Below are 72089 nucleotides of genomic sequence, written 5' to 3'. Positions count from 1 at the left end.
CTTTACTAGTATTTTTAATGGTAACTAAGTGTTTTAATATAAAAATTTTAAAATCCGAAAGAATTTAACCCCTTCCCACACTTAAGATCTTGCAATGCCCTCATTTGCAAGAAATCAGTAACAATTTAAATTATTGAGGGTGATTTGTGTGAAAATGATTAAATTTTTACCAAAGTTTCCAAATATATTGGCGTTTGTTTGCTGAATGATAAATGGTGCACATCATTTGTTCATTCCGTCTTGTTGTTATTTCACATATATTTTGCATCTTGTCGTCAAAATTAGTTGCTTTTGCTGAACTTAATGCCAGTCTTTGAAAATGCTTTGTTTTACCCTGTTGTGTACATAAGATAAACTGCAAACATATATACATATTTTTGAAGTTTGGTATATTACCCCACATTCAAAAATTATTAAAATCTAAGAATAAAAGTTAGATAATTATAAAAATGATTACAATATTAACAAAAATATTAAATGTATCAATAATTACAAATTACAGAATAAAAAAAAAATAATAAGTAAACTAAGGATGATATTGGTACCAATAGGGGTTCCAGGCATAACCATAAGTGCTATAGAATGCTTCGGCAGGGTCATACGTAGGATATGGTGGCTGCATCTCTATAGACCAAGGAGGAAAGACGGGTTTCGGTGTAGGAATATAGTTTCTACCTATATGTTGGCAATGAGCTATGATCTGGTTCTGATGAACTTGCCAATCTTCAAATGCTCTCTGTCTAGCATTTTCGTATTCCTGAGAAGCTATAAACCTATGCATTTCTTGCATCTCATTCCCCCCTCCTACATTACCTTGCTGCTGGTTTCTCTCCACCTGTGGATGTCTACCATGGTATCGTACTGCGGCGTTATTTCGCCTCTTCAAAACTTTCGCACCATGGTATACATTTAAACCTATAGTATCGCGGGGTTCCGGCTCTTCTAGTAATAATCCCCCCCGACTTATATCCACACCGAGATATTCACCAATCAAAGTAATAAAAATACCACCTCCTATTATGCTATGTGGTCGCATCCCCCGAACCATAGCTGATAAATAATAACCCACACAATATGGTATACTTACAGCGCTTTGTGGGTCTCGAATACACATATGGTAAAACAAATCTTGTTCATTTACTTTTTCTTTGTTCTTACCCCTTTGTGTAATCGAATTAGCTAAAAACTTATGTATCACTCTTAATTCGGCTCTATCTATATCCAAATAAGAGTAGTTTCCCCCTTTGAAACGGTGATGGCTTGTCATTTGACTCCACACACCGTGTGTATCAAAATTCTCATCTATCTTTCTACCGTTTAGTATCAAAATTTTATATTTAAGTTTGGTGATTAACGGTTAAAAATTGGGATTTTTGGGGGTGTTTTTCGGGTTTTTTCGCAGCTCTTTTCGCAGTGTTTTTGGGTGTTTTTGTGTGGGGGAAGTGAACTGATCGTGCAGCTCTTTTTATTTTTTTTTTTGATTTTTGGTCCCTCCGCGAGTCGCGGAGGTTTTTCACTTCAAACTCCACGAGTCGCGGAGTTTGCTCTTTTTTTTTTTTTTTTTATAATCATTAACTTATTAAAACAATTAAGTAATTAATTTTAAAATTTTGTTTCCCTTGTTATTTAGGACGAGGTCGTTTCGGATCGATGTCCTAGTCCGTCCTTCGACAAAATTTTAAAATTTGTCTTTTGTAGCGATTGTTTTAAAAGCTAAGATTTTTGGGTTTTTTTTTCAATGTTTTTGGCATACTCTAATTCAATAAGATTAAAAATAATGATAATAAAAGTTCTCGTCCCTCCCTCGGGTAAAGCAATTTCGGTTCAAAGACCTAGTCTTCAACTTACGACGAATTTTAAAAATCATATTCTTAACTTAATGAGATAAAGTAAATTTTTGTTTTTAAATTCACACAACTTAAATATAAAATTCAAAATTAAAAATTAAAAATTAAAAATTCACACCAAACTTAAAATTTAAAATGCATAAAATTAAAAATTCACACCAAACTTAATTTTTTTAAAAATTTATAAATTCATATCAAACTTATATTAATTTTTCAAATATTTACAATTTTAAATATATTGTTTTTACAAAGTTTACAATATTAATTTAAGATTCAAATATTAATTTTAACAATATGGTAAAAATAAAATTAAAAATCTTTTTGTCTTTTTATCCCACTTTAATCAATCAAATATTATCAAAAATATGCGCCCCTCTTTTCGGTAAAGTAATTTCGGTTTCAAGACCTAATTTAACTCATGACGAATTTTTGAAATATTTTGGGTTGATTGATTAAAGATATTTATACCTTAAGAATAAACGTTAAATTTCGCAGTGATGTAATAAATTTTTGAATGATATCAATAATTTCGGTCGCCAAACCTAATTTTATTTAATACCAATTTAATACTTTTTAGCGAACAAATTAGCGTTTATTATCAAAAGGTTAAAAATAAAAATAAAAACTAAAAACTGTACAGACATACCTGTGAAATAGATTTCTTAGTTATATGATCTATTCCATTCATAAGATAGTCGGTTTAATTGATTTTCCATGGCTACATAGGCGTAACCTCGAGCATTCAGTGTCTTTTCTTCTAAACATATGAACGGTCCGTCTCTGCATAAAGTAACAAATTCGGTATTTGAATAGGTTTGATTATTTGAACATTTACCTCCATGTGACCATTTTCCGCATTTGTGACATCGTTCTAGGTGTCGTGCTCTTCTTTTCGCTGCGGATTTTGATTTTCCTTTACCTAATTGTAACTTATTATCTTCGCATCTGGATCCTTTTCTAACTCCGTCCATTCTTTCTCTGATTACTGATACTAATTCACTCGGTAGTATGTCATTATTTCTTTTAGTGATCAAAGCGTGTAGCATTAGACCATGGTTTAGTTCACAAGCAGTCTTCATTTCATAAAAACCTAAAAAAAAATAAAAATTCAGAATGGGGGGAGAAGACTAGTTCTTTAGGGTCTGCTAGGGAAAGACCATTCGGTTTCCATTTTCGAGAACTACACGAAAACAGACAATCTAACTCTAACAGAAATACATATTATCCTTTAAAGACTTGATTCTCCCCACACTTAGTTAGCCGTGGTGTCGAAATTGTGATTAACTTCGTTGTCGACTTCCATCGGACCATGTATGTAATGTTTAACTCTGTGACCATTAACTTTAAATTCAATCCCATTTGAATTTATCAATTCTATCGTTCCGTATGGGAAAACTCTTTTGACTATGAATGGTCCAGACCATCTTGATTTCAATTTTCCAGGAAATAGCTTGAATCGTGAATTGAAAAGAAGAACTCTGTCTCCTTCTTTAAATTCTTTTGAACTTCTGATTCTTTTATCATGCCATTTCTTCGTTCTTTCTTTATAGATTAACGAATTATCGTATGCTTCATGTCTTAATTCTTCTAATTCGTTTAGTTGACTTAATCGTAGACGTCCAGCTTCATGTAAATCAAGATTACATGTTTTCAAAGCCCAAAATGCTTTGTGTTCAATTTCTACTGGAAGATGACATGCTTTTCCATAAACAAGTCTAAAAGGTGTGGTTCCAATTGGAGTTTTGTAGGCTGTTCTAAAAGCCCAGAGTGCGTCCTCCAATTTAATGGACCATTCCTTCGGATTTGATCCTACGGTTTTCTATAGAATACGTTTTAAAGCTCGGTTGGTGTTTTCAACTTGTCCACTTGTTTGTGGATGATATGCGGTGGAGATTTTATGAGTTACTCCATATCTTTTAAGAACTTTCTCAAGTTGATTATTACAGAAATGAGTACCCCGATCACTTATTAAAGCTTTCGGTGTTCCAAACCTTGCAAAAAGACGTTTTAAAAAGTTGACTACAACTCGTGCATCGTTAGTTGGGAGAGCTTGTGCTTCCGCCCATTTAGATACATAATCAATGGCTACGAGTATATATAAATTATTATGAGATTTTGGAAATGGACCCATAAAGTCAATACCCCAAATGTCAAATACTTCACATACTTGGATGACATTTTGTGGCATTTCATCACGTTGACTTATTTTTCCGGCCCTTTGACATGCATCACAGGATTTGCAAAGAAGGTGTGCGTCTTTGTAAATTGTAGGCCAATAGAATCCAGCTTCATAAACTTTTCTTGCTGTTAGTTGAGGCCCATAATGCCCTCCTGTTGGTCCTGTGTGACAATGGTTTAAAATTTTACTAGCTTCATCTCCAAATACACATCGGCGTATTATTCCATCGGGACAACTTTTAAACAGATGTGGATCTTCCCAGAAATAGTGTTTTATATCACTGAAGAATTTCTTTCGTCTTTGGTACGATAATCCTTTTTCAAGGAATCCACAAACTAAGTAGTTTACATAGTCTGCAAACCATGGGATTTCTTTATAATCTATCTTCAATAGATATTCATCAGGAAAGTTGTCTTGTATGGCTGATTCATTTAGAACTTCTAATTCGGGATTTTCAAGACGAGAAAGATGATCAGCGGCGAGATTTTCTGCTCCTCTTTTATCTCGGATTTCAATATCAAACTCTTGTAAGAGTAAGATCCAACGGATTAATCTTGGTTTAGCATCTTGTTTTGAAAATAGGTATCTAAGAGCAGAATGGTCGGTATAGACCACCGTTTTTGCTAGAACGAGATATGATCGAAATTTGTCAAAAGCAAAGACAATAGCAAGGAGTTCTTTTTCAGTAGTTGTATAGTTCGTTTGTGCTCCTTGTAATGTCTTACTAGCATAATATATAGGTTGAAATCGTTTTTCAATCCTTTGTCCTAAAACGGCTCCCATTGCAAAATCACTTGCATCGCACATTAGTTCAAATGGTAGATTCCAATTTGGTGTTATCATGATCGGCGCATTAGTGAGTTTTTCTTTAAGAATATTAAAAGATTTGATACACTCATCTGAAAAGATGAATGGAGCATCCTTTTCTAGGAGTTTATTCATAGGAGTGGCAATTTTAGAAAAATCTTTTATGAAACGTCGGTAAAAACCGGCATGCCCTAGAAAACTCCTAACTCCTCTAACATTGGTGGGATGTGGAAGTTTAGCAATTACATCTACTTTAGCTCTATCCACTTCAATTCCTTCTTTTGAAATTTTATGTCCAAGAACGATGCCTTCTTTAACCATGAAATGGCATTTCTCCCAATTAAGTACTAGATTTGATTTTTCGCATCTAATTAGCATTCGTTCCAGATTAACTAGACATGATTTAAATGTATCACCGAAGACTGAAAAGTCATCCATGAATACTTCCATGCATTCTTCTATCATGTCATGAAAAATCGCCATCATACACCTTTGAAAGGTTGCAGGGGCGTTGCAAAGTCCAAATGGCATTCTTTTGTAAGCAAAAGTACCATAAGGGCACGTGAATGTGGTTTTCTCTTGATCTTCGGGTGCTATTGGAATTTGAAAATATCCGGAAAATCCATCTAGAAAACAATAGTAACTATTTCCGGCTAATCTTTCCAACATTTGATCTATGAAAGGTAAGGGAAAGTGATCTTTTCTGGTGGCGTCATTTAATTTTCTATAATCAATACATACACGCCATCCTGTTACAGTCCTAGTAGGAATAATCTCATTTTTCTCATTTGTGATGACAGTCATGCCACCCTTCTTAGGCACGCATTGAACTGGGCTTACCCATGGACTATCAGAAATTGGATATATCAAACCTGCATCTAGCAGTTTAATAATCTCTTTCTTAACTACATCTTGCATATTAGGATTTAGTCTTCGTTGGCGTTGCACATACGTTTTATGACCTTCTTTCATAAGGATTTTATGTGTGCAATACGAAGGACTTATTCCTTTAATATCATGAATCTTCCATGCAATGGCTGGTTTATGAGCTTTCAACACAGAAATGAGTTGTGATTTCTCATTTTCAGTAAGAGAAGACGATATTATTACAGGTAATTCAGATTCACCATGTAAATAAGCATATTCCAAATGGTTTGGAAGTGGCTTTAACTCTAATTTCGGGGGTTCTTCTATCGATGATTTGTATCGATATTTGTCTTCTTCTTTTAGCATTTGAATTTCTTCTGTTGTTTGTTCATACTCATTATCTAGAAGTGTAGCTAACATTTCAGCTTCATCAATTGGTTCATTACCTTCTCCTAAAGAACATTCTCCTGTTCCTTGTAATTCTGGAAATTCTTCTAATAATTCTGCATGTGCATCTATAGTTTGAATATAATAACATGTATCATCTGCAGATTGTGGTTGTTGCATGGCTCTATCAACTGAAAAGGTAACACTCTCATCCTCTATACTTAGGGTCAGTTTCTTACCGAACACGTCTATCATTGCTTTAGCCGTGTTTAAGAATGGTCTTCCTAATATGAGAGGAACTTGAGAATCTTCTTCCATGTCCAAAACAACAAAATCTACTGGAAATACTAAAGTACCAACTTTAACTAGCATGTTCTCCATTATCCCTCTAGGATATTTTACTGATCGGTCGGCTAGTTGTATACTTATTCTTGTTGGTTTCAATTCTCCAAGGTCTAGTTTAGCGTATAGTGAATACGGCATTAGATTTATACTAGCACCTAAGTCTGCCAATGCTTCTATTGAACTAAGACTACCCAGAAAACATGGAATTGTGAAACTTCCTGGATCAGATAGTTTTTCTGGTATCTTATTCAACAGCACTGCTGAACAATTTGCATTCATAGTGACAGCCGAGAGTTCTTCCATTTTCTTTCTATTTGTGATTAGATCTTTCAAGAATTTAGCATATCTAGGCATTCCTGAAATCACATCAATGAAAGGAAGATTTACATTTATCTGTTTAAACATATCCAAAAATTTAGATTGCTCGGCTTCAAGTTTCTCTTTCTTCATTTTACTCGGGTAAGGAAGTGGTGGTTGGTATGGTTTAACATAAGGTTTATCCTTAACTGTGTTATCTTCATTAACCTTTTCAACTACCGGTTCTTTTTCCTTATCTTGATCAGGTTGTGGTTCTTGTGGAGTAGGAATAGTTTCATCAGAAGTTACAGGTATTTCAGGTGGTTTAAGTGTTGTTCCACTTCTTGTGGTAATGACTTTAGCTGTTTCATTCCTGGGGTTAGCATTTGTATCACTCGGTAGACTTCCCGGTTTTCTTTCACCTATCAACCTTGCTAGGTTGCTCACTTCTTGTTCCAAATTTTGAATCGAAGCTTGTTGATTCCTAAATGCTTGAGCATTTTGTTCATTGGTTTGTTTCTGAGATGTGAAAAACTGAGTTTGAGATTCAACTAGCTTTGACATCATGTCTTCAAAATTCGGCTTTTTATCATCGGTTTGTGGTGGTTTTATTGGAAAAATAGGTCTTTGCTGATTGTAAGTATTATTGGATACTTGTTGATTGCTAGGACCTTGTTGGTTGTTGTATGGAACATTTCGGTTATAGTTCTGATTTTGATTGTAAATAGGTCTTGGCGGTTGATAATTATTCTGATAATTATTTCCAGGCCTTTGGTTTATGTATGAAATATTCTCTCTTTGTTCCATTGTTAATTCAATACTGAGACAATCTTTTGTTAAATGTGGTCCTCCACACTGCTCACAACTAATTCGTATTGAGTGAATATCTTTAGTCATCTTTTCCATTCGTCGTTCCACAGCATCTATCTTTGCGGAAATGGAATCTAAGTCATGGCTAGAATCGGCTCTAGCTGCTTTAGATGATCTAATGATATCTTTTTCTTGGTGCCACTCATGTGAGTGGGAAGCAGTGTTATCAATAATTTTGTAAGCATCAGTTTCGGTTTTCTTCATAATAGAACCACCAGCTGCTATATCTATATCTTTCCTTGTAGTGATGTCGCATCCTTGGTAGAATATTTGTACTATTTGACAGGTGTCTAAACCATGTTGCGGACATCCTCTTAATAACTTTCCATATCTTGTCCATGCCTCATATAGAGTTTCATTTAGTTTCTGTGTGAACGTAACAATTTCTGCTTGAAGTCTTACGGCTTTAGATGCAGGAAAGAATTGTTTAAGAAATTTGTCAATTAAAACGTCCCATGTATCGATCGCCCCTTCAGGTAACGATTCCAACCAATCTTTGGCTTCTCCCTTTAAAGTCCAGGGAAATAACATGAGATATATCTGTTCATCCTCCACTTCTCGGATTTTAAATAGTGTGCAGATCCTATTAAAGGTACGTAGATGTTCATTTGGATCTTCCTTCGGCGCACCACTAAATTGGCATTGATTAGTCACCATGTGTAGAATTTGTCCTTTGATTTCATAATCTGGCGCATTAATGTCTGGATGAGTAATTGCGTGACCTTGGCCAGTGCGTTTAGCTCTCATTCGGTCTTCCATACTTAAAGGTTCCAGATTCTCCATAATTGAATTTGTTGAATCAGTATCACTAGATGATTCTGATTTAATGGTTCGTTCCTCAACAATCTCTGTTTGAATGATTGGTGGTTCCGGAGGAAAGTTTAGTGGTTCAGGATCTACGAACCGTTCCTGAATATTCTCTGGATTCTCAATTGTGAGGTTGGGTTCAAAAAAATGGATTATCGGAAATTTGAACTGAAGTACTTGGTCGACTGGATGACGATTCTAAAGAAAAATCAACGGCGGTTATATTTGCTAAATGTCTTGATCTAGTTACAGGTGGTGAACGTACAAAAGGTGATGAACGTCTTGCTCGGTGCATTCACTGAATATCCTATTAGTTTTTAAAAGGAAAGAAAAATTATAATAAGTTATCCAATCAATAGACTTTTCTGATTTTGCCCACGTTTCGAATAGCCAAAAGATGCAGCAGAGGGGCAGGATTCGTTTGGTCTCAATATAATTGAGGACTGTTTGGCTCCAATAACCCGGTCCACGTACAAATCCAACTATTACTACGAACCAGAAAATTTTGATGTCTATTAATTTAACCACTTAAAATAAATTTTCGTAATTTTAAGAAATTTAGATAAGAAGTAGAAAAAAAATTCTAAGTCCTAAAACTAGAATGGCGAGAAATAAGAAAGAAAAAGAGTTCGTCGAAAAAGGTAGAAAAAGAAAAAATGGTTGAAAAATAAAAGGTGACGGAAAAATAAAAGAAACTTATAAAAACTTAACTAACCTAACCTTATTACTACAACTAACTTAAAATTATAATCGCAAATTGAAATTACTAATTGGAATGATAATTGGTACATAGTAAAAGGTGTTTAAAAATATTAAAGCTTACAGGAAAAACTAAATCCCAAATGGAAATAACTTAAAAAGAAACTAAAACTTAAAAAGGCGTCGCAAAATTTTAAAGCACCTAAATCTTAGTCTAAAGAAAAAGCACTTAAGGAATTCTACGGCAAAGCCTAAAAATCTAGGAGTAAAAATAACTATAGCAAAAACTAAGTTTAAAATTAAATATGAGCTAAAAAATACAAATATTACGCTACAACGATTAAAAAGGGACAAAATATAAAAATTTACAAAAAGTTGTAAAAAGTACAATTTTTATAAAAATATTATTTTTATATTATTTATTTAATAAAACTACTAATTTTACAATTTAATAAAACTAATTAATACTAAATACATTAAAAAGTAAAAATAAAAATAAAACTAATAATAATACTACTTAATTAGGGTTTAATAATAATTAATTAATAATTACCGTCATTAATGCAGGATTAGGGTTTTCTGTCGTGTGTCAGATGGTCTCCGCGAGTCGCGGCAATTAAAGAAGAAAACCCCGCGAGTCGCGGGGTTCAGAAATTCAGTTGACAGCTTTCAATTTTTACGCGTTTTTCTTTATTTTATTTTTTATTTTCTGTTTTCTGGTTTTAAATAAATAAAAGATTTTAAAATAAAACTTATATTTTTATAAACTAAAATAAAAATAAAGAAACTTATAAAACTTAAATATTTAACAAAATCTTAAAAATACTTATATTTTTGTTTTTCTTTTTATATTTTTTAAAACGTATTTTTACAAAAACGAATTTTAATAAAAGTTAACTAAATTTTTTTTTATATTAGCGTTGCGCTTCCGGCTTTTAAGATATTTCCCCGGCAGCGGCGCCAAAAATACTTGATGTGCAGCGGGGTAGTATATAAAATAGTATTATTTTTAGTGCGAAAATACTATTAAATACGATACAATTTTACACAAGATATTTATTTATTTATAGAATGGATATACTTAAACCTTGCTACAACACTTATAGGCAGTGTACCTAATCGTACAGTAGTGTAGTTTTTAGTAAGTCCGGTTCGTTCCACAGGGAAATCTTTAAACAAAGCTCAACGCTATATTAGTTTACTTTTATAAAAATACAAACATATATATATAAGTAATATTATTATTATAAAGGGGGGTTTTTTTTACCGTTTAATGACCGGTTTGTCGATTTTAAAACTTTAGTCGCAGTTAAAACCTAATGTAAAATATAAAATAAATACAAGACTTAAATTAAAGCGTAAAGTAAATAACGATAATGAAATTGCGAATAATAAAAGTGCGATAAAATAAACTTGCGATAATTAAAAAGTACGATAATTAAAAGTGCGATAAAATAAAATAAATAAAAGTGCGATAATTAGAAGTGCAATAAAATAAAATAAATAAAAGTGCGATAATTAGAAGTGCAATTAAATATAAAATAAAGGAAATTAAATATGAAATAAAAGAATTATGCTTATTTAAACTTCCGTAATCATGATGTTTGACGTGTTGATTTTAGTTTTATGCCCATGGGTTAATTGTCCTTTGTCCTGGATTATTTAATATGTCCGTCTGGTTTTTGTCCATAACAGTCCATCAGTCATAAATATAAATTGCAAGTGTCCTTGTCAAATTATTATTATACCCGAAGATAAATATTCCAACTAATTGGGGATTCGAATTGTAACAAGGTTTTAATACTTTGTTTAATGAATACACCAGGTTATCGACTGTGTGTAAACCAAGGTTTTACTACTTTGTTAACAATTACACCAATTACCCTTGAATGTAATTTCACCCCTGTTTTAATTATTCTAGTGGCTATTAATCCATTCCCGTGTTCGGTTAAATGAACGATTATTCGTACATATAAATACCCCGCCCATCGTGTCCGATTGAGTGTATATGGTAATTTATAGGGACGCCCAATTGTAAATCTTTATATTAACATTAACAAACTTTCATTTAGTTAAACAAATATAAAGCCCATTAATAGCCCATAGTCTAATTTCCACAAGTGTCGTTCTTTTGTCCAAACCCCAATTATGGTACAAAGCCCAATTACCCAATTTTAGTAATTAGCCCAACATCATGATTACTTCGTTTTAAATAAGCATAATAATAACTTAGCTACGAGACATTAATGTAAAAAGGTTGAACATAACTTACAATGATTAAAAATAGCGTAGCGTTACACGGACAGAATTTCGACTTACACCCTTACAACATTCGCTAACATACCCTTATTATTAGAATTATAATTAAAATTAAAATTAAAATATAAATTATATATATATATATATATATATCGTATATATGAGAGAAGAGAGAAATAGAATATGAAATTAGATCAGAATTCGGTTTGCTTTATAGCCAGAGTCGAATTTTGGGGCTCCGCGACTCGCGGCAAAATCCCCTTCAAACTCCGCGAGTCGCGGAGATAGTATTTACAGCTCAGTCCTTGGAGTTTTCTCTGCCGACGGTTTTTTATATATAAATATAATATATATATAATTAATATAATTAATTATATATTATATTATATTTATATACATAGTTAACTTGTAATTTTTAGTCCGTTGCGTCGAGCGTTAAGAGTTGACTCTGGTCCCGGTTCCGGATTTTCGAACGTCCTTGCGTACAATTTTATATTTTGTACTTTGCGTTTTGAATCTTGTACTCTTGTAATTTCGAGACGTTTCTTATCAATAATTGGAACCTTTTTGATTGTCTTTTGTACTTTTGAGCTTTTTGGTCGTTTGCGTCTTCAATTCGTCGAATCTGTCTTTTGTCTTCACCTTTTATTATTTAAACGAATATCACTTGTAAATAGAACAATTGCAACTAAAAGCTTGTCTTTCTTGAGGAATAATGCTATGAAATATATGTTCGTTTTTAGCATTATCACTTATAATGCTAGCATGTATGCGGTAAATGCGTAAGTGATTGCATGACAATTATTATGGTGTAACTGGATCATTGGGATCGTTAATCGTGTGCATGTTTCATTAAATAAGTGAAAATTTAATCTTGTTAAATTTTGTTCATAAAATAATAGAAGATTATTATTTTAACTATCCGCTGCGTTAATCTGTTTTGGTAAAAGTACACACGATTTTCCGTAAGTAGGTTGTATATGTAAACGTATAATTGTTGCACTCACTAAGCATTAGCTTACCCCTCTCATTGTTTATCTTTTTAGATGCAGGTGTGGACAAGGGCAAGGGGGTTGTTGGGCACTAGGTGTCCCTTGATGATGTTATGTTGGAGCTTTTGGAAGTTGGCCTAGCATTTTGGGTAGTTTAGTCCCAAACCATGCTCGATGTGTTGTTTGGTTTAAAACTATCATTTTTTATTGGTCAAACTTGTATCACATTCGTTAATGGCCTTTGTGCCTTTTGTAAACACTAAACTCGTTGTATGTTTTAACGAAACGTGTGGAATGGTTTACATATTTAATTGGCGCGTAAATGTGTATTATTTTAAAAAAAAAATTTATCGTATGGAATACGGGTTGGGTTGTTTCAAGTGGTATCAGAGCATGGTCTAAGGGATTTAGGTAACTTGAGATAGGTGCCTAGACTTAGACTTTATTGTGCATGCGCTTTTATGCGGGACTGGTAGGACTTTGGGTCTAATCGGGAATTGTTAGTGCTTTGATTATGTGAACTAACCTCGTGCTAATTGATTTGTGTTGTGTTTAGCAATCATCAAGCGAGATGGACGTTGTACTAGCAAGTTAATGCGACGTGCTCGCGTAACCATGATTAGCTACCATTGTTACGGGTGCAAATCATGTCAAACAAGTAATGTACGACGATTGTTGAGTAAGATGGAGTAGTGTGGTGTATACGTATATGCATGTGTGTTATGTTCTTTTGTTTCGTCGTTTAATCCATTTCGTTTTATAGAATGAAGACGAGAAATGGACCCGATAATGGTAACGGGGACACTAGTGAGGACGCCGAGTTGACGGCCAAGATTGAGGCAATTCTTAAAAGTCAAAAGGTGGAGTACCTTGTGGATATCAAGAATATGTTCCTAGACTCAATTGACGAACAATTGGTCAATGTAGTCAAAGAACAAGTTAAAGCTGTCCTACATGAAGATAATGTGGGAAGACGTGACTTTCTCTATAAGAACTTTAAGGATGCTCAACCACCTACTTTTGAGGGCGAAAGAGACCCGTTAAAGAGTGCCCGGTGGATCTCCGATATGGAGGGGGCCTTTCGAACTCGTGAATGCCCGATTGATAAAAAGACAAGGTATGGTTGTAGCATGCTAAGAGGTGATGCGAAGCTATGGTGGGATGCAAAAATCCAAGTTTATGGCAAAGAACAAAGCATGGATTTTACTTGAGATGAGTTCAAAACGGAGTTCTTCCAAGAGTACCGAACTTCCACCGATCTTACTAGGCTTAAGGACGAGTTACGTTCCTTGAGGCAAGGGTCGATGGATTTGAATACTCTTAAATCCGTTTACTTGTCAAAAACTCAATTTTGCCCGGAGTATGTCGGGAATGATAAAATGTTGAAGGAAGACTTTTACCGAATCTTGAATGTAATTATCAAGAGAAGATAAGCGTGAATGTGGTGAAGAGTTTTGATGAGTTGTTTGATATGGCCAAAGGTTTCGAGTCGCTCATCTTGAGAAAGAGTGGCTTTACCTTTGGCAAAAAGAAGTTTGAAGCTACTAGTCATTCGAACTTTTCTAACAAGAAGCACAAGAAGGGCTCCGAGAGTGTTGGTAGTGTTAAGAAGGGTACTTCCGGTGATTTTACTTATGCTTGCTACAATTGTGGGCAAAGGGGGCACAAGGCTCGTGAGTGCCCGAAACAATCAACCGCAACCAAGCTCACTTGTTTTAATTGCGGTAATGAAGGGCATAAGAGGTCGGAGTGTCCCGACTTGCGGGGTGATCATGTTAAGAGGTTAGAGAAGGCGGCAGGCACGGCTAAGGAGCAGAATTATTTGATGACCAATGATGAGGCCAGGCATTCCAATGAAGTTGTCTCAGGTACTTTCATGGTTAACTCTAATCCGGCAAAGATATTATTTGATAGCGGTGCTAATTTGTCTTTTGTATCGCCTCGATTTGTGTCTAAGCTTAACAAACCGCTAGCTAAGTTAAGTCATCCGGTAGAAGTTGAAATAGTGGATGGTAAGACGGTGCTAGGGGTTGATGTGTGTAAGGATTGTAATGTTGTGTTTGGTACCGAAACGTTTAAAATCGATCTCATTCCGATGAATTTGGGTGAGTTTGATATTGTTGTTGGCATGGATTGGCTCGATCGTTATAGAGCCGATATTGCATGCCATGATAAGTTCATTCGGGTGAGAACCCCAAGTGGGGGAGAGTTGATTATTCATGGTGATAAACGAAGAAGACTCGTACCATTATGCACTTATGCACGGGCACGACGTTTTCTCAAGAGTGGTGGTGTATGTTATCTCGCTCATGTAGTTGATACTCGTGATGAGCCACCACCCATTCGTAAAATTCCGGTGGTTAATGAGTTTGAAGACGTTTTTCCGGATGAGTTACCGGGTGTTCCGGCGGAAAGACAAGTAGAATTTCGCATTGAGTTGGTTCCGGGAGCTACTCCCATTGCTAAAACTCCTTATCATTTAGCGCTGACGGAAATGCTAGAGTTGTTAAATCAGACCCAAGAGTTGCTTGAAAAGGGTTTCATTCCACCGAGTTCCTCGCCATGGGGTGCTCCGGTCTTGTTTGTGAAAAAGAAAGATGGAAGTATGCGGATGTGCATCGATTATCGGGAGTTGAATAAAGTAACGATCAAGAATCGCTATCCATTACCTAGGATTGACGATTTGTTTGACCAACTCCAAGGTGCAACGTATTTTTCTAAGATTGACTTACGGTCCGGCTATCATCAAGTGCGGGTCCGTGAGGAAGACATAGAGAAAACGGCTTTTCGAACGCGTTATGGGCATTATGAGTTTGTAGTTATGCCTTTTGGTCTTACGAATGCACCGGCGGCATTCATGGATCTTATGAACCGAGTGTGCCAACCTATGTTGGACAAGTCGGTAATTGTGTTCATCGACGACATACTTGTTTATTCTAAGAGTATGAAGGAACATGAGCACCATTTGCGTGAAGTGTTGAAGACATTGCGGAAGGAGAAATTGTATGCAAAATTCTCCAAATGTGAATTTTGGCTAAGGGAAGTCCAATTCCTTGGCCATATTATGAATCAAGAAGGTATTCAAGTAGATCCGGGGAAGATAGAAACGGTGAAGAGTTGGGGACAACCGACTACGCCTACGGAGATCCGAAGTTTTCTTGGATTGGCCAGTTATTATCTTCGGTTTATCCAAGACTTTTCTAAGATTGCTTCTCCTTTGACGAAGTTAATGAGGAAGAATGTAAGGTTTAATTGGGAAAACGAGCAAGAAATTGCTTTTCAATTGTTGAAAGAGAAATTGTGTCAAGCTCCGGTGTTAGTGTTGCCGGAAGGGGTAGAAGACATGACGGTTTATTGTGATGCTTCTTTAAATGGGCTCGGGTATGTTTTGATGCAAAGAGGTAAAGTCATCCCTTACGCCTCTCGACAATTGAAGGAACACGAAAAGAGATACCCGACTCACGATCTTGAATTGGCGGCGGTGTTCATGCGTTGAAAATTTGGCGCCACTACTTGTATGGTGTCAAGTGTACGATTTATTCGGACCATAAGAGTTTGAAACATCTCTTTACTCAACGAGATTTGAATTATCGTCAACGTAGGTGGATGGATGTGGTAAAGGATTATGATTGTGAGATACTTTACCATCCGGGAAAGGCGAACGTGGTCGCGGATGCGTTGAGTCGAAAGAGTCAACATCCGGCGATACGAGTAGGATCGTTACGCATGATTATCACTAACGATTTTCTTGTAAAGCTTGGTGAGATTCAAATAGAAGCATATGTTCACAACAAGCATGAAGAGCAGATTGTGGGGCAAACGGAGTTCATTACTATGGGCTCGCGTGGTTTGTTGTCATTTCAAGGAAGAGTGTGGGTACCTAAGATAGGTGGTAACCGACAAGTGCTACTAGATGAAGCACATAAGTCAAGGTATTCCATTCATCCGGGTGCAACAAAGATGTACTATGACTTGAAGAAAGATTATTGGTGGCCTGGTATGAAACGTGATGTGGTTAAGTATGTTGAACAATGCGTCACGTGTTTGCAAGTTAAAGCCGAACACCAAAAGCCGTACGGTAAGTTACAACCCTTGGAAGTCCCGAAATGGAAATGGGAGCACATTACCACGGACTTCATTACCAAGTTACCGAGGACGGCGCGAACCCAATACGATACGATTTGGGTGATTGTTGATCGATTGACGAAAAGTGCTTTGTTTCTTCCCATTCGGGAAACGATATCATCGGAGACTTTATCCAAGTTGTTTATCAAGGAGGTGATATCGAGACATGGGGTTCCTATATCTATTGTTTCGGATCGAGATACTCGTTTTACGTCCCGATTTTGGAACAAGTTTCATGAAGATATGGTTACTCAATTGAAAATGAGCACGGCGTATCTTCCTCAAACGGACGGTCAAACCGAGCGTATGAACCAAACATTGGAGGATATGTTAAGGGCGTGTATTATTGATTTTGGTGGAAGTTGGGATGAGCACTTGCCATTGGTGGAATTCTCGTACAATAATAGTTACCACACTAGTATTGGAATGCCACCGTATGAGATGCTTTATGGGCGTAGGTGTCGAACTCCCATTTGTTGGGGAGAAGTGGGTCAAAGAGAGATCGGGAGTTCTGATTTGGTCTTGGAGACGAATAGTAAGATTGAAATGATTCGGGCTCGACTTAAAGCGGCACAAGATAGACAAAAGTCTTATGCCGATAAAGGTAGGAGAACGATTGAGTTTCAAGAAGGTGACATGGTGATGCTTAAGGTTTCTCCATGGAAGGGTGTTATCCGGTTTCGGAAACGAGGAAAGTTAGCTCTTCGGTTTATTGGTCCTTTCAAGGTTTTGGCACGTGTTGGTGAGGTTGCTTATCGACTAGAGTTACCCTAAGAACTTGCGGGAATTCATAACACATTTCATGTTTCCCATCTGCGTAAGTGTCTTGCGGATGACTCGACTTGGGTGCCTTTAGATGAGATTACGTTGAATAACAAGCTAGAGTATGCGGAAGAACCGGTTGCAATCCTTGATGAGAAGGTCAAGATGTTGCGAAACAAGGAAATTAGAACTTTCAAGGTGCAATGGCAACATCGAAAGGGTTCCGAGTTTACATGGGAATCCGAAGAGTTTGTCTTGGTCTATCTTCCGGCTTGTCATGCGGCTTGGATCGCGAGGACGCGCTCCGATTCAAGTGGGGGAGAGTTGTAACATCCCGTTTTTCCCGTACGTATTGAAAGGTACATACTTAATCATTTGTACGTTTATAACTCGTTAGCTTATGCGTAAATGTATGAATATATGTATAGGTATATATAAATGTATACTTGATAATGTGTGCATATGCAAGTCTATATGTGGGTTTTGATAGCGTTAAGTCTTGTGAGACTATTGTTGAAGGCTAGGTGAAGATAGGAAGCGGGTTTGGAATGTACAAATTAAATTAAGTCGAAACTTGTTTAAGATGGTCGAACTGTTCAGTTGCAGCCTTAGGCCGCGCCGCGACAAATGGGTCCGCGCCGCGGCATAGCAAGCAAACCAGGATCAGAAAGTGAGTTAAGGAGGGTTGATTTTCCCATTGTATGTCGCGCCGCGGCAATACTGCTGGACAGACTCCGAGTTTAGCTCAAATTAAATGACTTTAAGGGGAAAATTGGTAATTTGACGTGTAAGTCTGATGGGAGCATTAAATCTCATCCACTTGTTCATTTAATTCAATTTCTTTTCCCTTTTCTTTCTATTTTCTCTCCCAAAACTTAAAACCCAATTGAATTAAAAGTGAGATTTGAGAGTGAAGGATTGAGGGTAGATCTTTGGAGCGAGAATTAAAGTTGTTCCTTTTGTCTCTAGCTACCCGTTGATAGTCTCGGTAAGTTCTAACTCTAAGTTTTGAGTTTTAATTGGTTAATGGCTAGGGTTTTGGTTACTAGAGACTTGTATGACCCATTTGAGGGTAAAATGGGTGAATTTGGGTTATGTTGTTGTAATGGAACCCTATTAGCCACAATCTAGGGTTTTGGTCTTGTGATTTGAGGTTGTAAGTGTCAAATGGTGTTGTTAGTCACTAATACACTTTTAGATTAATGAAAAAAGTGTTAATGGGTGAGTTTGACTTGATTGTGAGTCTAAGTAATTAAAATGGGTCAAAAATGTGCTAGTTGACCTAATTGGGTGAAATGAGTATGAAATGCCATAAGTTTGTGTTAGTTGAAGTTAGTAGACTTTAATTCACTAGCTTTAGTGATTAAAGTCAGGTCTTGGCCGTTTAAGGGCGGTTTTGGTGTGGTTGAGTCATTTAATGCGAATCGGGTCATAAAATGCTCAAGTATGTGTGATGTGGTTAATTCTACTAGTTGTGTAATTGAATGTGTAATTATGTAATAGGTACTTTGCTTTGAAGCCTTCGGAAGTATTAAATCACCACCGAGGTGTTAAGGTGAGTGGAATAATTATATGCGTGCATATATGATGTATTTATTTGTGTAGTTGAGTTGTGAAGTGTCGACGTGTTAAGACACCACTTCTCACGTGGCGAGTGAAGTGTCGATATGTTAAGACACCACTCGGGAGTGAAGTATCGATGTTTTAAGATGTCACTCCGAGAGATGTAACGAGTGAAGTGTCGATGTGCTAAGAAATCACTCAGGGTGAAGTGTCGAAGTGTTAAGGCACCGCCCGGGGTGAAGTATCGACGTGTTTAGATGCCACCCGTGGGGTTAGTATACGAAGTGTTAAGTGCACTAATGGTTGTTATGAACTCCGACGGTCTTTAAACACCGTTCCCTCGTTCGTTTGGTTAACCAAGGTTGTGTGTGTGTGGATTGTAGCATATTATATTATTTAAACTATATGCTATTGTTATGTTAGCTCGTATGGTGGAAGGTTTAGTGTTATACTTGTGATGGTATGATTACTTATAATGCTAGCATGTATGCGGTAAATGTAGTGACCCGAACTTTTCCATGTTTATATATTTACTAAATGAAATTGTTATTTACATGATTAAGTGTTTCCAACATGTTAAGCAATCAAACTTGTTAAGACTTGATTAATTGAAATAGGTTTCATATAGACAATTGACCACCCAAGTTGACCGGCGATTCACGAACGTTAAAATTTGTAAAAGCTATATGATGACATATATATGGATATATATATATATATATAGTTAACATGATATTATGATAAGTAAACATATCATTAAGTATATTAACAATGAACTACATATGTAAAAACAAGACTACTAACTTAATGATTTTGAAACGAGACATATATGTAACGATTATCGTTGTAACGATATTTAATGTATATATATCATATTAAGATATATTAATACATCATGATATAATGATAATGTAATAATTTAACATCTCATTTGATTTAATAAACAATGGGTTAACAACATTTAACAAGATCGTTAACCTAAAGGTTTCAAAACAACACTTACATGTAACGACTAACGATGACTTAACGACTCAGTTAAAATGTATATACATGTAGTGTTTTAATATGTATTCATACACTTTTGAAAGACTTCAATACAGTTATCAAAATACTTCTACTTAACAGAAATGCTTACAATTACATCCTCGTTCAGTTTCATCAACAATTCTACTCGTATACACCCATATTCGTACTCGTACAATACACAGCTTTTAGATGTATGTACTATTGGTATATACACTCCAATGATCAACTCTTAGCAGCCCATGTGAGTCACCTTACACATGTGGGAACCATCATTTGGCAACTAGCATGAAATATCTCATAAAATTACAAAAATATGAGTAATCATTCATGACTTATTTACATGAAAACAAAATTACATATTCTTTATATCTAATCCATACACCAACGACCAAAAACAACTACAAACACTTTCATTCTTCAATTTTCTTTATCTAATTGATCTCTCTCAAGTTCTATCTTCAAGTTCTAAGTGTTCTTCATAAATTCTACAAGTTCTAGTTTCATAAAATCAAGAATACTTCCAAGTTTGCTAGCTTACTTCCAATCTTGTAGAGTGATCATCCAACTTCAAGAAATCTTTCTTATTTACATTAAGATATCTTTCTAATACAAGGTAATACTCATATTCAAACTTTGATTCAATTTCTATAATTATAACAATCTTATTTCGAGTGGAAATCTTACTTGAACTTATTTTCGTATCATGATTCTGCTTCAAGAACTTTCAAGCCATCCAAGGATCCTTTGAAGCTAGATCCATTTTTATCATTTCCAGTAGCTTTATCCGGAAAACTTGAGGTAGTAATGATGTTCATAACATCATTCGATTAATACATATAAAGTTATCTTATTCGAAGGTTTAAACTTGTAATCACTAGAACATAGTTTAGTTAATTCTAAACTTGTTCGCAAACAAAAGTTAATCCTTCTAACTTGACTTTTAAAATCAACTAAACACATTTTCTATATCTATATGATATGCTAACTTAATGATTTAAAACCTGGAAACATGAAGAACACTGTAAAACCGGACATACGCCGTCGTAGTAACACCGCGGGCTGTTTTGGGTTAGTTAATTAAAAACTATGATAAACTTTGATTTAAAATTTGTTCTTCTGGGAAAATGATTTTTCTTATGAACATAAAACTATATCCAAAAATCATGATTAAACTCAAAGTGGAAGTATGTTTTCTAAAATGGTCATCTAGACGTCGTTCTTTCGACTGAAATGACTACCTTTACAAAAACGACTTGTAACTTATATTTCTGACTATAAACCTATACTTTTTCTGTTTATATTCATAAAATAGAGTTCAATATGAAATCATAGCAATTTGATTCACTCAAAACGGATTTAAAATGAAGAAGTTATGGGTAAAACAAGATTGGCTTGTTGTAGCAACGTGAAAATTGGCAACAAATCTATATTAATCATATCCTAGCTAACTTATATTGTATTATACATGTATTCTAATATATTATGTAATCTTGGGATACCATAGACACGTATACAAATGTTTTGACATATCATATCGACCCATGTGTATATATTATTTGGAACAACCATAGACACTCTATATGCAGTAATGTGGGAGTTAGCTATACAGGGTTGAGGTTGATTCCAAAAATATATATACTTTGAGTTGTGATCTAGCTTGAGACGTGTATACACTGGGTCATGGATTGATTCAAGATAATATATATCAATTTTTTTCTGTACATCTAACGTTGGACAACTAGTTGTAGGTTACTAACAAGGACAGCTGACTTAATAAACTTAAAACATCAAAATGTATTAAAAGTGTTGTAAATATATTTTGAATATACTTTGATATATATGTACATATTTGTTATAGGTTCGTGAATCGACCAGTGGCCAAGTCTTACTTCCCGACGAAGTAAAAATCTGTGAAAGTGAGTTATAGTCCCACTTTTAAAATCTAATATTTTTGGGATGAGAATACATGCAGGTTTTATAAATGATTTACAAAATAGACACAAGTACGTGAAACTACATTCTATGGTTGAATTATCGAAATCGAATATGCCCCTTTTTATTAAGTCTGGTAATCTAAGAATTAGGGAACAGACACCCTAATTGACGTGAATCCTAAAGATAGATCTATTGGGCCTAACAAACCCCATCCAAAGTACCGGATGCTTTAGTACTTCGAAATTTATATCATATCCGAAGGGTGTCCCGGAATGATGGGGATATTCTTAAATATGCATCTTGTTAATGTCAGTTACCAGGTGTTCACCATATGAATGATTTTTATCTCTATGTATGGGATGTATATTGAAATATGAAATCTTGTGGTCTATTGTTACGATTTGATATATATAGGTTAAACCTATAACTCACCAACATTTTTGTTGACGTTTTAAGCATGTTTATTCTCAGGTGATTATTAAGAGCTTCCGCTATCGCATACTTAAATAAGGACAAGATTTGGAGTCCATGCTTGTATGATATTGTGTAAAAACTGCATTCAAGAGACTTATTTCGTTGTAACATATTTGTATTGTAAACCATTATGTAATAGTCGTGTGTAAACAGGATATTTTAGATTATCATTATTTGATAATCTACGTAAAGCTTTTTAAACCTTTATTGATGAAATAAAGGTTATGGTTTGTTTTAAAATGAATGCAGTCTTTGAAAAACGTCTCATATAGAGGTCAAAACCTCGCAACGAAATCAATTAATATGGAACGTTTTTAATCAATAAGAACGGGACATTTCAGTTGGTATCCGAGCGTTGGTCTTAGAGAACCAGAATTTTGCATTAGTGTGCCTTATCGAGTTTGTTAGTATGCATTAGTGAGTCTGGACTTCGACCGTGTTTACTTGAAAAATGATTGCTTAACAAATTTTGTTGGAAACTATATATTTTTAACATGTGAATATTATGTGATATATTAATCTCTTAACGTGTTTGATATTATGTGATAGATGTCTACCTCTAGAACAAGTCCCATTAACTCACCTAATAATAATGAAGAGTCAAATGTAAATTGGAATGATTCGTGGACTGATTCACAAGTTCCCGAAGAGGAACCGGAAGAAGAGTCGGAACCGGAAGAAAAATCGGAACCGGAATAAGAATCGGAACCGGAAGAAGAAATAGAACCAGTGGGGGAAATAATAAAACGGTTAAGTAGAAGAAAATCCTCAACCAACCGACCAAAGTTAATTATGGTCAATGGTGTTTCCGCCAAGGAAGCAAAGTATTGGGAGGATTACCAATTCTCCGATGAATCAGATCCCGACAAGGATTCCGATGATGTTATAGAAATTACCCCAACACAATTTAATAAGGCAAAAGAGAACAATAAGGGAAAGGGCATAAAAATAGAGAAATTTGATTCCAAACCCGATGAACTTTATATGTATCGTCAACACCCGTATTTCTTAAGTTGTGACAATAACCCGGGAACCTCTAAACCACCAGGTTTTTCTAAACCAATGTGGAAAACGACGGCTCGTATTAGGGGAACATCATATATCCCTAGAAACTTGGCAAAGCGAACCAAAACCGAAGAAGAAGAAACGAGCGAGTCGGAATAAGATAGTTATATTCGTGTGGTGTAATATATGTAATATAGTGTGCTTATGCTTTATGATATATGTAAAAATTTCTTGTATTAATAAGTATTTTTTTATGAATCTAACTCTTGTCTATTTTACAGTATAAAAACACAAAATGGATAGACAACCCAATATTTTAAGAGACCTACCCAGAGACATGATTGATGAAATCTTGTCTAGAGTCAGTCAGAATTCCTCGGCACAACTATTTAAGGCGAGATCAGTTTGTAAGACATTCGAAGAATGTTCCAAGAATGCCTTGGTTTATAAAAGGCTTTCGTTCGAAAGATGGGGGATATCACATTGAGAAATCCATAAGTTACGATGTGTTTACTTTGACGTATATATTACGGGGAACCCAAATGCTATTTTACGCAACGGGTTAAGAAATTATTTTGACTCAATATATCCGAATATATGACTTCGTGATTTAGAAAAAGCGGCTAACATGTAACATAAAGAAGCATGTTATGCTTACGGGTTAGTAATGTTCGCTTCTCACCAAAGTGAGAACAAGAACATCGGGCTACAACTATTAAACAAAACGTTCCCACAATCGACGGAGTCGATAATTGGGGTAAGAAATGAGGTTTTTAGATTGTTACAGGACTGTTGGACATTACGTAACCCTCGTCCCTTTGACGACGTTACAACACGCTGTCTTATCAACGGCCATAACGGTTATGTTCCACAAGACCAAGGATGGGAAGTAGTCCTAGTAAAACCAGAATGCATGACTTGTTTCTGGACGTATGAATTACGTGTCTTTATTGCCTTTGCTGAACGACTTGTGTACTAGCTAGAATTATCTTCACAACTATCATGTATCAAATTATTTGTGTGCTATATTTCATGCTATATGTAAAAAATAAGCGGTATTGTAAGTTTGTAAAATATTGTGTAAAAGTTTGAACGCGAAATATTATTATAATCCGTTTTTCATATAGAATTGTAGTAGTTGAATTGTATATTAGCTACTAAGTATGAACTTAACGGGTAGGTACTACCCGAATTTAAACTTATAAAATGCTAATATGAAGAAAAAGCTTTTATAAATGAGTTCATATTATGCTACGAGATACTATTGACTACTCTTAATATTCTGTATGATTAACTTGTTTCATTTGACTATTTTGAAGGAAATGGCACCAACTACTCGACACACCTTGAATATGAGCGAAGAGGAATTTCGTGCCTTTCTTGCTTCAAACATAGCCGCAGTACAGGCTGCGCTACATACCAACAATAACTCCGAATCTAGCAATGCAGCTAACGGCGCAAGAAATCGTGTAGGATGCACCTACAAAGAATTCACGTCCTGCAAACCTTTGGAATTTGATGGAACCGAAGGACCAATCGGATTGAAACGGTGGACCGAGAAGGTCGAATCGGTGTTTGCCATAAGTAAGTGTACTGAAGAGGACAAAGTGAAGTACGCTACGCATACCTTCACAGGTACTGCGTTAACATCGTGGAATACCTATCTAGAGCAAGTGGGATAAGATGATGCTTACGCACTACCGTGGTCAGCATTCAAGCACATGATGAATGAGAAGTACCGTCCCAGAACCGAGGTCAATAAGCTCAAGACAGAACTTAGAGGGTTACGAACCCAAGGATTTGATATTGCCACGTACGAAAGACGATTCACAGAATTGTGCCTATTGTGTCCGAGAGCGTTCGAAGATGAGGAAGAGAAGATCGACGCGTTTGTGAAAGGATTACCGAAAAGAATCCAAGAAGATATAAGTTAACACGAGCCCGCCTCTATACAACCGGCATGTAGAATGGCTCACAAACTAGTGAACCAGATTGAGGAAAGAATTAAAGAACAGGCGGCTGAAGAGGCCAATGTGAAGCAAGTCAAAAGAAAGTGGGAGGAAAACGGTGATAAGAATCACCAATACAACAACAACAGCAATTACAACAATAATCGCAACAACTATCCCAACAATCGCAACATCAATCGCAACTACAACAAACGGCCCAACAACAACAACAACAACAACTAAAACAATCATCCCAACAACAATAACAACCGCAACAACAACAACAATCAGAAGCAGCTATGCCAAAGGTGTGAAAAGTATCACTCGGGATTCTGCGCTAAATTTTGCAACAAGTGTAAAAGAAATGGTCATAGCGCGGCGAAGTGTGAGGTCTACGGACCAGGGGTTAGCAGAACGAAAGGAACAAATGGTGTCGGAACGCGTAATGGCGGAGCAAGTAGTGTCGGAGCAAGTTATGCCAATGTAGTTTGTTATAAATGTGGAAAACCGGGTCACATTATTAGAAATTGTCCGAACCAGGAGAACGCGAATGGACAAGGCCACAGAAGAGTTTTCAATATTAATGCAGCAGAGGCACAGGAAGACCCGGAGCTTGTTACGGGTACATTTCTTATTGACAATAAATCTGCTTACGTTTTATTTGATTCGGGTGCAGATAGAAGCTATATGAGTAGAGATTTTTGTGCTAAATTAAGTTGTCCATTGACACCGTTGTTACTCGAATTAGCAAACGGTAAATTAATTTCAGCAGATTATATATGCCGGAATCGAGAAATTAAACTGGGTAGCGAAATATTTAAGATTGATTTGATACCAGTAGAGTTAGGGAGTTTTGATGTAATAGTTGGCATGGACTGGCTGAAGAAGGTGAAAGCAGAGATCGTATGTTATAAAAATGCAATTCGCATTGTACGAGAAGAAGGAGAACCCTTAATGGTGTATGGAGAAAAGGGCAACACGAAGCTACATCTTATTAGTAATTTGAAGGCACAAAAACTGATAAGAAAAGGTTGCTATGCTGTTCTAGCACACGTCGAGAAAGTACAAACTGAAGAAAAGAGCATCAATGATGTTCCCGTCAAAAGAATTTCCCGATGTATTTCCGAAAGAATTACCTGGACTACCTCCACATTAATCTGTTGAATTTCAAATAGATCTTGTACCAGGAGCTGCACCAATAGCTCATGCTCCTTATAGACTCGCACCCAGCGAGATGAAAGAACTGCAAAGCCAACTGCAAGAACTATTAGAACGTGGTTTCATTCGACCAAGCACATCACCATGGGGAGCTCCTGTTTTGTTTGTCAAGAAGAAGGATGGTACATTTAGGTTGTGTATTGACTACAGAGAGTTAAACAAACTTACCATCAAAAACCGTTATCCACTGCCGAGAATTGACGACTTATTTGATCAACTACAAGGCTCGTCGGTTTATTCGAAGATCGATTTACGTTCTGGATATCACCAAATGCGAGTAAAGGAGGATGATATTCCAAAAACTACTTTTAGGACGCGTTATGGTCATTACGAGTTTATGGTTATGCCGTTTGGATTGACTAACGCGCCAGCTGTGTTCATGGACCTTAAGAACCGAGTGTGTGGGCCATATCTTGACAAGTTTGTCATTGTTTTCATCGATGACATACTTATTTACTCAAAGAATGATCAAGAGCACGAAGAACATTTAAAAAAAGTGCTAGAAGTATTGAGGAAAGAAAAACTGTACGCTAAGTTTTCAAAGTGTGCATTTTGGTTGAAAGAAGTTCAATTCCTCAGTCACATAGTGAACAAAGAAGGTATCCAGGTGGACCCGGCAAAGATCGAAACCGTTGAAAAGTGGGAAACCCCAAAAACTCCAAAGCATATACGTCAATTTTTAGGATTGGCTGGTTACTACAGAAGATTCATCCAAGATTTCTCCAAAATAGCAAAACCCTTGACTGCATTAACGCATAAAGGGAAGGAATCCGAATGGAAGGATGAACAAGAGAAGGCGTTTCAATTATTGAAGAAAAAGCTAACTACAGCACCTATATTGTCATTGCCTAAAGGGAATGATGATTTTGTGATTTATTGTGACGCATCAAAGCAAGGTCTCGGTTGTGTATTAATGCAACGAACGAAGGTGATTGCTTATGCGTCTAGACAATTAAAGATTCATGAACAAAATTATACGACGCATGATTTGGAATTAGGCGCGGTTGTTTTTGCATTAAAGACTTGGAGGCACTACTTATATGGGGTCAAAAGTATTATATATACCGACCACAAAAGTCTTCAACACATATTTAATCAGAAACAACTGAATATGAGGCAGCGTAGGTGGATTGAATTGTTGAATGATTACGACTTTGAGATTCGTTACCACCCGGGGAAGGCAAATGTGGTAGCCGACGCCTTGAGCAGAAAGGACAGAGAACCCATTCGAGTAAAATCTATGAATATAATGATTCACACTAACCTTACTACTCAAATAAAGGAGGTGCAACAAGGAGTTTTAAAAGAGGGAAATTTAAAGGATGAAATACCCAAAGGATCGAAGAAGCATCTTAATATTCGGGAAGATGGAACCCGGTATAGGGCTGAAAGAATTTGAGTACCAAAATTTGGAGATATGAGAGAAATGGTACTTAGAGAAGCTCATAAAACCAGATACTCAATACATCCTGGAACGGGGAAGATGTATAAGGATCTTAAGAAACATTTTTGGTGGCCGGGTATGAAAGCCGATGTTGCTAAATACGTAGGAGAATGTTTGACGTGTTCTAAGGTCAAAGCTGAGCATCAGAAACCATCAGGTCTACTTCAACAACCCGAAATCCCGGAATGGAAATGGGAAAACATTACCATGGATTTCATCACTAAATTGCCAAGGACTGCAAGTGGTTTTGATACTATTTGGGTAATAGTTGATCGTCTCACCAAATCAGCACACTTCCTACCAATAAGAGAAGATGACAAGATGGAGAAGTTAGCACGACTGTATCTGAAGGAAGTCGTCTGCAGACATGGAATACCAATCTCTATTATCTCTGATAGGGATGGCAGATTTATTTCAAGATTCTGGCAGACATTACAGCAAGCATTAGGAACTCGTCTAGACATGAGTACTGCCTATCATCCACAAACTGATGGGCAGAGCGAAAGGACGATACAAACGCTTGAATACATGCTACGAGCATGTGTTATTGAATTCGGAAATAGTTGGGATCGACATCTACCGTTAGCAGAATTTTCCTACAACAACAGCTATCATTCAAGCATTGAGATGGCGCCGTTTGAAGCACTTTATGGTAGAAAGTGCTGGTCTCCAATTTGTTGGAGTGAAGTGGGGGATAGACAGATTACGGGTCTGGAGATAATACAAGAAACTACCTAGAAGATCATCCAAATTCAACAACAGTTGAAAACCGCCCAAAGTCGACAAAAGAGCTACGCCGACATTAAAAGAAAAGATATAGAATTTGAAATTGGAGAGATGGTCATGCTTAAGGTTGCACCTTGTGTCACACCCCCAAATAGGGCCTGGGGTATTTGTGACTAATTATATCAAATCACAGTTGTATAAACGAGAACGACTCTACATGAGATGTTTTGTTGAGTTTTGCAGCGGAAGATAAATATGTCTTTAATTGATATGATATGTAATGAAGACTCCAAGCATAGCAAGCAATCATCATCAAAGCAGTAGATATACAGCGGAAGCAATATTTAAGTACCTGAGAATAAACATGCTTAAAAAGCCAACACGAGGTTGAGTGAGTTCATAGGTTTGTCATAAATAATGATTTTAGTAATAGTATTAGACCACAAGATTTAGTTTGTAAAGTAGATCTCGCAAGATCCAGTCAAGTTGATCTCCCGCAGGATCAAAAAGTTATGCCAGTGCGTGATATTTTGACTAAACGTTGTTTGCCCCGTGACAAGTTGTTCTGTCCTTGTCATTTAATTTCATTATCAAGTAATACAAAGACTTAGTCAAATGTATCGGGGACGTTACTCCCGATAGGCCTATCCCCAATAATTAAGAATGCCACAGCAATTAAAAATATCACTGTAGGGACTTAGTCGGACATAGCCGGGTATAGCATAGTTTAACAGTTGGTACTGATATTTAGACTAGACTTTCAAGTTTACCCCGTACAAGTTATCATTTATACTTGTCGGTTGGGGACTTGCTGGTCATAGCCCAACATATCACAGTTTAATAGTTGGTACTGATATTTAGACTAGACTTTCAAGTTTACCCCGTACAAGTTATCGTTTATACTTGTCGATTGGGGACTTGCTGGTCATAGCCCAACATATCACAGTTTAATAGTTGATACGTGTAAAACAGTTATAAAAGTTGCGCATGTATTCTCAGCCCAAAAATATATAAAAAGGGAGCAGATGAACTCACGAAAATTTAGTTTTAGTATTTTTATTCATTTCATAAAAATAGTTATAAAAGTAGCGCATGTATTCTCAGCCCAAAAATATAGATAAAAAGGGAACTATGAAAACTCACATTAAATAGCAGTTGAAGTATTCCACGCAAGAAGGAAAGTAAAGCAAGTAAGTGATCTGGATATCAACCTTGAGGTATAACGTTTGATTAGTTAATTGACATAAAGTATGTTTATTAATATAGCAACTATATTGACAGTGACGGTTTTTGAGAAAAGTTCCTATTTCTCAAAAGTTTCTATTTTTAGAAACCTACTATTTATGAAAAACTTTCACTCATAGTAAGCTTCTAGTTTAAGAATGTTCGGGTTATAATTCTTAACAAAGATGTTGTACAATCTCGCCCAAACTTCGTCGCTAACATGCAAGTCACTCGAATGATCTATTGTTACCGAGCGGCCCAGGATCTCTTGACCAGAATCTAAGTCTTGGCATTCGAGATCCACAAGCGTCCCATAATGGTAACAAGGATCACCCTAGGCCACAAGTAGCGGTGATGTTTGTAGTATTTGTACGCTATCTTTAATTATAACCTTCACGTTAGGTGCGTATATACATATATATTCATTAATTCGATTTTAATTATAACTCCTATATATTAATTCATAAAAATACTTTTATAATTTTTAGTAACATATATTACTAATTATAACATGTTATTTATTTTAATTTTAATTGCATATAATTTATAACATTATTTACATGTTTCGGTAAAAAAATAATAAACCGAAGTAAAAAGTAAAAAAGTAAAAAGTAAAAAGTAAAAAGTAAAAAGTAAAAAGTAAAAAGTAAGAAAAGAATACTTACTAGTAGTAATTCTTCAAAGAGAGAATGAGAGAAATTTTGGTGTGAGTTTGAATGAGAAATGAGGGGTATTTATACTTGAAAAAATTAGGTAAAAAGAATAAAATAATTAAAAGAAAAAGAAATATTTTAATTTTTAATGGGATTTTAAAATTCAAAAGTATTAAATGTTAGGTCATGGGATAATGCACAAAATAAAATAATAAAAGTAGTTTTCCATTATAATTTTTAATTAAAAAGTAATTTATTTATTTATTTATTTATTTTATTAAAAAAATCATTTATTTTAAGGATTTTTTATATATATATTTTTTTAAAATAAACAAATTGATTTACTACTTTTCCAAGAATATTTGTCAATATTTTTTTTATTCATAATAACAATACTGATAATAAAGATATTAATTATTGATATCTTGTTTAAAAAGGATATTAATAATAATAATATTAATATATCAAATTAATGCGTAATTATTTACAAATAATTGTTCGTGAATCGTCAGAAATAGTCGAAATTTAATGAAATCATATAAAGTTTTTTGTTTAAATTTTGCCGAAAATTTACGGGTTGTCACAGTATCCCCCTGTTAATAGAAATTTCGTCCCGAAATTTAGTTGTTTCCATCAGTCGGCGTTGTTTGTAAACATGTGAGGATATTTTCATTTTATTCGATTTTCACGTTCCCAGGTATACTCGGGGCCTTGCGTGAATTTCAACGGATAGAATATTGTTTTATTTTAAGAGTTTAAGTCTTACGATTCATAAATTCTACGAAGTGCATTTTATTATTAATGCGGAGGTTATCTAAAGGATTTAATCAAGAGTGTCATTGATCAGGTTTTCTCAGGAAGAGATGATGGTGCTATATAAGCATGAAATGTGCTATGAATAGTACTGAACTTATTTAAACCTTGAGCGTTTATGCCACAATATTAGGGTAGATAAAACAGAGAGGAGTTAATGAAAATCATCGTCATGATATTTGATAGAGATCGTCATTGTTTACAATAAGGATATCTTAATGAGGTATATGAGTTGAACATAGAGTTTTATCAACATTGGGTAATATGGATGAAACGATTTGATTATAGGAAGAGTATAAACGAAGCTATCGTAAAAGATTGAAATGAGGAAATTAAATGTTCGTCTTAAGTTTTGACATAGCTAAAGTTGATTTCCGGAATTTAAGGGTTTTAAAGAAATCTTCATAATCTTTATAAGATTTGATTCTCCGGTAATTAAGGAAATTAGGATTTTCTTTAATTAAATGCGGTGAATTGGCTCGATTGTTGTGTCTGGAATTTCGCTATAAATTAGCTTCTTCCGTTTCATTATCTTCACCACTTCTATACTTTCTTCCTCAATCCATACTTCCAAAAGATTTGTTAATATGCTCAATCCAGTTCTTGTTCTTGACCTTGTATTGGTTATTGCCACAATCTTCCTTCTTTTCCAACTCCCACCAGAGGAGTCTGTTTACTTCTATTATGCTCTAGGATTTATTGTGTTTTTAGTTCTCCCGTGTCTTTATATTGCTATACGCATTGATATACACGATTTGTAATTTCGGTATCGTTATCGGGCTTTATATTTTCCCTTATATGTCGAAGCTCTTTGCCTTTATATTCTCCTCTCGACTCTAAGTAAAGCGAGTAATGGTCCAGAATTTGTAGGTATGAAGTTTCGAATGATCATAATATATAAAGTAGAAAGGAAAGGTAATAGTATGATTTGATTTGTCAAATTACCAGAATATCCGGAAAAGACCGAATCATCAAGAAAAATATTTTCTTGATATGTTTAGAGTTTAAATAGAATGTAAGAGTCATGTAACATGGCAAATGATGATTATAAAGTCTATGAATCATCATCTTCCATTAAAAATTTAACATGACTTACTGTAATATAATCACGTTGGCCTGACGTCATTATATTATACAAACTCATGCTTCAATTCCCAACACTTCTTCAAAACATTTATAATTTAAACTTGAATATAGAAACTAAAACAGTTTCCTTTATGATGTGATAAAGTTATCGCAAATAGATAATTAATTGCTGACAAGAATCGTTATAAAGATATCTTCGAAAATATAGAGGATATTTATAACGAAAGATACGGTGATATCTTAGAATTTCTAAGATCCAATGATGAGGAAAATTCTTCCGTTTCCTCTGCATTTAATGCTACCATATTTGAATCATTGGTTATCAATCCGAGATGGTTTCAAGAAATTTTATTTTTAGATGATTAAACGCTGATTGTAATCGTCAACGGATCTAATGGTTAACGAATAGGCGTTATTGATTTTAAAAGTGATGAATGATAATTTCGGTGGTTTGATGTGATAATTCATTGCAGAGTACGAATGAATATAATTCATGAATGTAGTAATCTTTAGGAAGATAACACCTGCTAAAGCTTTACTTGAATTCAAATATGTTAATTTCAAAATGTGTAATTGATTTTGTATGAAGATGATTGTGTATCATTTGTGAAGGTAGTGCGTATAATTAATGATTTATGAATCGAAATTGAAGAATGTACAGTGTATTAATGTGAGATGTAAATATTTCTCGGGTATTACCTACCCGTTAAAATATTTTCACAATTAACAGTTTGTACAACAGAATTTACAATCTTTATGAAGATATACGTTCATATATATATTCTTCAGATATAATCATGGATTTAATGAGTTAATATATATTAAACTCATCTGATTTGCGGTTTGGAACGAGAGTAAATAATCTCCAAAACCTTAGAGATTTTATAATTGTCGCGAAATATTTCGCTAATGAAGTTATGAATTAATACATTCATCCTTACACTTGATTCATTATGAAATAGAGTTTATTGTATTGAAGCAGTGATTAACAATTGTTAAGTCATTAACGAAGGGTGTACATCATAGCATATTAGTGATATGAATTAACCAAGTAGTACATACTAGTTGAGATTCTCACGTAATTGCTTAGTACGACAAGATTTATTATTGTTCCAAATCATATATATATATATATATATATATATATATATATATATATATATATATATATATATATATATATATATATATATATATATATATAAGGTATACATATATAATTCTTCACGAAGAATGAGTCAATACATCTTAACTCTTTATTGCTAATATTCCTTGGTATCTTTGGGCGTATGATGTTGATGTTTGAGGTACTGAGTGTGATATTGAGGCGTGGGATGCGGATGTTGTTGTTGATGAAGCTGATGCTGTTGGTGGTGATGTTGATGGTATTGGTGGTCCTGGTTATGCTGCTGGAGCTGCTGCTGGTGTTCGTAGGTTTCGCACCATATTCTCCAGAGCCACTACTCGAGCGCGAAGCTCGTTGACTTCTTCTACTATTCCGGGATGATGGGCGGTTGGAACAAGGGGGTGAATAAGATCTAAAATCTTCGATATTATATAATTGTGACGGGATACCCTGGAAAGAAGAGAGAAAATGGTGTTTCGGACTGGTTCACCGGTAAGTGATTCAGGTTCTTCGCCAAGAGGTGAATTCGGTTGGTGGAAGGGATCACCTTATTCTTGCCTCCATTGATTGAGTCGGCTACGAACCCATCCCCAATTCATCCAGAAAAGATGATGGCTGATTGGTTCGTTTGTTCCAGTTACGCTGCCGTTGGAGCTCGAAGAGTTCGAGAAATCCATATTATGTGTTTGGAATAGGGTTTGATATGAAATGGGTATTGGATACTGAATGATATATTCGTCTCCTTGAATACGTATATATAGCAAAATGATTTCAGTAATTTACGGAGAAAATTTAGGAAAAGTGTTAGACAAAGTCTATTGGGATAGATATGATAAGATATGATAAGATATGATGTGTCTATACTCCACTTATGCAATAATGGTAGTATGACGTGTCGTATTTAATTATGGTGGCGGAATTGGATAGTACTTAGGAGAATGAGCAGAGTTCTTAGATTGGCTCGGCATTCTAAGATAAGTAAAGTTTCTAAAGTATAGTATAACATTTAACAGTTAAAGGCAACAATTAAAGGCACTACGGTCAAGGAAAGTTGTAGTCCTACATTGCTAAGGTACCTAATTGTATAAGGTATACAAAAATGCAATCCTGGTTCTCTACAACAACCTGCTCTGATACCAATCTGTCACACCCCCAAATAGGGCCTGGGGTATTTGTGACTAATTATATCAAATCACAGTTGTATAAACGAGAACGACTCTACATGAGACGTTTTGTTGAGTTTTGCAGCGGAAGATAAATATGTCTTTAATTGATATGATATGTAATGAAGACTCCAAGCATAGCAAGCAATCATCATCAAAGCAGTAGATATACAGCGGAAGCAATATTTAAGTACCTGAGAATAAACATGCTTAAAAAGTCAACACGAGGTTGAGTGAGTTCATAGGTTTGTCATAAATAATGATTTCAGTAATAGTGTTAGACCACAAGATTTAGTTTGTAAAGTAGATCTCGCAAGATCCAGTCAAGTTGATCTCCCGCAGGATCAAAAAGTTATGCCAGTGCGTGATATTTAGACTAAACGTTGTTTGCCCCGTGACAAGTTGTTCTGTCCTTGTCGTTTAATTTCATTATCAAGTAATACAAAGACTTAGTCAAATGTATCGGGGACGTTACTCCCGATAGGCCTATCCCCAATAATTAAGAATGCCGCAGCAATTAAAAATATCACTGTAGGGACTTAGTCGGACATAGCCGGGTATAGCATAGTTTAACAGTTGGTACTGATATTTAGACTAGACTTTCAAGTTTACCCCGTACAAGTTATCATTTATACTTGTCGGTTGGGGACTTGCTGGTCATAGCCCAACATATCACAGTTTAATAGTTGGTACTGATATTTAGACTAGACTTTCAAGTTTACCCCGTACAAGTTATCATTTATACTTGTCAATTGGGGACTTGCTGGTCATAGCCCAACATATCACAGTTTAATAGTTGATACGTGTAAAACAGTTATAAAAGTTGCGCATGTATTCTCAGCCCAAAAATATATAAAAACGGAGCAGATGAACTCACGAAAATTTAGTTTTAGTATTTGTATTCATTTCATAAAAATAGTTATAAAAGTAGCGCATGTATTCTCAGCCCAAAAATATAGATAAAAAGGGAACTATGAAAACTCACATTAAATAGCAGTTGAAGTATTCCACGCAAGAAGGAAAGTAAAGCAAGTAAGTGATCTGGATATCAACCTTGAGGTATAACGTTTGATTAGTTAATGTCTAACTTGACATAAAGTATGTTTATTAATATAGCAACTATATTGACAGTGACGGTTTTCGAGAAAAGTTCCTATTTCTCAAAAGTTTCTATTTTTAGAAACCTACTATTTATGAAAAACTTTCACTTATAGTAAGCTTCTAGTTTAAGAATGTCCGGGTTATAATTCTTAACAAAGATGTTGTACAATCTCGCCCAAACTTCGTCGCTAACATGCAAGTCACTCGAATGATCTATTGTTACCGAGCGGCCCAGGATCTCTTGAGCAGAATCTAAGTCTTGGCATTCGAGATCCACAAGCGTCCCATAATGATAACAAGGATCACCCTAGGCCACAAGTAGCGGTGATGTTTGTAGTATTTGTACGCTATCTTTAATTATAACCTTCACGTTAGGTGCGTATATACATATATATTCATTAATTCGATTTTAATTATAACTCCTATATATTAATTCATAAAAATACTTTTATAATTTTTAGTAACATATATTACTAATTATAACATGTTATTTATTTTAATTTTAATTGCATATAATTTATAACATTATTTACATGTTTCGGTAAAAAAAATAATAAACCGAAGTAAAAAGTAAAAAGTAAAAAGTAAAAAGTAAGAAAAGAATACTTACTAGTAGTAATTCTTCAAAGAGAGAATGAGAGACATTTTGGTGTGATTTGAATGAGAAATGAGGGGTATTTATACTTGAAAAAATTAGGTAAAAAGAATAAAATAATTAAAAGAAAAAGAAATATTTTAATTTTTAATGGGATTTTAAAATTCAAAGTATTAAATGTTAGGTCATGAGATAATGCACAAAATAAAATAATAAAAGTAGTTTTCCATTATAATTTTTAATTAAAAAGTAATTTATTTATTTATTTATTTATTTATTTTATTAAAAAAAATCATTTATTTTAAGGATTTATATATATATATATATATATATATATTTTTAAAATAAATAAATTGATTTACTACTTTTCCAAGAATATTTGTCAATATTTTTTTTATTCATAATAACAATACTGATAATAAAGATATTAATTATTGATATCTTGTTTAAAAAGGATATTAATAATAATAATATTAATATATCAAATTAATGCGTAATTATTTACAAATAATTGTTCGTGAATCGTCAGAAATAGTCGAAATTTAATGAAATCATATAAAATTTTTTGTTTAAATTTTGCTGTAAATTTACGGGTTGTCACACCTTGGAAAGGTGTTGTTCGATTTGGTAAACGAGGGAAATTAAATCCAAGGTATATTGGACCATTCAAGATTATTGATCGTGTCGGACCAGTAGCTTACCGACTTGAGTTACCTCAACAACTCGCGACTGTACATAACACTTTCCACGTCTCGAATTTGAAGAAATGTTTTGCTAAAAAAGATCTCACTATTCCGTTAGATGAAATCCAAATCAACGAAAAACTTCAATTCATCGAAGAACCCGTCGAAATAATGGATCGTGAGGTTAAAAGACTTAAGCAAAACAAGATACCAATTGTTAAGGTTCGATGGAATGCTCGTAGAGGACCCGAGTTCACCTGGGAACGAGAAGATCAGATGAAGAAGAAATACCCGCATTTATTTCCAGAAGATGCGTCAACACCTCCAACTGCTTAAAATTTCAGGACGAAATTTATTTAACGAGTAGGTACTGTAGTGACCCGAACTTTTCCATGTTTATATATATACTAAATGAAATTGTTATTTACATGATTAAGTGTTTCCAACATGTTAAGCAATCAAACTTGTTAAGACTTGATTAATTGAAATAGGTTTCATATAGACAATTGACCACCCAAGTTGACCGGCGATTCACGAACGTTAAAACTTGTAAAAACTATATGATGAAATATATATGGATATATATATATAGTTAATATGATATTATGATAAGTAAACATATCATTAAGTATATTAACAATGAACTACATATGTAAAAACAAGACTACTAACTTAATGATTTTGAAACGAGACATATATGTAACGATTATCGTTGTAACGACATTTAATGTATATATATATCATATTAAGATATATTAATACATTATGATATCATGATAATGTAATAATTTAACATCTCATTTGATTTAATAAACAATGGGTTAACAACATTTAACAAGATCGTTATCCTAAAGGTTTCAAAACAACATTTACATGTAACGACTAACGATGACTTAACGACTCAGTTAAAATGTATATGCATGTAGTGTTTTAATATGTATTCATACACTTTTGAAAGACTTCAATACACTTATCAAAATACCTCTACTTAACAAAAATGCTTACAATTACATCCTCGTTCAGTTTCATCAACAATTCTACTCGTATGCACCCGTATTCATACTCGTACAGTACACAGCTTTTAGATGTATGTACTATTATTATATACACTCCAATGATCAGCTCTTAGCAGCCCATGTGAGTCACCTAACACATGTGGGAACCATTATTTGGCAACTAGCATGAAATATCTCATAAAATTACAAAAATATGAGTAATCATTCATGACTTATTTACATGAAAACAAAATTACATATCCTTTATATCTAATCCATACACCAACGACCAAAAACACCTACAAACACTTTCATTCTTCAATTTTCTTCATCTAATTGATCTCCCTCAAGTTCTATCTTCAAGTTCTAAGTGTTCTTCATAAATTCTACAAGTTCTAGTTTCATAAAATCAAGAATACTTCCAAGTTTGCTAGCTTACTTCCAATCTTGTAGAGTGATCATCCAATCTCAAGAAATCTTTCTTATTTATAGTAAGATATCTTTCTAATACAAGGTAATACTCATATTCAAACTTTGATTTAATTTCTATAACTATAACAATCTTATTTCGAGTGGAAATCTTACTTGAACTTATTTTCGTGTCATGATTCTGCTTCAAGAACTTTCAAGCCATCTAAGGATCCTTTGAAGCTAGATCCATTTTTCTCATTTCCAGTAGCTTTATCCAGAAAACTTGAGGTAGTAATGATGTTCATAACATCATTCGATTCATACATATAAAGTTATCTTATTCAAAGGTTTAAACTTGTAATCACTAGAACATAGTTTAGTTAATTCTAAACTTGTTCGCAAACAAAAGTTAATCCTTCTAACTTGACTTTTAAAATCAACTAAACACATGTTCTATATCTATATGATATGCTAACTTAATTATTTAAAACCTGGAAACACGAAGAACACTGTAAAACCGGACATACGCCGTCGTAGTAACACCGCGGGCTGTTTTGGGTTAGTTAATTAAAAACAATGATAAACTTTGATTTAAAAGTTGTTCTTCTGGGAAAATGATTTTTCTTATGAACATGAAACTATATCCAAAAATCATGATTAAACTCAAAGTGGAATTATGTTTTCTAAAATGGTCATCTAGACGTCGTTCTTTCGACTGAAATGACTACCTTTACAAAAACGACTTGTAACTTATATTTATGACTATAAACCTATACTTTTTCTGTTTAGATTCATAAAATAGAGTTTAATATGAAACCATAGCAATTTGATTCACTCAAAACGGATTTAAAATGAAGAAGTTATGGGTAAAACAAGATTGGATAATTTTTCTTGTTGTAACAACGTGAAAATTGGCAACAAAAATATATTAATCATATCCTAGCTAACTTATATTGTATTATACATGTATTCTAATATATTATGTAATCTTGGGACACCATAGACACGTATGCAAATGTTTTGACATATCATATCGACCCATGTGTATATATTATTTGGAACAACCATAGACACTCTATATGCAGTAATGTGGGAGTTAGCTATACAGGGTTGAGGTTGATTCTAAAAATATATATACTTTGAGTTGTGATCTAGCCTGAGACATGTAAACACTGGGTCGTGGATTGATTCAAGATAATATATATCAATTTTTTTCTGTACATCTAACGTTGGACAACTAGTTGTAGGTTACTAACGAGGACAGCTGACTTAATAAACTTAAAACATCAAAATGTATTAAAAGTGTTGTAAATATATTTTGAATATACTTTGATATATATGTACATATTTGTTATAGGTTCGTGAATCGATCAGTGGCCAAGTCTTACTTCCCGACAAAGTAAAAATCTGTGAAAGTGAGTTATAGTCCCACTTTTAAAATCTAATATTTTTAGGATGAGAATACATGCAGGTTTTATAAATGATTTATAAAATAGACACAAGTACGTGAAACTACATTCTATGGTTGAATTATCGAAATTGAATATGCCCCTTTTTATTAAGTCTGGTAATCAAAGAATTAGGGAACAGACACCCTAATTGACGTGAATCCTAAAGATAGATCTATTGGGCCTAACAAACCCCATTCAAAGTACCGGATGCTTTAGTACTTCAAAATTTATATCATATCCGAAGGGTGTCCCGGAATGATGGGGATATTCTTAAATATGCATCTTGTTAATGTCGGTTACCAGGTGTTCACCATATGAATGATTTTTATCTCTATGTATGGGATGTATATTGAAATATGAAATCTTGTGGTCTATTGTTACGATTTGATATATATAGGTTAAACCTATAACTCACCAACATTTTTGTTGACGTTTTAAGCATGTTTATTCTCAGGTGATTATTAAGAGCTTCGCTATCGCATACTTAAATAAGGACAAGATTTGGAGTCCATGCTTGTATGATATTGTGTAAAAACTGCATTCAAGAGACTTATTTCGTTGTAACATATTTGTATTGTAAACCATTATGTAATAGTCGTTTGTAAACAGGATATTTTAGATTATCATTATTTGATAATCTACGTAAAGCTTTTTAAACCTTTATTGATGAAATAAAGGTTATGGTTTCTTTTAAAATGAATGCAGTCTTTGAAAAACGTCTCATATAGAGGTCAAAACCTCGCAACGAAATCGATTAATATGGAACGTTTTTAATCAATAAGAACGGGACATTTCAGTAAATGCGTAAGTGATTGCAAGTAAGTAGGTTGTATATGTAAACGTATAATTGTTGCACTCACTAAGCATTAGCTTACCCCTCTCGTTGTTTATCTTTTTAGATGCAGGTGTGGACAAGGGCAAGGGGGTTGTTGGGCACTAGGTGTCCCTTGATGATGTTATGTTGGAGCTTTTGGAAGTTGGCCTAGCGTTTTGGGTAGTTTAGTCCCAAACCATGCTCGATGTGTTGTTTGATTTAAAACTATCATTTTTGTATTGGTCAAACTTGTATCACATTCGTTAATGGCCTTTGTGCCTTTTGTAAACACTAAACTCGTTGTATGTTTTAACGAAACGTGTGGAATGGTTTACATATTTAATTGGTGCGTAAATGTGTATTATTTTAATAAAAAAAATTATCGTATGGAATACGGGTTGGGTTGTTTCAGTTTTCTCAGGCGCAAATGCCAGTCTACTTCGTAAGCAAGACGTTGACAGCAAGCGAAGTAAACTATGCACCAATAGAAAAGCTAGTATATGCGCTAGTCCATACGGCGCGGTGTTTGCGCCGATATTTTCAAGCACACCCAGTTGTAGTTCTAACTGATCAGCCGATCAAGCAGGTTGGTAAAAACCTATTTTGCGACAATGACCGGGAATACCGCATTGACTAACGCAATCATCTTATGTTTCAGGTGCTATATAAACCTGAGATCCCTGGCCGAATGGCTAAATGGGCTGTTGAATTAGGCGAGCATGAAATAAATTTTTCTTCGCGAAGCGCGGTTAAGGGTCAAATACTTGCGGATTACCTAGCAGAGTTGCCTGCGGATGTCGAGGCATCAGCAGAACATCAAAATATGCCTGCACCAACTTTGTCATCATGGGAGTTATACACCGATGGTGCTTGCAGCGCAGCTGGCGCGGGTGCGGGTGTAATTTTAACTAGTCCAGATGGCGAAGAGCATACATATGCGCTACGGTTTAATTTTGCTGTTACGAACAACGAAGCAGAATAGGAGGCTCTGTTAGCGGGTATGCGCATTGCGCATAAATTGAATGTTAAAATTCTGCACGCTTATGTGGATTAAAAGCTGGTATGTAGTCAAGTCAGCGGGGACTTTGAAGCGCATGATATTGCCATGCAACAATATTTATCGCTTGTTCATAACCTCGCTGACCAGTTTGAAGCTTTTCAAATCTCCCACGTAATGCGGGGGCAAAATAAGAAAGCAGATGCGCTTAGCAAATTGGCCGCTTTGGCTTTTGATCATCTGGGGAAGAAAGTTCTTATAGAAGAACTGCATGCGAAATCCATTGTTATGATTCCTTTGGTAGCACCAGTTGAGGAATCCAGCTCAACATAGATGACACCTATTATTGCTTTCCTGGGGGACGGCACATCACCTGCGGATTCCGTTGATGCGAAGAAGGTCCGCACCAAGGCACCACTGTATGCCCTTGAGGGTGACGTCCTATATCAAAAAAATTATTTAGGGCCGCACTTAAGGTGTATTGGTCCGAAAGAGGCAGAGGAGGTTATACGCGAGGTGCATGAGCTCTTCATTCGGGGCACAGGTCTATTGTGTCAAAAATTATGCGGCTAGGTTATTATTGGCCCACTATGTACGTAGATACCGCGCGAATAGTGAAGCAATGTGAATCTTGCCAAATACATGCACCTATCAGCAGGGCACTTGCGCATCCTATGATACCAGTCTCCTCACCATGGCCATTCTGTAAATGGGCAATTGACATAGTCGGACCATTTCCAAAAGGCCGAGGTAATATTCTCATTTATTTTATACCGTATGATATTTACGTCAGTATCTTACGCATACTCTGCACACACAGGAAACATCAAATTCTTGATTGTTATAATCAACTATTTCACTAAGTGGGTTGAAGAGCGACCGCTGGCAATAATTTCAGGAAAGTGGGTGCGAAATTTTGTATGGGAAGACATAGTTTGTCGATTCGGCATACCAAACGAAATCGTTAGTGATAACGGTACAGAGTTTGTGGGGGATCCTTTTCGTAGTTGGTGCGCGGAGCTTAATATTAAGCAAACCTTTACTTCCGTTGCGCATCCGCAGGCGAATGGCCAGTGCGAGGTCACCAACCGGGATATAGTAGCTGGAATCAAAGCTAGATTGGGTCATGGTCGCATTGGTTGGGTGGATGAGCTACCAAAGGTTTTGTGGGCGCATAGAACAATGCCCAAAGCAAGCACTGGTGAGACTCCGTTCAGTTTGGTCTATGGATCAGAAGCTGTTGTGCCCGCAGAAATTGGGGTACCAACGTTTCGCATACAGAATTTTGACGAACAAAATAACTCAGAAGCTTTGCGGGAAAATCTTAATCTGCTTGAAGAACGCAGACTCTCTGCGGCGGTAAACGAAGCCAATAACAAGCAGAAAATTGCAAAGTACTACAATCAGCGTGTGCGTTCGCGCTCTTATAAGTGCGGGGACTTAGTTTGGTGTCAGAATGACGCAAGTCATGCGGAGGATACTGGGAAATTGGGCCCCTGCTGGGAAGGTCTGTATAGGGTAGCAAAAACGAGTAACACCGGGGCATACCATCTCGAGACATTAGATGGAAAGCCTGTGAAACACACTTGGCACTCGACATTGTTGAAAAAATGTTATATGTAGCTGGATAGACCTGATCACTCCAATTTATTTTAGCACATTATTTTTTCTGTGTATTTTCCGTCCGTTTGGATGTGTCGCGGTTGTAAACATTATTAATGACAATTGAATATTTACTCGCGCATACTTTTGATGTGTATTTCTCTTTTTTGTATGCGTTTCCTGCCTACTTAAGGGGTGTCCTCTAGCCCCCGTGCGGCAGAAGCCTGTTTGGTTACAAGGCTAGATATTAACGGCAGGCGAATGGAATTGGCTTTCCCCTAGCCAAGCGCCACGCAGACTAGATGGCTGCCAAGTCGACTTAAAAATACAAGCATTGGTTTGCTTGTGCGTAATTACTCTCGCATTGGTTTGCTTGAGGAACTCTTAAGTATAAAAGCATTGGTTTGTTTTTAGTTGCGTTGCTTACCATACAGCTAAAGTGCACCTCTAGCACATGACAAAGCAATAACGCAGTAGCTTTTGAGTCTAAATTATTAAAGGTAAAATTGCTAAAATGTTGGTTTATTTTACACAGTACCTGCGTATGCGCATGAGTTTTGGTTAACTATGCGCATAGGCATGCGGTTCATCTTTTGTTTTGATTAGCGATATATAAACAATTAATAGATAACGTATGCGTAACACAATAATGTATAATATAAACTAATGTTATTACAAATAAATCGTTTCAGGTGCCTGCCCAACACGGGACTTAGGGCCCAAAAATTGTATTTACAATTGCCTGCCTGAACACAGGACTTGCGAACGAATACAAGATAACACTAATAATCCTCCTTGAGGAACCCGTCAACCGACATATTCGGGTCCGCAGCAAAAGCATTGATCAGGGGGATTGGGATGGCTGTGGCGGCTTCTTCCGCCTCCATTACCACCGCAGTCGTACCCTCCTTTAGCTTCTTTTGTACGATGTCAGGGTACGGCGGTGTCAAACCGCAAGCTTGGATCACCTCCAGAACTGCCTTGTTGATTTCGTGGTCCTTCACCGCTTCAACGTAGGCGTTAAACTTGTCGGATACGGGCCCAGAATCCATCACCTTCTGCGCAATGGTAGGAAGGGCGGTGCGAAGCTTTGATAAGTCCGCCTCTGCCAGTTCGCGGCAAGTCACCGCATCATCCTTCTCCCTGTTCACCCTTTCCAGCTCCACCCGCAGACGCTCAGTCTCCCCCTTGGGCTGGTCAACCGCCCCAACCAGCTCGCGGTTTTTCTTTCTCTCTTCAATCAATGCGGTTTTGGTTTTCACTGCGCCTTGCGCGCTTTTTCCGCGGCGTCCCTTTCTTTCTTAACCTGATCAACTCCCGCTTGCAGCAGCCCTAGTTCTGTTTCTTTCCGCACGGCCACTTGATACAAGTTACTGGAACGGCGGGCTTGATCCGCAACCATGCCCAAAAAGACGAGGACGTTTTAGATGAAGGCGTTGAGCGCCTGATTAAAGGGCAGTGCGGCTAGTTAGTTGCGGAACTCAGCCGGGAAGATTTGTTGGAGGAAGGCGGATTCTCTGTGGCGTTTTCCGCCGATGACTGGGTGAGCTGCGCCAGGTTTGCCAATCGAAAGCTACCGTGTGGCGGGGTTGGTGTAGACTCGGAGTCCAGGTGTATCGTCTTGTCCTTTGACTCGGCGGTAGCTTCAAGGTCCGGATTGACCCGCGGTGGGGTGTGATGCGTCTCTTCAGCATGCTCTGCGTATTAATAAATGGTTAAATAAATGCAAACTTAAGTATGCGGTATGCGCGAAAGCAGAACTCTTACCAGAAGAAGGGGGAGGTAGATCCGCAGAACGGGGTTCAATGGGAACGAAGTTGTCATTCCGCTTATCCTCCCTCTGTTTGGGAGTGAGTTTCTTCTTCTTCTGTTAGGGTTGGGAGGCTTCGGCGGCCTTGCGCTTATTACCGGAGGTGGCAGGTGCATTCTCGCCAGTTTTCTCTTGCTCTAACTGCTGGTTCACATTCTGCTTGCGAAAGGCGATGCCCGCAATCTCCTCCGCAGTCAGTACTTTCTTCATCTTCATCTCTGCAAACATGCACGCATGCGTTAGCACATATAAATAGCAAACTGTTATATTAGTACGTGTTTATACTATTCCTACCCTTTCCATCCGGTCTGACTATGGCTGGACGCACATCTTCCCATGGCCAGTGTGCGGATATCTTCCCTAACCGCATCACGTTCCCGTATGACCGGTGCACTAGCTGTGCGTTAGCGCACTCCGCCAATAGTTTTGTTTCCTCGTCATAGAGGACCGGGGTTTTGTTCACATCCTTCTCCACCTTCTCGCACCATATAAGCGTTTGCGGAAAATTGGTACCAACTATAGTTTGGTCAATGTAAAAGAAAGTTTCTTTCCAGTTACCCGCATTCGACTTTGGGGTCTTGGTGAAATTTTGTCGGGTGAAGAAGGTGAACCAGGATTTGTAGTGATTGGCTAAGCGGTATAGATGACAGAAAACTTTCACCAACGGTACTTTGTTGAGTGCGGCGCACCACATCTCAAACAGTACTATTTTACCTATGGCATAAGGGTGTAGTTGCCCTAATCCCACTCTGAAGTGATCTAGTAAGCCTAGGAAGAAGTCGGAGGGGGGAACCCTAAAGTTGCCATGCTTGAACGCATGTTCATAGATGGCCACCTTCTTCTCCGGTGGCTCGTGAGCACGTTGATTGGGCAGGGGTGGCACCGGATTGTACTTTGCTAACGGTGGGTATTGTTTAACTAAGTGATCAATGTGTTTCTGCTCTATAATCGATCTAACACTATCTACATAGGTCTCGTTAGCCTTAGTCATTTTCTATAGAGTGATTGGAGAATTACTAACCTTTAGACGGTGGCCGGATTTAGGATTTGATCGGAATTGAATATAGCAGCGTATTGGGGAAGATTGAAGCAGAAAAATGGAATTGTGTGTGAATTGGGGCTATTTATAGTGAAGATTTGGAGTCATGGGGTGGAATGGTGTGATCGTGGCTGTACACGTGTTACGCGATCAACGGGTTGCATTTTCAGTGCGCGCGTGGATGTCAGTTGGTTATTGTTACATATGAGCGCGTGGCTGACACGCGCCTGCCAACTGCCACTTTACGTCTTGTCAGCCGAATGGGCTTCTGCGACAGTGACAGGCATTAAATGACCTCGAAACGCACGCGGAACATTGAATGCTAGCCGTTTTCTTGTTTTTTCCGCTTAATAGTTTGATATCATATGTCTTGCGCCATATAACATCAAACTGGGGGGACATAATGATACCGCAACCCACATGCGCACCCCATATGTATGCGGGCACCCACTAGTGTGCGTATGCTTGTACTCATGTTCGTTATGCGGTATGCGGATTCGTATCTAATGCCTTTGTTCCCAGTACAGCGATTACTTGGCTATCAAGTAAATATCTTTTCCATAATTACATCCGTGATTCGGGGGAGTTCGTTATGGAAAGGATTGCCATTATCTCGGATGGTTCTAGAATTTGGGTTTGCCTATATATACAAACCCTAACTATCATTCTAAACACAATCACCTTACGTAATCATCATCTAATACACGTCTTACGTAACCAACATTGCCGAGCATCTTTCAAAGGTTAACAGGTTAGTTTCTTGATTAACTAGTACCTACGACCTTATTTGGGGCCTTCTAATCGACGATCGTCATTAAAGGTGGACTTAATCACTTGGCCACCCCGCCGACATCATCATGTCGGCCATGGTTATTCACGGTAGCCGGACCGGAGAGCCTTGTTCTAAGATCCTTAAACCTCACTTTACGCGTTGAACAAGCATATTACTTCTATGGTTAAAATATGCATGATCAGAAATATCATTACATATATTGTTAGAAAACTTTAATTTATAAAGATTAATCTGCAACTTTGTTTATATATAGGTTAATAGTAATTATAACATCGATGGACCAATAGAAGAATACGTGTGCAGGCAATATAAGTTAGAAATTTGAGAGGGCCATATAGTACTACAACAATCAATACTCCATAACTAGCCATAAAATAAAAAAATATTAACACCATTGTCCAAATACATAGGGTGGTCAAGGCCCTCCTTGGTCCCCACTAAGTTCCGCCAGTGTTTACTACTGACACTGGTCTTTTTTGTTCGTCTTTAACCTGTTTTCAACCGTTTACGTGTTCAACTTTGCGAGGAAGTTCCTACGTAGAAAACTAGAAAAAATGGAGATGAACTTGATTGACTAGCTTTCTTAATGTTTATGGTTTTTTATTTATTTAATATTACTAAAATATGCATTTATTGTAAGAGTGATTGTACATAAAAATACAATTTGAATGTTTTTATTGATAACAGATATATTATATTACATATCCCCGGTTTGACTTTCCTAGATCATTAATTAAGATCACTCTAAAAAATTTCATATTGTGTTGCATAAAAATACATTTTGAATGTTTTTGGTAACAAAAATATTATATTATCTTCTTAACTTAATAAGAGATTAGAATAGATCGTTTACTTTATGAACCAAAACCACTTTTCTTTAAATCTCATTAATCCCAAAATGCGATGCATATACATGACTTAAAAAAGTCAAACAACAACTAGTATCTTTGGAAAAAAAAAAAAAAAAAAAAAACTATCTTTGAAATAAACTATCTTTGAAATTTTTGTTAAATAAATCAAAATGTAGCAAGTAAATGTAGCATATAAGTCCATGAATCAAAATGCTCAAAATGGACGAAATCATTCACGAATACATATTAGCGATGGTTTGGCTATTCAATGCTATTGACATCTTTAAATTGGCGACTATATTAACGGTATGAAGACACTCTCAATGGGAACTTGATGCACTATCATTTGTACATCAAGTAGCCAATACTTGCAGAGCAATCATGTGAACTTGATGCACTATCATTTGTACATCGTCTACTTCTTTATTCATATATACGGAGTATTTGTTATTTTGTTTATATAAATTTCTATTTAACCCAAAGCTACATTCTAAATGTTTGTTAGAAAACACAATGTTATTTCAAATAGTGATCAAAAGATATTACGGAACAAAACTTTTTTCATACAAACGATGCAGTCTCTAATTAACATTGAAATGCTAAATAATTAAACAAAAGTATTTGAATACATTTTTTTTTTCGAATAACAGTTTGGGATCACTCAGCGGGACTAAAATACCCACGCAATCATCTCCCACAAATGCATAACATGCTCTGAATTGCTGCCTTGGAAGAAACCCGGACCAATAGACCATTACCTCTGGACTAACAACACAAAGATAAAAAAATATTTAAATATTGACTATTTTCTTCCCAAAAAAAAAAAAAACAAACAAGAATTTGACTTCCTGGCTTATATCCATATCCAATTATTCATGCATATTTATAAATAGAAATATAATAATATTTTCCAAATTTAACGAAAACTAAATTTTATTGAAATAATTGTTTTTAAATGTATAACTTTTTTAATTACAATATAGAATGATTTACATTATTATATTGATAAAAAAAAATTATAACTTATAGAATGATAGTATTAACTTGTGTCTTATGTAACTATTAATTTAGGCATGATTATGATTTTGTGGATTATGAAATGCGTGACTACATCATCTTTTTCTGTTAATGTGAATGGAGAGCTTCATGGCTTCTTTAAAGGAAAGCGGGGTTTGAGGCAAGGTGATCTGCTTTCCCCGTATTTGTTTACGTTAGTCATGGAGGTTCTTACTCGTATGTTACATCGAAAAGTGGCTAACTGCGATAGATTCAAATTTCATCCCAAATGTCAGCAGCAGAACATAATAAATCTTTGCTTCGCGGATGATTTGTTTCTTTTTTCTCATGCGGTTGTGCATTCAGTAAGGATGATTTCTGAGGCGTTGGAAGAGTTTAAAAAATGCTCCGGTTTAGTTCCAAGTATCCAGAAAAGTACGGCTTTCTTTTCTAATGTTTCTCAAGCAGTTAAGGATCAAATTTTGAATATATTGTCTTTTGAAGAAGGTAAGCTTCCGATCAGTTATTTGGGTGTCCCTCTAGTGTCATCACGTCTTGTGTATAAAGACTGTAAAAGTCTCATTGAAAGAGTGAAGAGCAGAATTGATGACTGGAGGAATAAATTCCTCTCGTTCGCGGGTAGGGTCCAATTAATTATTTCTGTTTTATCATCTCTTCAGGTGTACTGGTCTTCGGTTTTCATTCTTCCTGATGCAGTTATTAATGATATTGAGAAAATGATGCGTGGTTTTTTATGGTGCCAAGGTGAGATGAAGTGTAGTAAAGCTAAAGTCAAATGGGTTGATCTTTGTCTGCCGAAAGAAGAAGGTGGTCTTGGGACTAAAAGGTTAAAAAGGTGGAACACTGCTCTTGTGACTTATCACATTTGGAGTATAATTTCTAATAAAAAGTCTTTGTGGGTCAAATGGATTCACACATATCGTTTGCAAGATAAAATCTTTTGGGAGGTCTCGTTGAACGCAAATGCAAGCTGGGGATGGAGAAAGTTGCTTCATATGAGAGATTGTATCCGTCCATTTATTAAACATTTGGTTGGAGATGGTATTTCTACATCAGCTTGGTTTGACACATGGTGTGAATTAGGGCCGTTGGAATTTTTCATTACAAAACAAGACATTCAACTCACTCGGTTTAATCTATGTTCTAAGGTGGCAGATATTCGTGGGAATGTGGGATGGAAATGGCCCCATAGTTGGATCAGGAAATATCCATTTCTTTCTGATATTCCAATGACGCACGATGTTGGGAAGCCGGACGCGATGATTTGGGTGGATATTGATGGCAGACACAACAATTTCACGGTTAGTAATGTTTGGAATAATATTCGTCCTAGGGCTGCAAAGGTTAAATGGCATGCCTGTGTTTGGTTTTCTCAATGTATCCCAAGACATGCTTTTATGGTATGGCTTTTAGTTGGTGAAAAGTTGAAAACTCATGACAAATTAAAAGCATGGGAGCTTCAAAATCTGGACGCAAATGCCATGGTGTGCTCTTTTTGCAGGTTACATTCTGAATCTCATGCTCACTTGTTTTTTGAATGTGATTTCTCGAAGCGTGTTTGGTATAAGATAGGGAAGTTTGTCCCTCAGTTCGCGTGTTTGTATGGTTGGAAAGATATTATTCAACAGATTACTCCTTTTGCGCACAGAAATTTGATTTGTGTGGTGATTTTCAAACTGGTTCTTGCAGCAGCTGTCTACGCCATCTGGATAGAAAGAAACTCAAGGATTTTTAAGGGTGTTTGTTGCAATGTGGAGAAGGTGGTGGATCATATTTATTCGACTGTGCGTCTCAAGCTCCTCTCATTAAAGATCAAGAATACAGCCCAGTCTCGTCTTGTAAAAGATATGTGGAAAGTGCCATAATTTGGGTTTGTCTGTTTAGAATGTCGAAATAGGTGTTTTTTCAGTTGGTTTGTTGAGCTTTGTTAGCTCTGTGTTTTTGCCTTTTGGTGCTGGTTTGCTCAAGTCTAGCGTGATCATTTGTACATACTGTGTAACTTATTGAGTTTTATAAAATTTACCGGGTGATACCCTTTACCCAAAAAAAAAAAAAAAAAATTAGGCATGATTCCGGTGATTAATAGATAGGTGAAGTAGATAGTGGATGAAACTTATTAAAAAAAAAAAAAAACAAAAAAATCTTTGCAACCATATAAAGTATATAGTTACAGATAATTAGATAATACAAAAGTCAACAGAAATTAATTCCTTAAATAAAAGAATTATGTTACTAATTTATTTAGCTAGAATGTCAACACAATATATATCGCATGCACCTATTTTTGTATAATATATTCAAGGAAATTAAATTTGGATCGTCCAAATCTAATGAAAAATTACGCATCTATGACCAACTATAAAAGCATGATAAGTGATTCACAAATGAATTAACCTGTTTTCTCAATTCATTTCAAAGATGAATTATTCTCCGGTTGCCACTCTGATCTTAATCTCTTTGTTGTTCTCTTGCAATGTGGCAACAACGTTTAGTTCACAAGATAATATTCATAACATGTTTCAACTTCCTTCTTCTGTTTCCAAATCGACACCTCATCATCAAGGTAATCCCACTTTCATCTTTCATAATTATTTATTTTTCTATAATTAGTATATTTAAATTAAATTTAATGACTGTTTTGTGCTTTTTGAAACAAAATGTTACGCTCAAGGTGATTCGTACATCGCTTTTTATTATAAGTCATACTCTTACACATGTGTATGAATTAATACAAGTCTCGACCTTTGTCTATATACCATTTTAAACATTTCTAGACACAAGCTCTTTTTTGATAAGAAATGTTACACTTTAAAAAAAATAAGCATACATGTAGGTGTGCGCTTTTAATTACTACAGTAGATATTTTTATTACTCCGTACAATTTAACTCTTTTACGTAATACTCCGTAATAATTTTTTTCTTCCTTTAGTACTCCGTATAAAGACAGACTCCGTATATATTATTTATAAAATGATGATGGCCGGTTATGATCTTGTTGATATACGTACGGACTATTACTCATTTTTCATATATATTTGATATTTAATTTGAATTTGATGATTGTCTATTTTAGGTGGAGGGTTTGCAAGTGGAAGCATAGATTTGGGAGGTTTAGTTGTGACTCATGTGACATCATTCAAGAAAATATGGTCAATGAATGAAGGTGGCTCCGGGACAACATTTTATGATCCTGTTTCAATCCCATATGGTTTTTCAAGTTTAGGATCATATGCACATCCAAACAACATCCCACTTTTTGGACATTTTCTTGTCGCAAAAGATGTGTCAAACAATCCCGTTAAACCAAGTCTCAAATCACCAACTGAATACGTTCTTAAGTGGTCTAGCCACTCGTTAAATAGAAAGAAAAAAGACGGTGAAGCTTACGTGTGGCTCCCAATCGCCCCGTACGGCTACAAGGCTATTGGGTACGTGATCACTCGCGAATTTAACAAGCCGTCACTTGATAAAGTGAGTTGCGTTCATGTTGACTTTACAGATGATCATGATCACATTCCAATGAAGCAACCGAATATTATTCCAAATGATGATCAAATGACGGTTTTATTTGAGAACAAGAACGTTATTGATATGAACGGTTTGCAAGTTCATAGTTCTATGGGTGGTTTCAAGATCAAAAACGAACGTCTAGGGAAGTTGAAGGCTAATGATGACTTGGAAAACATGCCGAATATGACACAAATTCAAGAGTGTATAAACAAGTACTCTCCCATCATTTATTTCCATCCGGATGAAGAATACCTTCCTTCATCGGTTGATTGGTTTTTCGATAGTGGCGCATTGCTTTACCGTAGCCAAGGGGAAGAGTCTTACCCTAGTGCAATTGAGAAAAATGGTGCGAACCTTCCACAATTTGGTCCGGATGATGAAACTTATTGGCTCGATCTTCCGGTTGATGATTCGAGTAAAGATAGAGTTAAGATTGGTAATCTACAAAAAGCTACTTCTTACGCTCATGTTAAGCCGGTTGGTGGAGGACTATTTACTGATATTACCATTTGGGTGTTTCACCCTTTTAATGGTCCATCAACGGCAAAAGTGTTGTCTTTTACTATACCATTAGGAAATGTGGGTGAGCATGTAGGTGATTGGGAACATATCACATTAAGGATAAGCAATATTAATGGAGAGTTGAATAGTGTATACTTTGCGCGACATAGTTGGGGTGAATGGATCGGTGCATCGGGGTTGGAATTCGACGAGAATAATAGAATAGTGGCTTACTCGGCGTTACATAGCCATGGATTGTATGCAAGATCAGGGGATGTTCGTTATGGATGGGTAGGTGCAAAAGTTGCTGGCATGCTAGACAAGTTGGCCCCGAGCGATAAGGTTATGGACACGAGTGCTTGCACGGTGGTTGTGGCGGCCGAGTATTTGGGTGGTGTGGTTGTTGAGCCACCGTGGTTGAACTATACGAGGAGGTGGGGTCCACATATAGATTATAATGTTGAAGATGCATTGAGTTCTGTAGTAAAAATGTTACCATGGTATCAAAGGATAGTTATTGGGCAAATTATTAAAAGATTACCAAAAAAATTGTTTAGTGAAGATGGACCAACATGACCAAAAGCTAAGAGGAGTTGGAATAGAGATGAGGAACTTTACTTAGTTCAACTAAGACCCGAGGCTATTTAATTTTATTTACCATTACTATTTTTGATGCAGTTGGTTAAATCTTGAAGCTACATATATATACTAAAGTATTTTTATGGTTTTTTTTTATTTATGGTAGTGCTATTTTACTCAATTGTTTAGCATATTAGCTACTCCGTACAATATTAATGAAAATCTGGATGATTTTTGTCTCTGTTTAGTACTAGTGGACTTTTTTTAACATCTTATTGAAAGCAAGATTTCCAACTTGTATATACATACCGTTTGTCGAAATTATTAATATGTACTTAATAAACTTAAAGAAAATAATAAACAATAAACAGGCAACACAATATTGAGTATATATTATTAATTTTATGTAGAGTAACATACCCTACTATATAATACGGAGTACAATACAAATCAGATGATAAATATAAATAGTAAATATTTCTAAATAAAATAAAGTAATATTATATTAGTTAAATCTAATTAATCATGAATTCTAGTTAGTTACTCCAGCGTTACTCGTAAAATTCTTCAACTTTCAATTTTAAACACATAAGTCTCTTTTAATTGGTACTCCGTATAATAATAAAATTTATATTTATAATATGATAATTCAAAATATAATGGACGGATGGAGTATTGAATTGAATAACACTTGTTAATTCGTTTTCTTTAACCCCTTCTCCGTTCATATTAATTTGTAATTACTCTTAATAAAAAATATAAAAATAATACTTCGTATGAAAGATCTATTTTCCATAGTAATTATAATTCCATAAGTATATGTGATTGACCAAGTTTTATTTTCTCATACTAATACTATGTTATCTCCAAGAGTGAGTCACGCTTATTTTTGTGTTTAGTATGTCGATCGATTTTTCATTCTCATGTTTAGCATATTATGCTTGTACAAATATCTAGAGAATTTTTTCTCTGTTGGTCTCTTTATTATACTTCAGATTGCTAACAACATCCTTCGAGTAAATTTTTTGCATTTAGAATCCTTTGGTTGTCAAAATTTTGTAATCTGCATCCCTCCCTCAACTTTCCGTCCAAATGATCCGTTAAGTGTCATCATATGACTAACACATGATAGGTATTTTCATCTTTTTAATACACTTTCAGCCTTCAATACCTTATATCTAGCATTTCTCCCTCACATCTCTACAAACATTTCTGGAACAAAGCAACCTAATTAAATCAAACCTTGAAATCTAAATCAAACCTTGAACAAGACCCACAACCTAAAATCTAAATCAAACATCAATATCAAAATCGAAAACTCTGAAACTTTAAAAGTAAATGACAAAAACATGCACTCTTCATTCTCATTTAGATCTTCAACTTCATCTTCTTCTTCATCTTCTTTTTCATCATGAACCCTAATTTAATAAATCCAAAAATCAAAATAACATATTAACATATATTTCACAATCATGAACCCTAATAATATAATTCTTCTTCACAATCAACATATATTTCAACAAAGACAAGATTCTTCTTCTTCCACTAGCAGATTTCATCTCACTTGCAGATTTCGCTTTTAGTATACACTATTTGCATGTTCTAATTTTTGATATAAACTGATATAAATCACATGTGACTAACGAAGTTCATGACCCGCTAAAAATTACATGAAACAAATTGAAAAATTTACAGCAACAAAACCCTCTTTTAGTCGACACATTAGATCAGATAAATGTTGGTGATGGTTTGTTGATGATGATGATGACGGATTGTTGATGGCGGTGATGGTTGTTGGCGGCGATGATGGTTGTTCGTGACGATAATTGTTGACATCGAAGATGGTTGCTTGTTGACGACAACATATTAGATCAGATTTGATATTGTTGGTGATAATCAAATAATCGACTGGCATATTTGTAATTGTACTCCGTAATTGTATAATTGATGGTTGTAATTTTATTTTTATTTTTTTGCAAAAAACTTGAAAATATATAAACGACCCATTTCACAATTTGTGAAAAGAGGAAAATAGAGTTACAAAAAGGTCAAATGGTTACGTGCTCAAACCATTTGACTTTTACACTTTGAATGAAATAAAATAGAAGCATAAACAGTGGCTATAAATCGAAAAACCACAAGCATACTTTAAGGATTATACTACAAAAGCAACCGTGGTTGAGAGCTCAAAACATAAAATTGGTGACTCTCACAAAACTTCCCGTTAACTATCCATTGAAACACCTTCACTTTGACACGTTCCACCGTCGCGGCCCAACATGTGTACTCTCCATTGAAAATCAAATCGTTCCTCACACACCAAATAGCTCATATGGAGGTCGCCCCTATTAAAGACCAAACTTTATCCGCTTTAATACCAATTTCATTAAACCAATCATGTGAGAATTCGAGAATAGTCGAAGGCATAGTCCATTCTACATTCCACCAAAAAAAATAAAGCCGACCAAACTTTACGAGTCCAAGAACAATGAAGAAGTAAGTTATCTATAGATTCTATAAATTCCAAACACCAACCACATTTATCATCAGACCCAACACTCAAACATTGCCTATAACTCAAAACTTACACGTAGCTGGATGCCTCCTTGAATAGCTCATATTCGTTAAGTTCGTGTGTGAAACCAAAATCCTAATTTATTAGCCCATTACTATCAAACACCTCCATATCCGCAACTCTTCCATCCCTTTTAGAAATTAAACGATATAGGACCGGAAATTGATCTTTTAATTTAAAAACTCCTACCAATAGATCATTCCAAAACGAAATGTGAGACCCATTTCCAATCTTCCACCTCCAACTTTGAGGACTAAGAATATTAAACAACTCATCCGTATTTTGAAGCTTCAACATTTCCCGCCACACATAGAAAACTTTATTTCTATTAATTTGCGTCACATCCGATGGCAAATTCCCACAATATTTTCTTTCAAATGACTTTTCTACAATAACCTTCCAAGTAGCTTCCTTGTTTATGATTAAATCTTGTCCACCATTTAGCTAGCAAGGTCAAATTTATTAACCTTAAAGATACGATTCCAAGACCTCCACATTCCTTTGGCAAACAAACTTTACTCCATTTCATGAGGACCATTTTTCTAACCAAATATTCCCCACCCCAAAAAAATTGTGTCTCGATCTCCAATTTTTAATCACACCTTTACGAACTTTAAAGATATACATGTAATAAGTAGGAAGGCTAGCTAGAACCGCATTCACCATAACTAACCTTCCTCCAGAAGAGAGTCATTTAACTTTTTACCCCGAGAGTTTTTTCTTGAATTTTTTTATAATCGATGTTAACACCTATTTCCTTATGAGGTAAGGCTTAGTATGTCAACACGATACTAGAAGTAATCTAGCTTTAAGTGGGCGAGTGTTGCCGATTGATGTTTGCTCTTGGGAAATAATCCCTGCAGACCCGGTTCACAAGTGTAGAAACTTGTGGGGTGGCTTAATCAATCTGTCGTCCGTAGAGCGTAAAGTGCTAGCCGCATAACTTCTAGTGAGAGGAAGTGTTAGAGAGAGAGATGAAGTCTCAGCTCTCAAATTTGACAGAATGTCTGAACTGTGTAAAATGACGACCCAAGGGGTCTATTTATAGTGTCAGATCCACCAGATTGTCAGATGATGATACGTTCTGTTACTTGTGTTCCGAAATTTACGCTGAAAGTGGCGTTCTCCGGCCAGGGCTTACGCGCTAGGCGGCCTTCAGGGCTTACGCATGACGGAGCAGCCTGTTCAGCGGAGAACGCTGGACGGATAATTCCACAAAACTGTTGTTTCCAGCCTTCCCGATGCTACTTTTATGCAACCATTATGCCTTTTATGTGTCTATATGATAGGATACACCATTAAGCCCCCCCAGTTTAATGACTTAAGTGTTTGAAAAATGATTAAGTTGTTAAACTTTTGATAATGCATGCCAAACTAGCCTGTTCATCGCCCATTTGCATCGGGGAAAACATTACAGGCATTAAATGCAGACGTATTTTACTGACGCTGTGATGATTAATTTTAAATGGTTAAGAATCTCCACGCGCCTCTAGCTGTAAAAAGTGTCATTTCCTACCCTACGTTTAAACTTACCCATACACGTGTCACAATCGTGTCCATAAAAATTACATCAATGAACTCCTATATAAACCGGCATAACCCTTTTATCTTCACTTTTTTACCTTTGCCAAGATCTAAAAAGCACATTTCTTCCCAAATCTTCATCGCTTTCTCCAACCTTCAACTCTTTAAGGTTTTATCGTCTTCCAAGGTCAGTAACACTTCATCTTTCTGCTATTTCTTTCCTGTTGATATCTTTTTACTTTATTACCATGGCTTCTACACCGAGTACTGGGCAAGAACACGCAGAGCCTTCTTATTCAAATGCTGCTGACATTCCAGAAGTTAGCACGATGGCTTCATCACTAACAGGAGAATATTTAGACGGTTTGAAGATTGCCTTTCACCATCTTAATTGATACAACCCTGTTCTCCCTACCAACAGGCAAACTGCCAACCATCCTCCTGACAGAAAAATTACTTTATACGCCTTACAACTTACTCACGGCAACCTCCGTGTTCCCCTTACTAACTTTCTTCTCCGCCTTCTTAGATATTATAAGGCCTGCCTTAGCCAAATGCATCCCCATGGCCTTTAAAAAATTATCCTTTTTGAAATGTATTGTAATGCCATCAATATTAAGCCTCGAATTAAAGTTTTTATCTCTTTGTTTAGAATTCGTACAATTAGCGACTGCTGGCTTACTATTGATAGTAAACGAAATACCCATTTTGTTGGTACAAATAGAGTATCAAACTTGAACGACTGGAAGAGTCCATTTTTCTTTGTTGATGAGACTGTTATTCCGGAGGAGTATTCTGTTGTCCGGAAATGGGGTGCCATTGATGCTGGTGTAGGAAAGGGTGTTAAGATTTCTGCCGCAGAGCAGCGGATAGTAAATAATTTAAAAGAGCTCCACCTTCCGCCCAGATCATATGAGAAGTATGAGGGGATTCTTGTGCTTTGTAGAGTGAGTCAAGAATGGCCAAGCACTTATGTGCAAGTACTCCGTGAGAAGAATCAGGGTAGGATGTGATATGATCATCCTAATATATATATATATATATATATATATATATATATATAAATACTCGTCTTATTGTTCACCATGTTTGCTTATATTACTATCCATGTTTAATTTTTGCAGCCAACTCCGAGATGCAAGTTCGCTCTGCTCTCTTATCCCTCGATTTGGAGGATGAGGTTGAGATCACTGACCGTGCTAAAACTGCTAAAGAGCTAGAAGCAGAGAGAGCTGCAGCAGAGGCTAAGGCTGCTGCTGATGCTGCTGCTGCTGAAAAGGGGGAAGAAATCATTGTCAGCAGTTCTGACAGTGAGTCTGGGTCTGAACAGACAGACACTGAACGGACAGCGGATGACACCACCACCGCCGAGCAGCAGACATCAGGCTCGGTTGACATCACGGGTGAAACAAACCCCACTCCTCCTCCAACCCAAAAGACAAGGAAGAAGAGCATAGGCTCTAAGAGGGTGAAAAGTACAGAGGGGGGCCAAAAGCAGAAACGCAGAAGAAGTATGTCCATTCTGCTCTTTCTTGATAATGCACATGTCTTTGCTTATAACAGTTATATTTGTTCATAATGCTAACTTGTTTCTGTTAGTGATTTTAGCAGAATCTGACGATAGCCAAGGGAAGGCTACTGAAGGTGATGAACGGAGGCCGGAAGAAAACCTTGAAGGTGAAGGAGACAAGGGTCTGAAAACACATGACCCAAAATTTACTCCATTTGAGGAATCTAAATTCCATGAAGAGAGGTCGGAAGGCGACTCTGCTTATCATTCTCCTCCTCCTAGTACCACTAACCCTGCTGTCACATCTTCCAATGTTCAAGAGCCATCTCTTCCTACTCATGTGAGGACATTGCAGGCGATCATTCAGAATCCTGCTACTAAGGACAAAGAATTTTCAACTCTTCTTCAGGTATGAATGATAAAACTTCCTGCATGTATATGCTTGCAATTTATTTATGTGAGTTGCTTGAAATTAACCATAAAAATTTTCTTCTACAGGGTTATGCTATCCCTGAGCTAAAACCCCAGTTCACCGCTCTCCGCTCTGAGCAGCTCAGGGAATCAACTGCTGCAGCTCATGTATTGCTGACCAACCATCTAGATTCTGTACTGCAACTGGAGAAGCAACAGGAATCCATACTTGCCTTTGCCCGTGCTGAGATTGCTCAAGGTGCAAATGCTCGAAAAAAAGCAATTGATGCTGAACGTGCCTTGACTGATGCTCAAAATATATTGAAGGCTAGAGAAGCTGAACTGAAAAGTGCTCAAGATGCCGCTGTTGCTCTACAAGAGGAGAAGGACATGTTGGTGGATGCTGAAAAGAAAAAGTTTGAGGAGGAGCAGGTGAAGGTGAGTGAGCTAGAGAAGGAGTTGAGTGCAGAAAGGGAGAAATCTGTTGAGCTTCTCCAGAGGGCGGAGAAGGGTGAGAGTAATTTTACTGAGCTTAAGAAGGGGATACTGGGTGTGATAGCGAAGGTGCTTGGATCCAATCTTGTGGGGAAACCCTACAATGATTATGTTGAAGCTGTTCGCACTCATTTCATTTCTGATGTTACAAACAAAATTACCAAACGCCTGACCCCTAACCAGACGCTTCCTGCTGCTATTGCCAACCTTATGCGTCCTGGAACTATGGAGAAGGTGGATGAAGCCAAAGACAGATTAATTAATCTGAAGATAGATGTTTATGATGAAGTGTGTAGCAGAGAGGAGTCATCTACTCAGGATGTACTCAATGTTCAATTTTCATAAACTTGCAACTATTTGATGAACAACCGTTTGTAATGAACATTGATAATTTGAATGCCATAAACATATGCTTATTGTAGTAATTATGCCAAATACTTTGATGTTTGTTGTTTATAACCCATCTGCTATGCACTGAGCGTATCATAAAATTTCATGTACAATTGTATATTGTACAACTGAACAAAGCATTTTGAAAAGTGTTTAAGATAATTTGCTTTTGGGTGTCTTGCATTGTTAACTTCAGTTGAATGAGCAACATATCAAATATTCACTTTGCAAACACTATGCCTTCAAATATTCAGTAGGACACTTGTAATTTGTTATACGCTTTCCGTCATCAAATTAATGAGGAATTATTATGAAGTGTTCTTTGAAGAGTGATTATAAAATAATCTTTCTGCCATACGCCTTCCGTCATAAAGTATATGAGGAAGAATTTTTGAAATATTGCGTGAAGATTAGCTATGGGTTAGTGACCTATCTGTCATACGCCTTCCGTCATAAAATATATGCGGAAGAATTGTGTAATATTTTTGGCCTTCATATAAAATATAAACTTCTTTCGTTCTGTGAAGTAAGTTTTTATAATGTTTGTCATGACAAGTATCTGAGTTTTGTATTTTGCCTTGGTGCGTTCTAGTAAAACTTTAACGTTTTCTAGCCGATCCCTTGTGCCTTTGCTGGCCGAAACAAAAGCTTCCTCCATCGTGTAGTGACCCGAACTTTTCCATGTTTGTATATATTAATTGAGATTGATATTTACATGATTAAATGTTTCCAACATGTTAAGCAATCAAACTTGTTAAGACTTGATTAATTGAAATATGTTTCTTATAGACAATTGACCACCCAAGTTGACCGGTGATTCACGGACGTTAAAACTTGTAAAAACTATATGATGACATATATATGGATATATATATAGTTAACATGATACTATGATAAGTAAACATATCATTAAGTATATTAACAATGAACTACATATGTAAAAACAAGACTACTAACTTAATGATTTTTAAACGAGACATATATGTAACGATTATCGTTGTAAAGACATTTAATGTATATATATCATATTAAGAGATATTCATACATGATAATATCATGATAATATAATAATTTAAAATCTCATTTGATATTATAAACATTGGGTTAACAACATTTAACAAGATCGTTAACCTAAAGGTTTCAAAACAACACTTACATGTAACGACTAACGATGACTTAACGACTCAGTTAAAATGTATATACATGTAGTGTTTTAATATGTATTTATACACTTTTGAAAGACTTCAATACACTTATCAAAATACTTCTACTTAACAAAAATGCTTACAATTACATCCTCGTTCAGTTTCATCAACAATTCTACTCGTATGCACCCGTATTCGTACTCGTACAATACACAGCTTTTAGATGTATGTACTATTGGTATATACACTCCAATGATCAGCTCTTAGCAGCCCATGTGAGTCACCTAACACATGTGGGAACCATCATTTGGCAACTAGCATGAAATATCTCATAAAATTACAAAAATATGAGTAATCATTCATGACTTATTTACATGAAAACAAAATTTCATATCCTTTATATCTAATCCATACACCAACGACCAAAAACACCTACAAACACTTTCATTCTTCAATTTTCTTCATCTAATTGATCTCTCTCAAGTTCTATCTTCAAGTTCTAAGTGTTCTTCATAAATTCCAAAAGTTCTAGTTTCATAAAATCAAGAATACTTTCAAGTTTGCTAGCTCACTTCCAATCTTGTAAGGTGATCATACAACCTCAAGAAATCTTTGTTTCTTACAGTAGGTTATCATTCTAATACAAGGTAATAATCATATTCAAACTTTGGTTCAATTTCTATAACTATAACAATCTTATTTCAAGTGATGATCTTACTTGAACTTGTTTTCGTGTCATGATTCTGCTTCAAGAACTTCGAGCCATCCAAGGATCCATTGAAGCTAGATCCATTTTTCTCTTTTCCAGTAGGTTTATCCAAGGAACTTAAGGTAGTAATGATGTTCATAACATCATTCGATTCATACATATAAAGCTATCTTATTCGAAGGTTTAAACTTGTAATCACTAGAACATAGTTTAGTTAATTCTAAACTTGTTCGCAAACAAAAGTTAATCCTTCTAACTTGACTTTTAAAATCAACTAAACATATGTTCTATATCTATATGATATGCTAACTTAATGATTTAAAACCTGGAAACACGAAAAACACCGTAAAACCGGATTTACGCCGTCGTAGTAACACCGCGGGCTGTTTTGGGTTAGTTAATTAAAAACTATGATAAATTTTGACTTTAAAGTTTTTATTATGAGAAAATGATTTTTATTATGAACATGAAACTATATCCAAAAATTATGATTAAACTCAAAGTGGAAGTATGTTTTCTAAAATGGTCATCTAGACGTCGTTCTTTCGACTGAAATGACTACCTTTACAAAAACGACTTGTAACTTATTTTTCCGACTATAAACCTATACTTTTCTGTTTAGATTCATAAAATAGAGTTCAATATGAAACCATAGCAATTTGATTCACTCAAAACGGATTTAAAATGAAGAAGTTATGGGTAAAACAAGATTGGATAATTTTTCTCATTTTAGCTACGTGAAAATTGGTAACAAATCTATTCCAACCATAACTTAATCAACTTGTATTGTATATTATGTAATCTTGAGATACCATAGACACGTATACAATGTTTCGACCTATCATGTCGACACATCTATATATATTTCGGAACAACCATAGACACTCTATATGTGAATGTTGGAGTTAGCTATACAGGGTTGAGGTTGATTCCAAAATATATATAGTTTGAGTTGTGATCAATACTGAGATACGTATACACTGGGTCGTGGATTGATTCAAGATAATATTTATTGATTTATTTCTGTACATCTAACTGTGGACAACTAGTTGTAGGTTACTAACGAGGACAGCTGACTTAATAAACTTAAAACATCAAAATATATTAAAAGTGTTGTAAATATATTTTGAACATACTTTGATATATATGTATATATTGTTATAGGTTCGTGAATCAACCAGTGGCCAAGTCTTACTTTCCGACGAAGTAAAAATCTGTGAAAGTGAGTTATAGTCCCACTTTTAAAATCTAATATTTTTGGGATGAGAATACATGCAGGTTTTATAAATGATTTACAAAATAGACACAAGTACGTGAAACTACATTCTATGGTTGAATTATCGAAATCGAATATGCCCCTTTTTATATTTAAGTCTGGTAATCTAAGAATTAGGGAACAGACACCCTAATTGACGCGAATCCTAAAGATAGATCTATCGGGCCCAACAAGCCCCATCCAAAGTATCGGATGCTTTAGTACTTCGAAATTTATATCATGTCCGAAGGAGGATCCCGGAATGATGGGGATATTCTTATATATGCATCTTGTTAATGTCGGTTACCAGGTGTTCACCATATGAATGATTTTTATCTCTATGTATGGGATGTGTGTTGAAATATGAAATCTTGTGGTCTATTGTTACGATTTGATATATATAGGTTAAACCTATAACTCACCAACATTTTTGTTGACGTTTAAAGCATGTTTATTCTCAGGTGAATATTAAGAGCTTCCGCTGTTGCATACTAAAATAAGGACAAGATTTGGAGTCCATGTTTGTATGATATTGTGTAAAAACTGCATTCAAGAAACTGATTTCGATGTAACATATTTGTATTGTAAACCATTATGTAATGGTCGTGTGTAAACAGGATATTTTAGATTATCATTATTTGATAATCTACGTAAAGCTTTTTAAACCTTTATTTATGAAATAAAGGTTATGGTTTGTTTTAAAAATGAATGCAGTCTTTGAAAAATGTCTCATATAGAGGTCAAAACCTCGCAACGAAATCAATTAATATGGAACGTTTTTAATCAATAAGAACGGGACATTTCAGTTGGTATCAGAGCGTTGGTCTTAGAGAACCAGAATTTTTCATTAGTGTGTCTTATCGAGTTTGTTAGGATGCATTAGTGAGTCTGGACTTCGACCGTGGTTACTTGAAAAATGATTGCTTAACAAATTTTGTTGGAAACTATATATTTTTAACATGTGAATATTATGTGATATATTAATCTCTTAACGCGTTTGATATTATGTGATAGATGTCTACCTCTAGAACAAGTCCCATTGACTCACCTAATAATAATGAAGAGTTAAATGTAAATTGGAATGATTCGTGGACTGATTCACAAGTTCCCGAAGAGGAACCGGAAGAAGAGTCGGAACCGGAAGAAGAATCGGAACCGGAAGAAGAATCGGAACCGGATGAAGAAATAGAACCGGTGGGGGAAATAATAAAACGGTTAAGTAAAAGAAAATCCTCAACCAACCGACCAAGGTTAATTATGGTCAATGGTGTTTCCGCCAAGGAAGCAAAATATTGGGAGGATTACCAATTCTCCGATGAATCGGATTCCGACGAGAATTCCGATGATGTTATAGAAATTACCCCAACTGAATTTAAAAAGGCAAAAGAAAATAATAAGGGAAAGGGCATAAAAATAGAGAAATCTAATTCCAACCCTGATGAACTTTATATGTATCGTCAACGCCCGAAGTCCTTAAGTTGTAACAATGACCCGGGAACCTCTAAACCACCAGGTTTTTCTAAACCAATGTGGACAACGACGGCTCGTATTAGGGGAACATCATATATCCCTAGAAACTTGGCAAAACGAACCAAAACCGAAGAAGAAGAAACGAGCGAGTCGGAATAAGATAGTTGTATTCGTGTGGTGTAATATATGTAATATAGTGTTCTTATGCTTTATGATATATGTAAAAATTGCTTGTATTAATAAGTATTTTTTTTATGAATCTAACTCTTGTCTATTTTACAGTTTAAAAACACAAAATGGATAGACAACCCAATATTTTAAGAGACCTACCCGGAGACATGATTGATGAAATCTTGTCTAGAGTCGGTCAGAATTCCTCGGCACAACTATTTAAGGCGAGATCAGTTTGTAAGACATTCGAAGAACGTTCCAAGAATGTCTTGGTTTATAAGAGACTTTCGTTTGAAAGATGGGGGATATCACATTGGGAAACCCATAAGTTACGATGTGTTTACTTTGACGCATATATTGCGGGGAACCCAAATGCTATTTTACGCAACGGGTTAAGAAATTATTTTGACTCAATATATCCGAATATTGGACTTCGTGATTTAGAAAAAGTGGCTAACATGCAACATAAAGAAGCATGTTATGCTTACGGATTAGTAATGTTCGCTTCTCACCAAAGTGAGAACAAGAACATCGGGCTACAACTATTAAACAAAACGTTTCCATAAGTGACGGAGTCGGTAATTTGGGTAAGAAATGAGGTTTTTAGATTGTTACGGGACTGTTGGACATTACGTAACCCTCGTCCCTTTGACGACGTTACAACACGCTGTCTTATCAACGGCCATAACGGTTATGTTCCACAAGACCAAGGATGGGAAGTAGTCCTAGTAAAACCAGAATGCATGACTTGTTTCTGGACGTATGAATTACGTGTCTTTATTGCCTTTGCTGAACGACTTGTGTACTAGCTAGAATTATCTTCACAACTATCTTGTATCAAAGTTATTGTGTGCTATATTTCATGCTTTATGTAAAATAAGCGGTATTGTAAGTTTGTAAAATATTGTATAAAAGTTTGAACGCGAAATATTATTATAACCAGTTTTTCATATAGAATCGTAGTAGTTGAATTGTATATTAGCTACTAAGTATGAACTTAACGGGTAGGTACTACCCGAATTTAAACTTATAAAACGCTAATATGAAGAAAAAGCTTTTATAAATGAGTTCATATTATGCTACGAAATACTATTAACTACTCTTAATATTCTGTATGATTAACTTGTTCCATTTAACTATTTTGAAGGAAATGGCACCGACTACTCGACACACCGTGAATATGAATGAAGAGGAATTCCGTACTTTTCTAGCTTCAAACATAGCTGCAGTACAGGCTGCGCTATATACCAACAATAACCTTGGATCTAGCAGTACAGGAAATCGTGTAGGATGCACCTACAAAGAATTCACTGCCTGCAAACCTTTGGAATTTGATGGAACCGAAGGACCGATCGGATTGAAACGGTGGACCGAGAAGGTCGAATCGGTGTTTGCCATAAGTAAGTGTACTGAAGAGGACAAAGTAAAGTACGCTACGCATACCTTCACAGGTTCTGCGTTAACATGGTGGAATACCTATCTAGAGCAAGTGGGACAAGACGATGCGTACGCACTACCGTGGTCAGCATTCAAGCACTTGATGAACGAGAAGTACCGTCCCAGAACCGAGGTCAATAAGCTCAAGACAGAACTTAGAGGGTTACGAACCCAAGGATTTGATATTACCACGTACGAAAGACGATTCACAGAATTGTGCCTATTGTGTCCTGGAGCATTCGAAGATGAGGAAGAGAAGATCGACGCGTTTGTGAAAGGATTACCGGAAAGAATCCAAGAAGATATAAGTTCACACGAGCCCACCTCCATACAACAGGCATGTAGAATGGCTCACAAACTCGTGAACCAAATTGAAGAAAGAATTAAAGAACAGACTGCTGAAGAGGCCAATGTGAAGCAAGTCAAAAGAAAGTGGGAGGAAAACGGTGATAAGAATCACTAATACAACAACAACAGTAATTACAACAATAATCGCAACAATTATCCCAACAATTGCAACATCAATCGCAACTACAACAAACGGCCCAACAACAACAACAATAATAACAACAGCAACTACAACAATCATCCCAACAACAATAATAACCGCAACAACAACAACAATTAGAAGCAGCTATGCCAAAGGTGTGAAAAGAATCACTCGGGGTTCTGCACCAAATTTTGCAACAAGTGTAAAAGAAATGGTCATAGCGCGGCGAAGTGTGAGGTCTACGGACCAGGGGTTAATAGAACGAAAGGAACAAATGGTGTCGGAATGAGTAATGGCAGAGCAAGTAGTGTCGGAGCAAGTTATGCCAATGTAGTTTGTTATAAATGTGGAAAACCGGGCCACATTATTAGAAATTGCCCGAACCAGGAGAACACGAATGGACAAGGCCGCGAAAGAGATTTCAATATTAATGCGGCAGAGGCACAGGAAGACCCGGAGCTTGTTACGGGTACGTTTCTTATTGACAATAAATCTGCTTACGTTTTATTTGATTCGGGTGCGGATAGAAGCTATATGAGTAGAGATTTTTGTGCTAAATTAAGTTGTCCATTGACGCCTTTGGATAGTAAATTTTTACTCGAATTAGCAAATGGTAAATTAATTTCAGCAGATAATATATGTCGGAATCGAGAAATTAAACTGGTTAGCGAAACATTTAAGATTGATTTGATACCAGTAGAGTTAGGGAGTTTTGATGTGATAATCGGTATGGACTGGTTGAAAGAAGTGAAAGCGGAGATCATTTGTTACAAAAATGCAATTCGCATTATACGAGAAAAAGGAAAACCCTTAATGGTGTACGGAGAAAAGGGCAACACGAAGCTACATCTTATTAGTAATTTGAAGGCACAAAAACTAATAAGAAAAGGTTGCTATGCTGTTCTAGCACACGTCGAGAAAGTACAAACTGAAGAAAAGAGCATCAATGATGTTCCCGTCGCAAAAGAATTTCCTGATGTATTTCCGAAAGAATTACCGGGATTACCCCCACATCGATCCGTTGAATTTCAAATAGATCTTGTACCAGGAGCTGCACCAATAGCTCGTGCTCCTTACAGACTAGCACCCAGCGAGATGAAAGAACTGCAAAGCCAATTACAAGAACTTTTAGAGCGTGGTTTCATTCGACCAAGCACATCACCGTGGGGAGCTCCTGTTTTGTTTGTCAAGAAGAAAGATGGTACATTCAGGTTGTGTATCGACTACCGAGAGTTGAACAAACTTACCATCAAGAACCGCTACCCATTACCGAGAATCGACGACTTATTTGATCAACTACAAGGCTCGTCTGTTTATTCAAAGATTGACTTACGTTCCGGGTATCATCAAATGCGGGTGAAAGAAGATGATATTCCAAAGACTGCTTTCAGAACACGTTATGGTCATTACGAGTTTATGGTCATGCCGTTTGGTTTAACTAATGCACCAGCTGTGTTCATGGACCTTATGAACCGAGTGTGTGGACCATACCTTGACAAGTTTGTCATTGTTTTCATTGATGACATACTTATTTACTCAAAGAATGACCAAGAACACGGTGAACATTTGAGAAAGGTGTTAGAAGTATTGAGGAAGGAAGAATTGTACGCTAAGTTTTCAAAGTGTGCATTTTGGTTGGAAGAAGTTCAATTCCTCGGTCACATAGTGAACAAAGAAGGTATTAAGGTGGATCCGGCAAAGATAGAAACTGTTGAAAAGTGGGAAATCCCGAAAACTCCGAAACACATACGTCAGTTTTTAGGACTAGCTGGTTACTACAGAAGGTTCATCCAAGACTTTTCCAGAATAGCAAAACCCTTGACTGCATTAACGCATAAAGGGAAGAAATTTGAATGGAATGATGAACAAGAGAAAGCGTTTCAGTTATTGAAGAAAAAGCTAACTACGGCACCTATATTGTCATTGCCTGAAGGGAATGATGATTTTGTGATTTATTGTGATGCATCAAAGCAAGGTCTCGGTTGTGTATTAATGCAACGAACGAAGGTGATTGCTTATGCGTCTAGACAATTGAAGATTCACGAACAAAATTATACGACGCATGATTTGGAATTAGGCGCGGTTGTTTTTGCATTAAAGACTTGGAGGCACTACTTATATGGGGTCAAAAGTATTATATATACCGACCACAAAAGTCTTCAACACATATTTAATCAGAAACAACTGAATATGAGGCAGCGTAGGTGGATTGAATTATTGAATGATTACGACTTTGAGATTCGTTACCACCCGGGGAAGGCAAATGTGGTAGCCGATGCCTTGAGCAGGAAGGACAGAGAACCCATTCGAGTAAAATCTATGAATATAATGATTCATAATAACATTACTACTCAAATAAAGGAGGCGCAACAAGGAGTTTTAAAAGAGGGATATTTAAAGGATGAAATACCCAAAGGATCGGAGAAGCATCTTAATATTCGGGAAGACGGAACCCGGTATAGGGCTGAAAGAATTTGGGTACCAAAATTTGGAGATATGAGAGAAATGGTACTTAGAGAAGCTCATAAAACCAGATACTCAATACATCCTGGAACGGGGAAGATGTACAAGGATCTTAAGAAACATTTTTGGTGGCCAGGTATGAAAGCTGATATTGCTAAATATGTAGGAGAATGTTTGACGTGTTCTAAGGTCAAAGCTGAGCATCAGAAACCATCAGGTCTACTTCAACAACCCGAAATCCCGGAATGGAAATGGGAAAACATTACAATGGATTTCATCACTAAATTGCCAAGGACTGCAAGTGGTTTTGATACTATTTGGGTAATAGTTGATCGTCTCACCAAATCAGCACACTTCCTACCAATAAGAGAAGATGACAAGATGGAGAAGTTAGCACGACTATATTTGAAGGAAGTCATCTCCAGACATGGAATACCAATCTCTATTATCTCTGATAGGGATGGCAGATTTATTTCAAGATTCTGGCAGACATTACAGCAAGCATTAGGAACTTGTCTAGACATGAGTACTGCCTATCATCCACAAACTGATGGGCAGAGCGAAAGGACGATACAAACGCTTGAAGACATGCTACGAGCATGTGTTATTGATTTCGGAAACAGTTGGGATCGACATCTACCGTTAGCAGAATTTTCCTACAACAACAGCTACCATTCAAGCATTGAGATGGCGCCGTTTGAAGCACTTTATGGTAGAAAGTGCAGGTCTCCGATTTGTTGGAGTGAAGTGGGGGATAGACAGATTACGGGTCCGGAGATTATACAAGAAACTACCGAGAAGATCATCCAAATTCAACAACGGTTGAAAACCGCCCAAAGTCGACAAAAGAGCTACGCTGACATTAAAAGAAAAGATATAGAATTTGAAATTGGAGAGATGGTCATGCTTAAAGTTGCACCTTGGAAAGGCGTTGTTCGATTTGGTAAACGAGGGAAATTAAATCCAAGGTATATTGGACCATTCAAGATTATTGATCGTATCGGACCAGTAGCTTACCGACTTGAGTTACCTCAACAACTAGCGGCTGTACATAACACTTTCCACGTCTCGAATTTAAAGAAATGTTTTGCTAAAGAAGATCTCACTATTCCGTTAGATGAAATCCAAATCAACGAAAAACTTCAATTCATCGAAGAACCCGTCGAAATAATGGATCGTGAGGTTAAAAGACTTAAGCAAAACAAGATACCAATTGTTAAGGTTCGATGGAATGCTCGTAGAGGACCCGAGTTCACCTGGGAGTGTGAAGATCAGATGAAGAAGAAATACCCGCATCTATTTCCAGAAGATTCGTCAACACCTTCAACAGCTTAAAATTTCGGGACGAAATTTATTTAACGGGTAGGTACTGTAGTGACCCGAACTTTTCCATGTTTGTATATATTAATTGAGATTGATATTTACATGATTAAATGTTTCCAACATGTTAAGCAATCAAACTTGTTAAGACTTGATTAATTGAAATATGTTTCTTATAGACAATTGACCACCCAAGTTGACCGGTGATTCACGAACGTTAAAACTTGTAAAAACTATATGATGACATATATATGGATATATATATAGTTAACATGATACTATGATAAGTAAACATATCATTAAGTATATTAACAATGAACTACATATGTAAAAACAAGACTACTAACTTAATGATTTTTAAACGAGACATATATGTAACGATTATCATTGTAAAGACATTTAATGTATATATATCATATTAAGAGATATTCATACATGATAATATCATGATAATATAATAATTTAAAATCTCATTTGATATTATAAACATTGGGTTAACAACATTTAACAAGATCGTTAACCTAAAGGTTTCAAAACAACACTTACATGTAACGACTAACGATGACTTAACGACTCAGTTAAAATGTATATACATGTAGTGTTTTAATATGTATTTATACACTTTTGAAAGACTTAAATACACTTATCAAAATACTTCTACTTAACAAAAATGCTTACAATTACATCCTCGTTCAGTTTCATCAACAATTCTACTCGTATGCACCCGTATTCGTACTCGTACAATACACAGCTTTTAGATGTATGTACTATTGGTATATACACTCCAATGATCAGCTCTTAGCAGCCCATGTGAGTCACCTAACACATGTGGGAACCATCATTTGGCAACTAGCATGAAATATCTCATAAAATTACAAAAATATGAGTAATCATTCATGACTTATTTACATGAAAACAAAATTTCATATCCTTTATATCTAATCCATACACCAACGACCAAAAACACCTACAAACACTTTCATTCTTCAATTTTCTTCATCTAATTGATCTCTCTCAAGTTCTATCTTCAAGTTCTAAGTGTTCTTCATAAATTCTACAAGTTCTAGTTACATAAAATCAAGAATACTTTCAAGTTTGCTAGCTCACTTCCAATCTTGTAAGGTGATCATCCAACCTCAAGAAATCTTTGTTTCTTACAGTAGGTTATCATTCTAATACAAGGTAATAATCATATTCAAACTTTGGTTCAATTTCTATAACTATAACAATCTTATTTCAAGTGATGATCTTACTTGAACTTGTTTTCGTGTCATGATTCTGCTTCAAGAACTTCGAGCCATCCAAGGATCCATTGAAGCTAGATCCA

The 72089-nt window shown here is 35.8% G+C and overlaps 1 protein-coding gene across 1 annotated transcript; it reads left to right on the top strand.

The window, feature by feature from the left end:
* The first annotated feature begins 51225 nt into the window (after nt 1-51225).
* Nucleotides 51226-53394, top strand: LOC139875376 (hypothetical protein At1g04090-like). Its single transcript, XM_071862731.1, has 2 exons — nt 51226-51370; nt 51881-53394. Exons 1-2 carry the CDS (start codon nt 51226-51228, stop codon nt 53392-53394), a joined length of 1659 nt encoding a protein of 552 aa, XP_071718832.1.
* The last annotated feature ends 18695 nt before the right edge of the window (nt 53395-72089 follow it).

The sequence above is a fragment of the Rutidosis leptorrhynchoides genome, chromosome 1 (assembly GCF_046630445.1).
Source record: "Rutidosis leptorrhynchoides isolate AG116_Rl617_1_P2 chromosome 1, CSIRO_AGI_Rlap_v1, whole genome shotgun sequence".
Taxonomy (NCBI): domain Eukaryota; kingdom Viridiplantae; phylum Streptophyta; class Magnoliopsida; order Asterales; family Asteraceae; genus Rutidosis; species Rutidosis leptorrhynchoides.
The sequence above is the reverse complement of the archived record's forward strand: the minus strand, read 5'-3'. Positions and strand labels throughout refer to the sequence as shown.

Coding starts and splice junctions, on each gene's coding strand:
- LOC139875376 (XM_071862731.1), top strand. CDS start 51,226: ATGAATTATTCTCCGGTTGCCACTCTGATCTTAATCTCTTTGTTGTTC. Junction 51,371..51,880: donor ATCGACACCTCATCATCAAG/GTAATCCCACTT, acceptor TGTCTATTTTAG/GTGGAGGGTTTGCAAGTGGA.